Source organism: Lichenostomus cassidix, chromosome 4 (assembly GCF_008360975.1).
Source record: "Lichenostomus cassidix isolate B80296 chromosome 4, HeHo_3.0, whole genome shotgun sequence".
Classification (NCBI taxonomy): domain Eukaryota; kingdom Metazoa; phylum Chordata; class Aves; order Passeriformes; family Meliphagidae; genus Lichenostomus; species Lichenostomus cassidix.
In genome coordinates, this window is record NC_139484.1 from 4,826,085 (window position 1) to 4,898,173 (window position 72,089).

A 72,089-nucleotide genomic window follows, 5' to 3' on the forward strand; every position below is an offset into this window, starting at 1 on the left:
CAAATATTGCCATGGCACGTGAAGAGTACGGCAATAGCTTTCCTACATGTCTGGAAATGGGCCCTGAATTCTGTGTTTCCCCCCTTTGCAATATTGTGACTAGATCACCTGATTTCCCTGAGCGATTCCGAAATTAGAGGCTGCAAATTAAGTCTTTGATGTTTTCTAAGACTTAGGAAAAGATGCAAACTTCTGTGTATCTCAGGAATGATGGAGTAAATCTAGAGTAACTCCGTCGAGACTTATGAGGACTTTTTTTAGTTATATCTGTGTCAGTTGCAATAATGTGACTGTTGACTGGCAGCTATGTTTAGAACTTGGGAAATATTTCACAGAGTCCCCAAGACTTTCAAGGTGATCTTCAAAAAGTTATAAGGAATAATTTTGAAAGTTTTAATGTTAAACTCAGAGGAAGATTCTTTATCAGTTAATCAGGTAAAAGGACTTTTTCAGATGAATTGTAAGTATGAGCTCTGCTATGATATATTATGTTCATCATGCTATCTTGCTTCTTCCATGTATCAATACATGTTGTTAGCCACTATGTATTTTGGGTCACTTATAGTCTAACAGAACATCAGTTCTAGCATGAGTTACAATTTTATAAATCAATAAGAGCAGAGGATCTACTTCTTTATCTACATATTATTTAATATTATACAGTCTTGGGTAAATATATTTCTTTTCTCCATCGGTGCTTAAGTATTTTTACAAAAATATTAAACTAATGTGTTTCAACTTCTTTTTTTGTGCTAAATTATTCTGTTATCTGAGTGGAATGAAATAAAAAATCCCAGGTTTTCAAAACGGGTGCTGAAACTACTGTCATCTGGACCTTCAAAGTCAGACAAGGTATCTATTTCTGTGAATTGATCATGTTTCGGTATGAGAGAACTACGTGATGTATTAGATTAATCTGAGAAGTGCAATGCATGTTTTTGAATGTATGATTGCATTTTCAGCATTACCCAAAATTACTTCTTTGGGTAACTGAACCAACAAAATAAAAACATGTTTGTAATTATTTTCTAATACTGAGAACCTATTTAACCCCAGCTTCTGGAGTTACAAATAGAGAGAGAATTATCAGTCATTTCGGGTACCTACCATATCACAGAATGCACACACGATATGTGCTCTGCAATCTGCTGTAATAGCCTAAAAAAAAAAAAAAAATGTCAGGGTCTGTTAGATCTCATGAGCTGAAATTCCCATTGGTATTCACAAAATTGCAGAAGTCAAATCTGGCAGCAGATCTTGCCGATAGTCACTTTTCCATTAATTCTTACAGTAAATGTTCATGACTGAAATCTCTAACTCCACAGTTCACAAGCTCACTCCCAGAATCTTTAGTCTTGTAAATTGATAAGTATACACTCAGGAATTGTGAAACTGCATCTTTTTGTTGGCTTTTTAATGAGAGATAGGTTCAATATATCTTAGTTGGCAGCAACTGGGCAATGAAAAGCAATATTGGTAGTGAGGGTTTTATTTCTGTTTGCTCTGTGTCTTGTTAAGCTTTACTGATATAAAACCATCTGTTAAAAAAGCTGTAAAAAACAGACTGCCAACACATAAAAGCTAAACACAACAAAATAGTCTTAATATCTACTGGCTGATGACTCAGTGCAGTGTTAAAATTGCTGAAGATGGAGGCATGCATGGAGAGGAAGACAATCAGTTTTGGGTAGGGACAAACCTTAGTCCAGATAAAGGACTTCACTATTTATGTTCGAGAGCATTCACTTATTTTTTTTCTGTGATTATTTATTTGCATTCAGATATTATACTCTTATATGAAATCGTCTTGAAATAGTTTAAATATTACATAAAAATATAGGTTTTTTTTCTTTGTTGGACTATACATGACCAAATGTAATGAAAGCCAGAAACAATTTAAACTGATAAAACAAACACTGTAAGGATGTACATGAAAATGCAATAATGTTAACCATACTGGAACAATGAAAATCTCAGGGTTATACAGGGTGAACCATCAGTTATCTGATTGTTACCACTACCTCAGAAACAAGGTGAAAAAATTTTCTGTCAGGAATTTTTCAATAAAAAGATTTTTCAATGTTTCTGTGCCCATTAAATTTTGAATAAATATCGGCAAAATTAATGAGGTATGCTGAAGGTATATGCATTACTTTTTGCAAGTCTTTTATTTAAAAATCATTGTAAATTGAGAAATTATTGGTACTGGCTGTTAAGTTTTTTCACATGACATAGGTCTGTTTCAAAAAAACATAAATAGACAAGGAAGTGCTGTATTGTAACTGTAAGATCTTAAATGCATTTTACTTATGCAACAGTTACATAAAGCTAACATACAAAAATTAAAATTTATCCTATGCATATACTAAATATAATAAAGAAATTCTTTCCATGTGAAAAGATGGTTTACCAATCTATTCAATTGTTCACCGTGACTGCTAAGTCATAAAATAATCTATAAGCAATAAAGATTCCAGAATGGACAAAGTACAAATTTAGATTTAGCTCTCTTCATTTTGAGCTCATTAACATGTAATAAATAACTTTTTTGAGATTCAGGCGAAATACACATTTGGATTATTCCTAAATAGTATGTTTTGTTGGGTTTTCTTCATAAAATATTATCTGTTTGGACATATGGTGTCTATAATTAAAATACTAAGAATACTTGTGTACCAAAATGTGTGAGAAAATATAGACACCTTTTTTCAATAAAACCAATAATTGATCAATAATTATGGACTGTTAAACAGGTCTTTATGTAATCTCCCCAAACAATTCCATTGCTTTCAGTTAAAAGAGGACAACATACCAATTAAGAGCGGAAACAAGAAAAACAGTAAAATAAAAGAAGGGAAATCATGGTACAAATCACTTTCAGAAAATGCAGAAAAATCATTTTCAAACTAGAGCTTCTGACTTGGGAAATTTTAATTTTCATATATGCTCATGATTAAAAGAGTTTAAAATTAAGCAAAGATATCCAATAAAGGATGTATTTTCAATGCACGAAGAATTTAACAGCAAAAATAATGTATAAATTAGGTGGTAGGAAAGAAAAAATATACCTAAGCACAGCTTTGAGATGCAATTATTAGAGTATTGTAACTACCGGTGACAATACATCATGAACAACAGAGATTTTCACATAAGAAGAGCTACATTAATGATTCAGTCTCTAAAATATATTTTGTACTAAAAAGATCAATCTATTTCATTTTTTTTCTGAGAGAAAATGAAGTGACTTGACAGCCTATAACTACCTTCCTCAGACTTCTGAGTGGAACTTTCTTATTATTCAGATGGGAAAGACAGAATGAGACCTGGAGTCAGACTAAAATATACTGACAAAAGTTGAGGTAATTAAGCATTAAACATTTGGAGGTTTATTTATAGGTAACAAGATTTAGAGGTTTGTATGATTCTTTATGGGTACAGGCCTTAATCTTGTGTTTAATTTTAACTTAGAACAGTATTGATTTGAAATACATACGTTTAAAATATTTTACGTAAGACTTAATACCATTAAAATAAGGCTTAGTGATAGTTTTATTTTTTCCATTTACTTAATATCTCTTTTTTAAAATAAGTACACTTAAAACCAATGAATATACACGCACTTGCTTTCCAGCCAGGCTTTAATATTTACTTGTTTCCATTTTTAAGGGCTAAGTAGCAGATGGTAAGACTTAAAGCACCATTCCCCTGGGGATTCACAATAGGCAAAGAGAGAAGAAATCAAAGGGAAAGGAGCAAAACAGATGTTGTGAAGCTGCTGCTGCTGGTGAGACATGGGAGGGAAAGCAGATTTCCAACTTCACCAATCAGCTCTGCAAAGGTGTTGACCAGTTGTGAGAGATCAGAGGATGGCGTTTGTTTCTCTGAACGTGGATGAAATATTTCTCTGGGCTTTGAATGGAAATTGAAAGGAAACAGGCTCACTGGCCCTTTTCATTCCATCTTGAAGCTACATTAAAGAGACTCCCACCTATAGTTCCAAATATATTTTGCATCTATAAACAAACTTTATTGAAGGCTTCTTTGGAATTTTTTTTTTTCTCAAAACTGCCAGCAGCACTTTGGACTTTTAAGAGCATTTTTAACATGATTGATAAATAGCACATAGCAACAGGTTTGGCAGTTTTAGCTTACTACATGAGGATATTTGATTGACAGACAACACATCTGAATATGTTTACTCCTATGAATTCATACCTAGACTAAAAATATATGGTTAATCCTTACAAATAATGTTTACAGCACTGACATGTAATGTTTAGTGGTATTTAAGCCAAATCTTGAATTTATTTGAACAATTTAATATACTAAGTTAACCCAAAACATCGATGGGCTTCCCATCGTGGGCAGAGCCTCATGGTTTTGCAGCTCCAGGAAGGTGAATGAACTCTTCCACCTAATAGGAGGGTGACACCATGCTCTCATATAAGACAGTGCTCAATTTTTCATATTTTGACAGATGAAAAAGCACCAATCATTTAGGCTTTGCAGTACTCACAGGTAAATTCCAGAAGTTGCTCCTGTGATTCCAGTCTTTTCTAATTGTTGCTTCTCAAACTAATGCTCCACATATATATGTAGATAGTTAAAAATTTTAGAAAGTCTTCCTTGAGAAATAGTGTACTTGCAAGGATAGTGATTAGTTTTGCAGTAGTCATCGTAATTTCAGTGAGAGTATTTTCCTTACTATCTTAAACTGTGTTTTTTACCCCGAAGAATTTAATTTTCATCTTTTCATTGCTTGCAATAAAATAAGCTTGCTGTGTGGTCTGTTGCAGTTCATGTGATTTGAAGGTGAATGCATTTTAAAATAACAAAACCACAGTAAATGCTTTTCAGGCAAATGCTTTATACAGTGTATTGGTAGGAAGTTAGAAATATCACCAGGCTAAGGTGAATGTATTCACCATTGCTTATAACCTGTTGGTTTTTCTATCCATTTTGTATTCTGAATAAATTCTGATAAACCTACACTTTTTTTGCAACACCCATTCATAAGTGCTGAACAACTTCACCCATTCATTTTCCTAAGTGCTGATGAACTGCAATCTGCTCTATGCAGCTCATAGATTAGTGAACTCTCCTTAATAATATCTTTTTGCTAGGAGAGCTTTAGGTCAGAGCTGAACGTGGCCCATTGAGCTATATCCTTTCTAGACCCCTTTAATGTCAAATTTAGGACACATTCTAAGGCTTTGTCATTCAGTCATACACTGCATATAGAACAAAATTATATTAAATTTTTTATAACTTCTCTGAACTGCCATTGAACGTAAATTCTATCTTCTGGCCTTTCCTGCTCCATGTATCTGCAGTTAAAGCAACTGCTGCAATAGTATTTGCATTTTTCAAATCCATCAGCTCCAAGGATCTGATATCACTCTTTGTACTCAAAAAAGAGACCATAAAGCTAAAGAATAAGATACTTTGAGGAGCATTATCGCCCTGCTATAGTTAGTAATTTACAATTACCTCTACCAATGTTACAAAACAAAAGACACATCAGAAACACTCCCAGGCACCTCCAGTTTTTCCAAGGAGGATAAACACTCTTTGCAATTTACCTGCTGGAGGATTGTTAAGACTTCCTTTGCCCTACATGACTTCAGTCTAGAAATGTTTCTGTGGTGGTTATCAAGACAATATGAAATTCATAGATTCAGCTTTCCTTTAAAGTTATTGAACTTTGAGATAACATCAAAAATATTGCCCACTACAATATGTCTTAATATAAAGAAAAAACAACAGCAAAAAACAAAAAAGCCTCAAAACACAGCCAAGCACAGAAAACCAACCAACCAAAAAACAATGCAAAGATATATAAATGTTCGCCATATCCTGTGAGAAGAGATTGCCATAGTTCTATTGAATAGGGGCTAGAAGCTAATGTCAAAAATAGAGGTTTTTTCCAAAATTAGTGTGTTGGTAGATACATTGTCATGGGAGTGGTGACACAAAATAAGAAAAATGCTCTCCAAAGCACAGTGAATGGAAACAATCAAATGGTTTGGAGGTTCTTTTTTGTAGGTATGTATATGTTTCTATGAAGATGGGGCATTGAATATTAACATAGATTCAGAAAAATCTAAAATGGAATTGTAGTAGTTGTCCTTTAATAGTGCAATAAAAATAGCAACACAGTGGTTGCCATTAGTCTATCAATAGACCTTCTGCTTGATTTTTCTCTTCTTATTTCATTTTTCATCTTCTAAATTGAGGATTTTATGTACCATGGGTTTGCTTAAGTCTGACATCTACTACACTGGGGGAGTCTCTTTTATTTTATTGATGGTTGGACTCTTGCAGTAGCAAACAATTTTCTATCAGTTTTAAGTTTCTTTGAGCCCATAAACCATTATATAAATATTTCCTTTTCTGTAAAGGAGTTTTCAATTCTTATGCACTTGATTACAGTGATAGTGAGCACAATACCTCTGCTTTTGACACAGGAGTTGTCTTGATGCCACATACAATTTTTCCCTCCACAGGAAATTTTTCAAATCTGTCATGCCTCTTCATGCAACACTATTTGTCTTTTTTATGCTTTTCTTTGTTGTTAACATCAAATCTCCACTTGTTAATGATGCAATGGTTGCAGTCCAAGCACAGGAAGTTCTGTATCACATTACAAGAACTCTGTTGTGTTCTGTTGGGTCAGGGGATAAGGAGCACAGAAAGGGATTACCCAGAAGAGCTGTGGGATCTCCATCCTTGGAGATTTCCATGACTTGGATGGTCAAAGCCAAGGCTGACCTGAGCTGCTGTTGAGCAGAGCACAAGATCTCATTTCCAACCCTCATTTCTGTATTCAACAAAGCATAGAAGTCTAGCATTGCCATTTCTGTCAGGAATCTTAATAAGTTTATGTCTTTTAGAAATAAAAACAGTTATTGATTTTTAAAACATGAAAGCTTTTCCATTTCCATAGTCACGAGTCCAAAAATAAATACCATTTTCTTGTGTAATTTTACTACTATAGAATGCCAAAAAAACCCCAACAAATAAACAAACAGAAAAACAACAAAAATCAAACCAAACCAACCAACCCCCAACAAACAAACAAAACAAGAACAACCAAAACAAAACAAAATCCTACACAAAAAAACCCCTGAAAACCTAAAGCCTTTTATTTCTGAAAAAAAACCTGGTCTTCTGAAATTCTGACAGATAAACTTTTTTTGCCATTTCTACAGAGTAAAATCTTGTGCCAAAAACATTATGGTCTCTGTACAAAGACAAGCATATACTTAGTTTTGTATTTATTATACAATAAGAAAAGCTGAATGGAAAATAGGTCCAGGGTGGTTCTTTTATTATTTTCAGTTTTTAAACTTGTGTAACTGCTGCTTATGTAGACTGGTATTTTTTTTTAACTTTTTGTATTATGTTTAAGAAAAATAGTATTGAAAGTGATAAGGCGTGATTACATCTTCCCTTACCCAAACCCCTCCAAGAAAAACTTCTGAATTTTTATGTTTTTCCCCCTTTTTTTTTTTTTCCCCTGGTATCAGTATGAAAACTAATGTGACATAATTTGATTTTTTGTGTACAAAATGCTGATCCTTTTCTGACTGCATGGACACGGAAAGGTGGGTGACTCAACATCTAGTAATGACACACAATTACCCTCAGTGCAATTTGACAAGTGTATTTTTTTTAAAGTTTTTCAGATTGTTTTCCACTTTTCTGATCAATTTTTCTCCCCAAATGACTAAGTATAATTTATTTTTATTATTATTGAGCAGTATATGCATCCTTTAAAATTCTTTTTTTTATTGTTTGCAGAAGCTGAGACTATAAATCTGACATTTGCTCATAGTTGCTGTGTCAACTCTGTTAAACTAATTTCATAAATAGATTTAATTAGTTAAAGGTAGTGCAAAAAGGGAAAATTCCTGTTGATTTATAGTAAGCAGGGGAAGAACATAACTCACACAGAAAATAAGAAAATAAGAAAAACAACCCAGATTAAAGAGACCCACGAGGGATAGCAATTTGGTGATATCTTGTGGTATAACTTTGTATATGAACATAGAGAAAATGAGAGAGCAATAATTATTTTCCTTCATGCTGTTGTTGAAGGCTTCAGCACTATTTGTCTCTGGCTCTATGATGAAGGTAAATATTTATTTCTAGAACAAAAGGAAAGGTGGGGAAAGCCATGTAAAATGAATCCTAGAACAGATTCTCTTGTCATGCATGCTTTCCTAGGCAGTTTTGTAGACAGTTTATAAGTTCAAGCAACATGAATTTAGGACTCTGAGAATAGAACTAGGAGGCAAAACTGAGGCTTTAATGGGGGCCATAATCAAACTTCATTTTGTCTGAACAGGTTTTATTTGGACAGGATTGTTCAATCTGGCAGCATGTTTTTCCCAAGAACTTTGGTCCTCACCCTCAGCTGAGGACAAGGGTAGAAGTATACTTGGCTTCTCCCTCTTCTTAACTTCTCAGATTAGGCGTGAACTTTTGTTGACTTTAGTCTACTTTTCTCTCCTTTTGTGGTCAAAAATAGAGATGCTTTCACTGGGAGGTCAAGAGCATTTCTCTAGAGGTCCCCAACATCACGCTCCTTTCTTATTTCCTGCTCCATCCCTTCGCAGGGGACAGGTGCCCTTCAAAAATAACTTCTTTTTCCTACAAATTGTTCTTTTGAAATTGCTCGGTTTCAACACAGTATTAATAATAATTGTATTTTCATAGTTTTTATGGTGGTGAGTACTGACTACTTCTCATGAATTGCATGTAGCACTTCTTATTAAAAATTGTATTGCAGAAACTTCCCTACTATAAGTGTCATACCTTACACTGAGCTACAAAACTATTTCTCATCTATTAAACTTACAAAGTTTTGCATCTACCTAATATATTACCATATGACTATCCTGTGGTTATTGTGTTCCCCATTTTACATTGATACTCTCCTGCATTCAGCAATTCTTTTAGACTTTATTTGTATTTCCATCAGCTGAAGTGTGACACTGGGGCATGATTTTGATGCAGTGGTTCTGATCTGGACCTGTGGTAGCCTCTGTTTGCATCGTTTCCATTTCTTCTATGATCATTCAAATCTACTATATCAAGTTTTAGTGACCCACTGACCTCTGAATTTGCTCACACCTAAAACAAAAGCAAAGAGAAAGCTCTTGTCAGGAGTCAGAACAACCCAATGACAGACAGTGAAACACTGGCCATTGAAATCAAGAAATCACCAACTGCTTTAGTTCTCTCATTCCTTTTCTATCACTTTCAACTCAGCTACAAAAGTTGGAATGGTATCTTTGAGATTTACTTTAGGGAATAAGTCCATAACTGTAAAGAAAATTCTATGTTTGTTTACTCTTTACAAGCTTTATTGTTATGCATTTTTTTATTGTTCCTTGGGCTCTGTGAAAGTACTAAACTTCTATACCTTCTATTTTTATTTGGTATTCAATTCCATATTGTTAAATCAGTAGTACTGTGTAAACATAATACAGAGTCTTCCATCAATTTTTAAAATCTACTGATGTCCTAAAGATTTATTTTTAATCCCACCTAGTTAGAAAACATAATAATAAATATAAACTGAATTTATTGGCAAATAGATTATTTCCATATAATGTGGAGAAACAGAGGTGTGATTATTTGCATAATTATAGAACTGATTTTCATGCGATAATTTGCTTCTGGTTTATTAAATAAATCAGTTTAAGATTATTCACTTCATCAGTCATCATTTAGTCCCACTTTTTATAAAAACTCAGTGCACTATTTTTCCAGTTCTACCTTGAATCGTCATATTATGGTAAATTGCAAAGGAAAATTTCATATATGCTGCCAAGTATGGAGAATTTGCTCTCTTTTTTAAAAAAAATAAAAAGTTGTAAGTTTTACAGGCAAGAATTCAGTTTATCAGATTTATAGTTTCTACAGAAAAAAAAGACATTTTCTGGTTTATATTATTCATGGTGGTTGCTTATACAAAGGTTAAATAAATATCTCTACCCTTTTATGTAGTCTGGAAAAGTCCAAGCTAAAACTCAATGTATCTATGAAGAGATAACTGCAATGCCAGTCACAAATTCTGGGTAAAAAATATTACACTGGACTGTTAGCTTCTCTTTTTTGCCCTTCCCGAGACCACCTCATTCCACAGTAACATTAGGGAAAATAAGAAATTCCCTTTTCTGGGGTATTTCAGTGTTTACTTTCTTTCTGCTCTGCAGTATAAGTGGAAAACCTCAGGGTTCCTAACACAGAGATGGAAAATTAAATTGTATTTTATGAATGTTAAATTCATTAAAAAATAGGGAAATATCACCTCACTTCTCATTTCTATTCAAAAGCGCATGTAATTCTGCAAAAACATGTCTGAATAAAATACGAGCTATTTATGCCAGTACACAGGCAAGAATTTAAAGGATGTCAGATCCATCATCCTTTCAGACTTTTAAATAGACTTATAATGTCGACTAATTGGAGGAAGTTTGACGGGGAACAAAACCGATCAGAGCTCCAGGTAACATGACCTACAGAAATGAATTCGTTCAGAATCATTTGACATAAAGAAAATTATGGAAAGAAGGGCAGGAGAGGAGTATGGAGTACTCTTAGAAGTAGCTGATATCAGCTAGAAAAGGACAGTTATGTTCAGAGTATTTGTTCAGAGCAGGGGAGTAGTACAATCCTGGTGTCAACCGTGAATCAGGGAAGAACTTTCAAGTGGAAAGTTAGTAAAAAAAACAAAGCAAAACAACCCCCACAGCATAATTTAAAAAATAAAAACAGAAAAAAACCCAAAAAACAATTCTCCAATGACATTGAAACTTAGAGAGTTTTGTGGAGCTTTGTCTTAAGGGCAGCTGTTGCTATGAGTGACACAGACATAGGAGATTCTCCCTTTGGACAGAAGATGCAAGGTATACTAGAGTCCTCTGCAGTTCTGACATAGGAAAAAAGTCGAAAAAAGCATGGGCTACTCATACATACCAATAAAAAAGTTGTGTGTCTATGAGTCTTTTCCAACCTAGTTGATTCTCTATGTGTTGTGGTTGGATATTGGCCAAACTCCAGGCACCCAGGAAAGCCACTCACTCACCCTCCCCTGCTACAGTTGGACAGAGGAGAGAAAAATTTAACAAAGAGTTCATGAGCTAAAGAGCAGGAGAAAATACTACAAGGGCAAAATAAGCTCAACAAGCTCAACTTGGAGGTACAAAGTGAATTTATTACTAACAAAGTCAGAGGAGGATGATGAGAAGTAAAATAAGCCCTTAAAACCACCTTTTCTTCCCCCAACACCTCCCTCCTTTCCACTGACAGTGCAGGGAGATGGGGTGGAGGTTTTGGTCAGTTCTTCACCAGAGGTTTTCTTCCTCTGCATAGGGAGAGGAGTTATTCCCCTGTGAGACCTCGGGGTCCTTCCCACAGGAGATAGCTCTCCGTGAGCTTCTCCAACGCGTTTCCAATATCATGAGCAGCAGTGTCCCAAAACTGCTGCAATGTGAGCTCCTCCCACGGGCACACAGTCCTCCCAAAACTGCTGCTGCATGAGTCACTCACCCACGGGGTGCAGACCTCCAAGGCCAGGCTGTTCCATCTTGGGAGCAAGGCCTCTCTTCTCCATGGGGACTCCCACTGGATCACAGCTTCCTCCAGGCATCCACCTGCTGTGGCATTGGCACTTCCTCTCCATGGGCTGTGGGTGATCTCTGCATTCCCACAGGCTGTGGGTGATCTCTGCATCCCCATGGGCTGTGGGTGATCTCTGCATCCCCATGGGCTGTGGGTGATCTCTGCATCCCCATGGGCTGTGGGTGATCTCTGCATCCCCATGGGCTGTGGGTGATCTCTGCATTCCCATGGAGCCCAGGGGCTGTGGGTGATCTATTCACCCCCATGGACCCCAGGGGCTGCAGGGGCACAGCTACCCCACCATGGTCTCACCACAGCCTGCAGAGGAATCTCAGCTCCAGAGCCTGGAGCACCTCCTGCCCCTCCTTCTCCACTGACCTTGGTGTCTCCATGCTGTTTCCCTCACGAGTTCTCACCTCCTCGTCTTCTGTCACTGGAATTAAAACTGTGCCACTACTTTTCTTTTGATTTCTTCTTAAATCTGTTATCACAGAGGTGTAACCACCATCTCTAATTGGCCCAGCCTTGGCCAGCAGCATGTCCATCATCTTCAGAGCCCTCAGGGATTGGCTCTGCTGGACATGGTGGAAGCTTCCAGCAGCTTCTCACAGATGCCACCTCTGTGGCCTCCATGCTACCAAAACCAGGCCGTGCAAATCCAACACAGTAGGATTCTGTGAGAAAAAAAAATATTGAATTACTCCAATGTAATAATATTAAAAAATAATCGTTTTCCGGAAATCCTTTGTTTTATCTGACCTTTCTAGACACAGCCTCATAATGCCATTAACCCCCTTATCTTCCAAAGGGAAAAAGGCTGAGAAGGTAAAAGGTGAAGCTGTGGTTTTAAGGAAGAAGATGTTCAGCTACTTATCTTTTTAATTAAGTTTCTTTCTGACTTCATCCTTTACAATGACAATAAAACAATTTTTTATTCAGTTATACCAAGCTGAGTTTTCCAAGTTTAATGATCCTATTAACTCTCAGATGAAATCCACAATGTATTCCTCATTATTAGTTTGCCAAAGTAAATGGAAATAGTACTTTAAAATTTAATGCAGGGTATATTTAACGATCTACACCATTCTTAGTACTGGTTAATCTTAAAATAGTAACATGTATAACATATAAAATATTCACAAGGTAAGCCACCACCGTTAACAACAAAAACAACACCAAAAATTTAATAAATCAGAATCCTTGATTTAATAACCAGGAGCTTTGTTTAATTACAGTTGGGTTGAGTTCACTGGGCTGAGAATGCAATTGTGTGCCTCAGTGTAAAACTAGTAGGCTAGAGTAAAAGGCCTCTTCTTTTTTTACCATTTCCTTAAAAAATAAAAATTCTTAATTACTTAAATAATGAGAAAATATTTTTAATTACTTAAATAATGAGAAAATATTTGACCATTGTCTTTTGTAGTTGACTTGTCCTGGAAAAGAGCCTTCATGTACATGTCAACTTTGTGACTGGAGGAGGAATCCAAAGGCCATGGACACATATTTTTTGCACAGATTCCTGAACATGGTCTGGATTGTTTAATGGATTTAGTACTATTTGTCATGTTTTACATGCTACAGAGTATTTTATCAGTTATTTTTTGTGCAGTAGTTCCACTGAATCATAGAAGAACATAACTGAACAATAATTGTCTCTACACATTTGGCAGATGAAGCTCCAGGCAGAGTCCAAGATTCACGTGTTCAGTGGTTGGAATAGTTAACCAGATCAGGCTTTGCTGGAGAATGAGTATGTCAGTAATGGCTTTTACTGAGCACTAATAGACCTCAGATGCTCACACCAGATGTTCCAGATAGGAAAATATGTCATCCACTTGAACATCAGTCATTTTTTCTCATGACTGGGCAGGGAGAAGAAATTCACATTTTTGTGCCCCAAATAAGCAGTACAGAATCTCTCTATTAGCACTGGACAACACAGTGATAAAGCTCCTTTTACTTATTGTTTGAGGGCTTCATTGAGTCTTTCTTTTCAGGGGGGAAACATGTGCATGTATTGCATGCATTATTGATTACTTGCTGAATTTAGAGGTCTCAAAATGCAGTTTTAAAGGTTTTTCATAACATTGATATTTTATGTGTGTGGAGATTTGCTGGTTACTTGGTACTGCCAAGGATTACTTAGGTTGATTATTAGTGAAATTCACATACCAGTGTTTTTATTGGACTGTCAATGTAAGATGATAAGAGCATACTTAAAATACATGCAAATTAGGCTTGCTTTAATTAAACTTTATATACTTGAAATAAAATCAGATTAAAGTGACTGTGAAAGCAGAAACTTTGTATGTCTTAGCTCTGCGTGAAACATCTACAAGTACAGTTGCCTTAAAATGGTTGTGGATTCTTTGCTAGAGAGGGAGGATTTGATTTAATGCTCAATATTTTAATGAAACTTTAGTATTAGTAAACTAGAAAGGCATGGCTGGAGAAGGGAAAAGATAAATTGCCTTCTTTGAGTTTGCATGTTAAAAGCCAATTTGAAGGCAATGTCAAGAAATTGATGTATTGTCTTCTGTGCTGAAAATTTTGCAATCGTTTAAGTGAAAGCAATTTTTTTTTGGTGTCTTTGCTTTTGGGATGGGGTAGTTCTTTTGATTTCTAGCCAAATGTGTTGAATTATAATTATGTTCTGTCTCTGTATAGAAAACGTGCTTTGAATATTCCGTAGTTACTGTGACATCCATGTAAGAAAAGGAACCATGTCATATTTCCCTTTGAAGAAACTTCATGGCAAATACGACAGCTGTCCTACAAATGAAAAAATAGCCTCTGCTAGCTGCAAGTGTGCATGGCAAATTGATGGAGAAGTGACTGATAAATGTTGGAAATGCATATTTTCAGACATAACCCTCTTTCTATGTCATGGCAATGTGACCTAAAATAGATGGTGTTTTGGCTGTTTCCTGATGGCAGCAATATCTAGTGCCTAAAAGTCTATAAATCCTAAAGAGCAACGTTAAAATTGGGAGTGGATAAGGGGAAACAAGTCAGAGAGAACCATATGAATCAAAAGAATTATCTGGAGATATATATATATATAGATATATATATATATATAATGTGGATGGTAGACTATGAGAGATTTTTAAATGTTTAAAGTTTTTAATCTATAAATTCAATTATTTGGGTGAGGATTGTAGCTTTATTACCTTTTAAATTACCTTCAACATTCAGATACATATCTTCATAACTTTGATATGGCTGGAAATAGGCTTAATTAAATAAATAATAATACTGCTTATAAATACTACCTATAAATACCAATCTAAAGTTGGTAGTTTCTGATTCTAGATATTGACAAAGTAGACAAGCAACTCCTAGCAGTGAATTGCTAAAGTATTTCCCTTGAATCATCTCCACATTTCCATTTAGGAAAAAATATGGTCATTGGTCCACTGAAGTGTTTCAACACCAAAAAAAATTCTTGTTTTACAGTATGATCTTCTCATAAATTCGGTTTAAGCTTATTGACCATGAAAAGAAGGAATCCAGCATTCCAATGTAAGTAGACATTTTGCCTTTCTAAATCTAGTTTAATTTTACGCATATTCCAAATTACTTACAAAATCACTGCATCTTGGCAGAAAGCTCTGGTCTATCAGTATGCAGCAGGACAGAAAGGAAAGATGAATACAGCTCAGAAATATTTGATTAAATTATCTTCAGGAGAAAATACTGTCTTGTTAAGTTCCCACAGGAAAACTTCTTTTTTTCAATTAGTTTTGATTAAACTCTGTGATGAGAGTTTTTGAAGTTAGGATGGAATCGTTTGTGGAAACCAAAAAAAGAAATTTAATTCAGAAGAAATCAAAGCCTTTTGGGTTAAATACCTGTCTAAGCCTCCAGAAATCCAATTTCATGTATCTGAAGTAAACTAGCAAAAAAAAAAAAAAATCTAACAGGATGAACAGGTGCATTAATATCTGAGCTGTTGTTTATCCTGGTGTCTCAAGGCTTTAGCACAGAAAAGAAATGTAGTCAACCTTTTTTCAGCTCTGAAGAGGCAAAACACAGAATATTATATTGATGCAGAAAAGATTTAGAAATACTTTATATATGAGAAATTGTAGCTGTTATCACAAGCACTTGTTCACCACAAAAGGCTTTGTTTGTGTCTGGTAAATTGTATTTTATATGTGGTAAAAAGAAAAATCTATTTGCATACTAAAGAGAAGGCAGGATCACTATTTTTTAACCTGGTTTTTTATATTACTTCAGAACTGTAATTTATATTACTTTGTCTCCATATTGTTTTAAGATGCATTTTTCACAAATATAATATGATGATGATAATAAAATGATACAGTGACCTAGTTGTGCTGAACTCATTACAGCAAATCTAATAAACACATTTTATAAACAATGCTGTGCATATTTTGCATATTTATGCATAATTTGCCAACAGAGTCTGATCAGAATCATAAAGATGCAGTGAAATCAAGATGCATGGTAATGCATGAGAAAAAAAACCCTCAAAAAGTTAAATAATTGCTTTGGCACAAGGTTATTGTTTTAGGACGTCAACCATGCCAATTTAGTTTACCTCTTGTATTTGGTAAAACACTTTTTTTGTTGGGTTTTGTGTCTGAAGAAAGGTTCTTAGATTCAGGGATAGAGGATTTTTTCCATTTGTTTTGTTTAGTTTATAGAGCAGATTGTTTGGATCTGTGGGCCTTTGATGTGAAGGGTATTCAGTTTATTTTTTAAAATGAAAAGGAAAGTAAATTCCTAAGGTAGGACTTTGCATAATGAATATCAGTGTTGTGTGTGTTATCTATATTTCAGCTGTGCACATATTATTCCAGGCATTGGCCATAATGTCTTGGTGTGAAACAACTCATAGTTCTTTGCCTTTCTCCTAAAAATATGCACCTTAGTGATGTCTTCATACACATTGGTAGTCCTTTTGAAGTCATAGGAATGAGCCACCTCCATAAAGATCTGTTTAGTTGCACAGGTAAAGCCTTAGCCTGTAAACATTTACATCATCCAATCTGTATTCATGCAAAAAATGCTATCTTCACAAAAAGTAGTAGGGTAAGGAAAAATTCAGCTGGAGAAGAAATTTTATAATAAGCCCAGTAAAAGATGAAAATAAGTTGTTGGAAGGTCACCTGAAGCAGGTGTAAGGCAGTGAGAAGCAGACTTGCTGCCTTGGAGATCATTACCTGCACTGCAAAAAGTTTTAGAGGATTCATGAGGACTTCATGCTTTGTATTTTCATTGACATATCAGCAATGTCTAAAAAAAATCCTCTACTCCCTTAGCAGCATTAAACTAGTGAGAGAAAAATGAAATGATTGGCTAGTTTGTCTGTGCATTGATTTTTTTCTCCTATGTCAATGTGTATTACTGTGAAAACATTTTAAGGCTTTTCCCATGGTTAACCTTGTAGAAAAGTATGAGAAACCCTTAACATCCATTTCTAGTGAAAAAAGATCATTTGACCTCAGAATCTGTGCACATGTCCACAGATTTGGTTTTGTGTGTTCAGCTGAGGATGCAGTAAAGGCTGGGCAAATTAAAGGTTAATCCTTCAGCTGAAGTGCAGAAGTGTTTCCTGCTGCCTGCAGGTGGGAGATGAATATGCTAATAGAGCAAGCCTGACTCTGCAGTGATTTGCAGGTGAAAATGTAACTTGTGATAATTAAAGGCTAATTACTTTTAGCTAGCAAGTGGGAACCAGGTGCTCTGAAGCAAACGAGGAAGATTTTATTTTGTGCTGGTAAGGCTTTTGGAAGGGGAAAAGAAGGGATTATGATTGAGTTTCTTTTCTCTTGCCTTGAATTTTTTTGGTTTTAGTAAAGTAGAGGGCAGAAATGAAATGGTTAGGTTTAACATGCAGTTTTCATAGGTTTTGGGGGGTTACTTTTATTTAGTTTTATCATTGTGTTCCTTAAGAGATGGCCAAACAGAATTAGGCAGGAATTCTGGAAATGTTTTTTGCAGTTTACATGTTAGTAATATTGCCATTACAGGCAATGTGTCTTGTTTCAAATGCTGTTTCAAAAAACAGCTCCTCCTGAGATGCTCACTAGAAAGATCTCTTTTGAAAGCTTCTCTCAACTATAGCTTTCAAAGGCACCCCCAAGGGTGAGCACTCAGACAGATTAGAGAATTAGAGCTTCCCACATATTTCCATCTTGCCTTTATGGCAGGATGTGTTAACTTTCTAAAGTCTTCCCTTTGAAGGCTCGTGGATCCAAGGAAGTTCAGGCATTTACACCCACATTCCTCTTTTCCAAGGCAGTCTGGTCACTATCACAAGTAGCCTCATGAAGATATTTCTATGTTAAATGAGGTGCCATGTTGCTTATCTGGGAAGTAAACAATTCGACATTGTGAAGGTGTAAATCTAATTCTTTTGGTTACTGCTTGGCTATTTACCCTTTGTACACTTATGCACTGTATATTTTACACTGGCTTTACAGTTGAAAAAATAATCAATTTTCTGTTTAGACAGATATATGTAATTATTTACTGGTTGAGTCTACACATCATGACAATTAATCACTTAGAATAGTGGGTGATGAATCTATACACTCATTAATGAACTTTTTTCTTGTAATCCCTTTACTGGGGCTGTAGTCATTCAGACCACCACAGGTGGTATCTGCAATAAGAATGTAGGCTTTGCTATCACTCAGTGGATCTGTGCTCAGGCTCTAGATTATTTATATTACCTGCATGGCTGTTGATCCTTTCCTTGGGCAGGTTTAAAGGCACTGAAACGTTAAAGTTCTAACCAGGTAAGTATCTGATTTATTTTTAAGATATCCACTTTTAAAATGTGGCTTTCTTTGGCTATTTTAGCCTTCTTACCTGGCTTGTAGATGTGTTCTTCTTACATCAAATCTACACAGTGGAAAGACCAGTGGTGCTAGTAGCTAATTTTTAATCAAGAATTAAGACATGAATATATTCTTGCAGGCCAGGAAGTGTGAGAATTTCCCCAGGTTAGAAAAATCAGCTTTGAACTGAAATGAGTAGAGAAACATCATGATCTCCTTCTCTATGTTTGTATCTTAAAATTTATTGGCAGCTAACTTGTACTTTAAAAACAATTATCCCCAAATGAGGCATTTCTTTTAACTCTTCAGGTTAACATTTGTTTTGAAAGACTTTAGTGTAAGTTATTGAGTGGAACTGCAGACTGCCCAGGTACCAGCTGGAGGTCTGGGGTGGCCTCCTTCAGAGGTCAACTCAATTTCCAGCAAGTTTGTTGTCTTTTAATAGTGGGGAGACCTTTAGGGGTGATTTGTCAGGACAAATTGGGCAGCAAAAGCCTGTGTGGGCAGCCAGGTAGGCCAGCTAGTCCTCTTGATTTTGCTTTTAAAATGTCAAGAGAACTGATGTGTCCTTTTGAACTTTTCTATTCTACTGCATCAGCATCTTTTGCACAAAAAATGTTCCACTAGGGCTTTTTTTTTCCTTTTTTTAAAATATTTGATCTAGTTGTAATTCTGATTTCCTTTAGGAAGTGATTGTATGTTCTTATAGCTGTACTTCGAGATGAAGGGTATTATAATGGGTCTTTCATTTTTACAGATGAGTATGTAAATTGAGTGGTAGAATCCAATACTGTATAATTACATTGATCAGTAATTCTGATGTGGTTTTGTTCCTGTAAGTCTCTCCTGAAGTATGTTGCAGAAAGGAGGATAAAAAAATTATTGGTTAAAAGCAGCAGCACACAGAGTAGCAAGAGTAGTTTATATGCATTTACTTATTAAAGCATTGAAACAGTCAGGTCAAATGGGCTCACAGGCTGCAAGGAAGACATCAATTACCTTCTCCATATTGTAAATACCTTACTCTATAAAGTGCAATTGCTGTAATTAGTAGACCAAATTATGAAAAAAGGCATTCTCTGAAGAATTAAGGTGCCATCCTTCAGCAGCTTAGGAACTCCCATTTAAGTCTTATCTTATCCTAAAGATATGTGTTATTAGTTTATTCCATCACCCTCTTTTTGGACACCTTATCTCTGGAAACACCTATGAGAATAAAAAGAATAGGTGTTTATTTCTCACTAGCATTCTCTTTAGTAAATAATGAGTCAGATATTCATGCACATTTTCCCAAAGCTGCTTTATATACCAAGACATGAATTCCCCAAAGCAAGAGCTCTCCCACAATCCCTGAATTTGTGCTTGGTGCCTTTGCATCCACTGGGCTGATAGACAAGGATGTCTACAAATTATTTTAGATTTTCTTATTTTCTTTAGAGCCTTTAAAAACATGTGGATTTTCATCCTGTTGTTTTGCTCTATCATGGTCTAACTGGGATTTCTGTTTCAGGATGATACCTTCTTGGCTTAGATAATCTTTTGCATTTAATTATATTTTAGCTCTTTTTATTTTATACTATCTCCCTCCTTCCCACCCCTCATTTCCTTAGGGAATACTCATCTTTGATATGTGCATGAAGAACAGGTAATGAGGAAAACTGATAAAGCTGGAAATAATTTTAAGAAATATTTTTTCCTGTTGCAGTACAGCTAACAAAATTAAAATATATATGTGTAGCACAGTATAGTGTTACAGAAATATAATTAATAGCAGTATAGAACATAATAAATAACTGCTTTCATTTTATCAGCTAATATGCAGAAAATCTCATGGACAGAAAGTTTTCCACATCCTCTGATATGTATGGATGTCCTTGAATTTCACTGATACTGAAAAACTAGTTTATCACACTTCAGTGAGTTCCTTATGTCCTTGTTTTCCAACAGTGATAACTTAATTTTCTCGGTGAAGTGGTGGAAAATGCAACATTTCACAAAACAAATTATAGCAGAGAAATAGAAAGCAACAGAGAGGATCCTTTCTTTTTCTTCTTTATAAAAATGTTTTTATTATTATTGCTGTTTGAAAAAAAAAAAAAAAACTGAAATCTGAAGAGGGTTCTTTTGGGTTTGTTCAGTATTTTTTATCCTTGGGTGAGGATGGTAAGGGAAAAATAAACTTTGGCAGTTTAGTAGGTGTCTCAGAGAGCTCAGCTGGACTGAGCAAGGTGGGGCTAGAGGAAGGGAATGACAGATCTCTAATAATGATTTTGTTATTCCTTGATCAAAGATTGGTAAAATCTTTGAAATTACCCCATTAGGCAACTGGATCAGCAGCATTCTGGCAGCCTGTGCCATGTGTGGGAAGCACATCTGTAAAGCAGCCAGAAGTGAGGGGTTTAGCACCCTGAGAGGAAGATGCACCTAGATAGTGTGGCAAGACAGAGATGTAACTTTGATAGCTGCTGTGGGCTGGGCATTTACCATTTCTTGCCCATAAATTTTATGAGCAAATTATGTAGGTGTATGCAGAAGAGAGACCTTGCTTATTATTAGGAAAGAAGGAAGGGAAGAAAAGGAGGGAAAAACCCCAGACCATCAGCTTTTGGGAGTGGTGGATCTGTTTTGGAGCTGGCTGTTGCTGGCCCTGCTGAACATGGGGGTGCTCCTGGTTCCTTCTTCCAGAGGTCACCCCTACAGTCATCCCCCCTGCACCAAAACCTTGCCAGGTAAATCAGATACCATGGTTAATAAGCATGAGGAAAAAACCAAAAAGCAAAAAACCAGCTCATTTGAAAGATTCATTTTTTTTCTGTTTATGAGGTGGATTAAGTGAATATCAACTTGACAGGGACAAGCTTTGCACCATGCAGTGGTTTTGTATGGCTGGCTTGCCTGGTGTGCTGCAATGGGACACTCATTTACATGGCTGGTCTGGTGCTTTGAGGAAAAACTGTCCAGTCCATGCAGCATAAGGCAGATCAGGATGAATTTATTAATAAGGACACAAAATAAAGACAAATAAAAAATATTAAACTTGTGTGTCCCTGCAGTAAATGAGAAAGTTAGTGTATGTAAAAGGCTGTTTGGGTAGAGGGGGACTGTTTCAGGTTGGCTCACACTCCTTAAATGTTCATTCATTAAGAAAATTTTCTCAGAATGATAAAATTGGCATTACGAAAGTTATATGATTTAGAACACAGAAATAAAAATATTGGTCAGAATTTGCGTTTCTTTTCATCTGGAAAACTTCAGCCACAACCAGAGGAACATTTCTATATGTCCATGAGCAAGGAGCAGGGCTGAGTGGTTTTTGACACATTCTTTAGTAATGCTGCTATCTTTTTGTTTTTCAGGAATGTAATGCAATGATTTCTGAGTTGTCTTCTATTTGTCCATGACCACCTTTGCACCTTTGAAAAGAGAACTTTTCTCTTCCCCTCATGACAAGGCAGTAGGATAAATTAGAGACTCAAACCTGAGCAGAGCTGCACTATAAACCCACAAAGGCATGGACAGGCTGATGAGTGAGAGGAAGAACACAACGTTCCTTGAACAAGGGAAGATTTAAGAAAGTCAAGTTTCTAAGGTCTCAGGAGCTCCTTATGTAAGCAGGGTGCTTAAATAGCTCCCTGACTCTCTCTGCAGCCTCTTTGCCCTCTGGGCAGCACCTGAAGGAGTTCTGAGCACACTTGGGTTGCTGCTGTGGCCCCAAGGAGCCTGCTGCCCTTGGGCACGTTTTGTTCAACGTGCCATTACAAGGTTTTAGAAAAAAAGCAGCAAACCTGTTGTGTGTGTTCACAACACTCAGGGCTGCCCAGTGGATGCTGACATTGATCTCTTTTGTGTTTGCCTTATCTGCTGCTTTAGACACTGACACTCACAGGCTCCCCACCGGCTCCCTGGGCTTTGTTACAGGGAGGTTGGAGCTCTCCAGTGGTGGCAGATGATGTCTTTTCCAAATTCCCACCGGTTATCCCTGTCCTTCTCCATTAATGGCTCTCCGTCGCTTATGTATGTTGCCAAAGAAGTTTGTATAGCTCTGCTATCAATGGCCAGTTTCACCTCTAAAGGGAAAAAGTGGTACTTTAAAAAAAAAAAACCAACCAAAAAACAACCCACCCCTGAAAAGCAAGCCTAATTGGATAAAATAGACAAAGCCAACAAAACCTACCACAAACAAGCAACCCTTCCAGTATGTTTGCAGAATTTAGGCAATAGAAAAGGGAGAGTGAAAAGTGTTTTTATTGGCATAGCCATAAACTTCTAAAGTTTTTCACATTTGAAGCTGCAGTGTGTAGCAAAAGAATGAAAACATTTTTGATTTATTTGAGATACAGCAGCTAACTCTCACAAAGCTGTGAGCATCAGAAAGTGATAACTTTTTTCAAGCAAAAAAATCATTGCTAATTGATTCAAATGAAATAACTTTTAAGATATGAGAAACCACTGTGTCATTTGTTTTAATAACTTCTTGATAGAAGGGGAGAAGTTTTAATATTTGACTTAAGAATAATGTTCTAATTATGAGTCTCCTTAATTCTAGCACAGTTAAAGCCAATCCATGTTTACAACTGCACATACAGCTAAGCATATCCTTTTAATCTGATAGCTCTTTTTGTGAATGTAAATCTTACTTACATCTTTAAAGTATTTAGAGCACTTCACTACTTTGCTGTTGTTCTACTATATGCTTCAGGTCCTGAAGTAATTAACAGAAAGGGTATTATTTTAGTTTGAATTTTGGTTGGGTTTTTTTTTGGTTTATTTTAAATAACAGTATAATTCATAGGTTCATTTAAAGTCATTGATAACTTTAATTCATGGCAGCAACACTACCATGAAAGCCTAACTAGGTTACTTTTGATTGCAGCTCCAATCTTTTGTGACTTCAGGATATTAAACTCCAGAAAAAAGTGTATTGGGGCCAAAGCTAGTGGATGGTGCAAGTGGAAATCACAAGTATAATATCTGTCTTTCTGGGCTGGCTGTGCCTCAGTGACTTAATTCAGTGCTAGTAGACAGCAGAGCTTTCAAAGACACTTAGAAACATACTTTTATTTAGTGCTGATTATGTTTAACACACCAAAATTCGCAGCCTGTAAGTTGTTAGTTATTAGAATGATTTTAGGAAAGTCCATTGCTTTAGGAAAACAGTGTAAAATATGAAGCAGAGATAAGATGCAGTTTAGCATGGAATAGCAGACTGTACAATTAATTTCTTTGCACAGCTTTACCATGAACACACATTCACTGAATCGAATCATTGTAAGCCACCACTTAATTTTAGCTAATTGCATTGTCTTGTCCATCACCCTCATTTCCTAAATGGTTGCCATTCTTGAAAGACCATTCCTAGCCCATTTCACTTAAACCCTTTCTTTCAGTAGGTGCTTTCTTCAGGATGGCTGATATTCTACAAGCTGTCTGGCTACTCCTGGGTGCAGGTCTGCAGGAGTTATTGCTTTGTAATCCTCTGATTACAATTCTTCTTATAGTATTTATTATTATTATTACGATTATTATTATTCCTGAACATGGTTCTTCATTTATTTATGAAGTCGTAGTAATTATGCATTTTTATTGGGAAGAGAATGTGGAGTTAGAATTAAGATAAAGCTTTCTTTAGTTAAAAAAAAAATAAACAAAAAACTCCTCATTGAAATCCAAAATGTATCAGTGATTTCCTTTATCTGATAATCATTATCAGATATGTGGGAATTCATGATGTTCAATAAATACATTCAAGTTTTGAAGGTAACTTTTTTTCTGGATATTTTACCAGAATAATTTCTTCTTTGTTGGTAGAAAAACAAGCACTTGATTTTACATAACATTTAAAAAATTATTCTAGTACCTTTAATGTATAAATTCTCTGACAGTGCTTAAAAGGAGAGACCAATATGTTCCTCTCTTGTCTGTTGATTAGCAGAGCTTATCTTTCTGCATGAAAACTGGAAAAGTCTAGTAATTGTCAAGTAAGTGCATGATATAAGTCTTTGGTTTTAGTCTGGATTGAACATGGACTTGTATTAGTACCCTTGAAGAGGAGACAGTTGTGTTAACAGAAGCCTCATGCTGACATTCTCACAAATTATTTTTTGTCAAGGTTTGAGATTTTCACATGTCTTTTTTTTTTGTTTTTGAAGATTGGTTAGCTTCAGATGCAAAAAATATCTGGTGTGGCTTTTTGAAGACCCAGGGAGCTCACAAAGAAGACAAATTATCTAAGGAGACTCATTATTTTTATTCACATGGCTTTCTCAGCTGATAGCAATTTTACCAAGCTGCTTTTTATCAAGATTGAATATTATGACTAACAAAGTGGGATGCAGAAGCTCAGGCTCTGCAGGGCTGCTGGTCTGACCACTGCCTGGTTTTCCTCCTGTCATGCCATAAAAAGCATCAGCAGCACTCAGCCACCTGCAAAAGGTTCAGAAAGGAGCAACATCAGAGCTTCCCCAAGATGGGAATAACTGCATTTGGTGATTAGCAATTATCAGGTGTCAGGCAGTCTTGGAATGACAAGTGCCAAGTCTGTCAACATCATCTGTGAGCAATTTTATCAGTGCTGGTTTTGGCACTGTTGTGCAGACTGAAGTCTGAATGTCATGAACACCAGCTAAGGCCTTTTTGTGACTGTGTGGTGGTGGTGTCATCTGTCTGAAGGGTTTATTTATACTAGATGGAAGTTTTATGGATGACTTTAAAGACAGTAGTAGCCCATTAGATCCAGGAGAAATTCAGGGGGAAAAAGAGGGTGCCTTGGGGAAAGAAGAGGGTGTATCACTTTTGCAAAAAGGGGCAGGCATCTCAGGAAGTGTTTAAGGATGGTAGGTCATGCAGAAAGAAAATTAAAGAGGTGAAAACTCAATTAGAACTTAATCTGGCCACTTCTGCAAAAGGTAATAAAAAATGTTTTAATAAATTCACTAAATAGCAAAAGGAAGGTCAAGGAAAACTCTGTTCTTTATGGGATGCAGGGGGGAATACAGTCACCAAAGATGAGGAAAAGGCTGAGGAACTCAATACCTCCTTTGCCTCAGTTTTCAGCAATCAGACATGTTGTTCTCTGGAGAAGTGGCCTCCTGAGCTGGTAGATGGTGTCAGGGAACAGAATAGTCCCCCTGTTATCCAGGAGGAAGCAGTTGGTGACCTGCTGAGCCACTTAGATGTTCACAAATTTATGGGACCAGAGAGGATCCATCCTAGGGTGATGACGGAGCTGGAGGAAGAGCTTACCAAGCTGCTCTCCACCATTTCCCATCAGTCCTGGCTCACTGGGAAGGTCCCAGAGGACTGGAAGCTGCCCAGTGTGATGCCCATCCACAGGTAGGGCTGGAAGGAGGAGCTGTGAAACTACAGGGTTGTCTGCCTGACCTTGGTGCCCAGCAAGATTATGGAACAAATCATCCTGAGTGTGATCACAAGGCACCTGCAAAGGGCCAAGGGATCAGACCCACCAACAGCATCCTGGCCTGGGTCAGGAACAGTGTGGCCAGCAGGACCAGGGCAGTGATTGTCCCCCTGTACTCTGGGGAGGCCTCACCTCGAGTGTTGTGTTCAGTTCTGGGCCCCCAGTTTAGGAAGGATGTTGAGGTGCTGGAGAGTGTCCAGAGAAGGACAACAAGGCTGGGGAAGGGTCTGGAAAACAAGCCCAGAAAGGAACAGCTGAGGGAGCTCAGGGTGTTTAGCCTGCAGAGGAGGCTCAGGAGAGACCTCATCACTCCACAAATCCCTGACAGGAGGTTGTGGCCAGTGGGGATTTGTCTCTTCTCCCTGGCAACAGTGATAGGATGAGAGGACAAAGCCTTAAATTGCACCAGAGGGGGTTTAGGCTGGACATCAGGGTGAAGTTCTTCACTGAAAGGGTGATTAGGCATTGGAATGAGCTGCCCAGGGAGGTGCTGGGTTAAGAAAAGACTGGATGTGGCACTTAGTGCTGTGGTCTAGTTGAGCAGGTGGCATTAGGTCACAGTTGAGCCTGATGATATCAAAGGTCTTTTCCAACCTAGTTGATTCTATGATTCTGTAATTGGGCTAATTGTGCTTGTAAAGTCAATATTGTGTTCAAAGAAGCAATGGGTTTTTTCCCCCCTTAATTCTAATAAAGCTGTGAAGAAGCAGATTTCTATACCCATATCTCTGTGAGGATGCTTTAATTACATATAAACATAGCTAATTACTCCAGGTGATATTGAAGAAATTATTATTAATACTGTGTGGATGTTTAAGGAAACCAGAGCTTTGAATTGGTTACACAACCTGGACTTCTTAGATGTATCTGTAGGTACATGGGAATTTTTTCTCAGAGTAAATTTAAAAGTAATTAGGTTTTTGTTTGGATATGCTGTGTTTGTTTGGGAGGAATCAGGGTGGTGGTTAGGGTTTGTTTGCTTTCAAGTAAAACCAAACAACTCATTGAAGACAAGTTTTAATGTCTGAGGTTTACTCTATTGCTTTTTATTATCACTGTGTTATTCTCTAGTTCCAGTGTAACCATTAAGCACCCAAACCCATCACCAGCAGTTCTGTCACAGCAGAGTGAAGGGAAGGGAATCTAATTCCATGAGACTTGCCTAGATAAGGATCTTGGGGATAAAATTTTGAGACACAAAGTAGTTGGTCATTTGCAGAGGGGAGGCAGCTATTACATCAGGTAATCAGAGTTATGGTTGCTTTCAGTTTCTCAGCTTGAATTGGCAGAGAAAACTCGTAATTTTTGTTCTGGTGGGTCTGAGGAGTATTGGTCTGTCACAGTTGCATATGAACCCTTTATAATCTCAATAAACAACAATACCAATCACAGTGTTGTATTCTGTCTGCCATTTCTGCCATAGCAAATTTCTTCTGCATGTTGTAGTCCTCTACTTGCTCTAAAAATCAAGAAAAAATTGAAGTACAATAGCTCCCAAATTTCTGTCTAAATACATTACTTTTCATCAGGTTACTTATTTCCTTCTTCTTCTTTAGATTCTTTCTGTTCCTTTGGTTCTTTCTTCCTTGAGACAGCTTTCATGCTGCAGATTCATCTGTGTTATTTCTGACTGACCTCACAAAGTGCTTTTTCTTTAGCTCACTAATTTTTGTCAGTTCCAGTAAGAATATCTGAATAGTTTATATATGAATTAACTCTAGCTCGTGGTGTCTAGGGACATTCATTACAGTTTTCAGTACCCATGGACAGTTATAAAAGCATTTAACATTAATGCAAATTTAAATTTAGTTGACTAGGTAATAAATCACTCTGTTTCACTTTCTTCCCATTTTATCTTTTAGGTCTCTATTGCATTTGTTATACAGCAGATGTACATTTTATTTCCTGTTACCATTCCTGCCTGATGTGGCTGGAGCAAACCTCTTTACATTTGTTTTCATATTAATAACCTCTGTTCTAATGATCAAAATACTTGATCTGAGACAAGGCTTTATTATTATTGTCATTGATATATAGGAGATCCTTTTTAAGATTTTTTTCTGGTTGCATTTTTTTCATCTTTAAAAGAGATGGATTTGCTTCTCTTTACTCCTAATATTTTGCATTTGTGAACACTTACTGCCTTGGAAACAGACATGCCAGCTCCTGAGGGACACAAGGTAGAGGTAAGTCTTTTTCCCAAGAATCTAGCCTGGGACGGGACAAGGGGAACAGCCGTGCCAGGGGAGGTTCATGTTGGACATCAGGAAGAATTTCTTCACAGAAACAGTGCTAAACCATTGGAATGGGCTGCCTAGGGAGGCGGTGGAGTCACCCCATCCCTGGAAGTTTCAAGAAATGACTGGATGTGGCAGTTCATGCACAGTGTGGCACTTAGTTGACATGGTGATGTTTGGTCAAAGGCTGGACTTGATGACATTGGAGAACTTTTCCAACCTAAATTATTTTATTATCTGTCTGGGAACAATTTTGTTCACCCTGCAGAAACAGGATGAGGAAGGCAAATCTCAGTTGCTTCTTCCCCTCTCCCACGGCCACTGAAGGTGGGTAGTGTTTATTTTTGATCAAGAAAGAGCCCTTCCCTGAAGGCAATCTGTTAGGAGAGCTCAGGCCAGGGGCACGCTGATGATGACAGTGAGGTCCCTTGTGCACATCAGACACTGAATTTAGGAAAATATTTTGCACATTCCTGCGCTGATTGCTGCCTCCCTGCTCAGAGTGATGCCCTTCATGCAGCACTGTGGGTTTTCTTCCAGAGAAGCTTCCAGAAGGTTCTCTGCTGTAACTGGTTTCGAGGTTTCCCTTTTCACTTTTTGCACGTGATGCGTTGTTCACGGTAGGAACCCTTTCTAAACATTTCTACAGTGATGGCCACACTTTAATCTGATTTATTTTGGATAGGCACTATTGCAGTACACATGTTTATTAAGTGACTTTGAGCCTCTAATAAACCATGCCTGGATAGTTCTCATTTACAGAAGAAATACTGTTTACCCCATTCTCTTCTGGACCAGAAGTTGCTGTAGGAAATAGTGGAGATTCCTGACGAGCTCCTTAAAGCTTCTGCAGCTGGTCATTTCAGTCAAGTAAATAACATTTCCAGCAGCTTCCATGAAGAAGTGTTTCATTATGTTGTCAGGCATGAAAATTGTATTGTCACTACATACAAATGTTTTTGGAAGAATTGACAGCTTTTTGATTCATGTGTCTAGGATTCTAGCTGATGCTGGTGATGATATGTGACACCTGAGAGGAGAAGAGCTTTTGTGCTGTGAGAACTTAGGGAGGAAAATACTCTTTGTTGCACCTCACAGACCCAATTAAGCTTCATGTTGGGCAATATGAGACGTAACTTGGGACCTCATGGAAAGAAAGCTCTGTTAGAGAACCATCCAAATACACAGCCTATCTAGGAGAAATGTTCCAGCTGTACTTAAAGGTTAGTTTTAGCTTCTTTGAACATGTGCAAGCTTGTGTTGAAAAGACTGATAAGTAGAGAGTGGTTTTAGGATCCTAATTCTTTCTCAAAGTAGGAAAAAATTCCTATTTTGAGGAACGAGGGAAGGAAAACAAACCTTTTATTTATGCAAGGTATTGTAATGTGTTTTGTGACATTTCCAAGGCTGACTAGAAGGGCAAAGAGGAATTATAATAATACAAGCTAAAGAGAGAATTATTTATGTAAAAGTTTGAGGGGTTTTAAAGTATGAATTTTGATATACACTCACTATTTAAAGTTATTAATCTGTATTATCAATAGTATGATGTTCTGGATTCTTTTCTTGCTGTGCCATTTGTTTTGTAACGTAAACATTTCACATTCATCAATGTTCTCCTTAAAAAATGTGTTTTGTAGGATGATCAAAATATACCAGCGAGTTTTCAGTCTTTTATGTAGTTTTCTTTAGTTTCAAATTTGTGCAATCTATAAGGAAAAGGAAATTATAAATGCATTTTCCTATTTGCAGAGAAAGGCAGATCTCAAACCAAAATATAGCTTTAGGTTTTTCTCTGGCACAGTTATAGACCTTGAAAAACAAAATATAAAAATAAAAAAATCAAACCAAAACCTGAAACATCTTTCTGGAAATTCTTTATGGGAACTTTTTAATCACAGAACATATTATATATATTTTTTTCTGCCAGCAACTCTTTGTGAGATGACATCTGACTAACCTGGGCAGGTAAAAAAAAAAAAAAAAACCCACAAAAAAACCCCTACAATAACCCCCAAAAAAACTTAGTTAAATAAGTAGAGTTTTGGCTGTACTTGGCTTTAAAATTCACAATTTCTTTATACCAAAAAAGGCTGTGAAACAGAGGGCTTGAATGGCTTCTGAAGTGAAACCTTTTCCTTCCTTAATGCAAGATGTATGCAAGTAAACAGTAGATGTTAAAAATGCCAGACATTTAAGGCATCAGAATTTTTTTTCCAGTAACATATATGGGAAATTGAAATAATATCTCTTTTTAAAATCAGCAGGAAATGCCTGGGAAAAATTTTGCCAGGAAAGAAATTGGAAGTTGGCCCAGCACAATCCTGTCAATATACTACAATATGCCAACCATCAGAGGAGTGAGATTGATACCTGAGACTGTTTCAGCAGCTGTACCTGCTCAATACCTAAATGCAGAGAGTTCTGTTTGCTTTTTTAGCATAACTTTTGGGGGTTTTTAAATTAAATATTAGGTGTGAAAAATATATGTACATCTCCTGACTCGAGAATTTAGATTTTAACATCATGAGTAAATATCCCTTTCTCCTTGAGACAATATTAATGTCCAGTCCCCCAGTTTGTCTCATACCTTCCACTGGACTGGCAACTTAAAAAAAAAAAAAAAATCATTAAAGAGATCCAGTCTTGTTTGAAACAATTCAAGGGGCAGAGCATTTACCCCACTGCCTGGCATATTACTCTTTCTTGTCCACAAGGCTAATTACCTGTGCTGTTTAAAGTGCTCAGTGAATCAGAGTCCAGCTTATCAGAAGAACACAGATCTCAGCTGCTTGGATTTTCTGTGCTGTCTCCTATATGTATTTTTTTTTTCACAAGCTGTATTTAAAGAGTGGACCAGAAGGGCAGGAACAAACATACATTTATTTCTTCTTAGAGCCTACCATTTGATCTTTTATTTTCTTTTGGTGCTGTATAGAGCCTGTTAAGAGCCTTGCCGTTCAGAAATGTGTCCCATTGATCTTTTGGAAGAGCGCTGGTTTGGCCCTTCAGATCCCAGCCAGGCTTTGGCATCATGCTGATCGCTTCTGTGCTGTGAAATGGATTTGTCACAGCGGTATTTATAAAGAATCCTTTCTTGAAAATAAAGAGATGTCTTCACCCCACGTCCCCTCCCCAAAAAGGGGAGTTAAAGGGAAAAAAAGGAACCAAAAACTAGACTGAAAGAGACACTGCCAAACTCTGTGGGAAGGAGAGAAGTAGGGAATAAAGTGGGAAGAAAATTTGTTAAATCTAGCGCTTACGTAACAGCAACAACTTCCCTATGTGACAATATAAGGCAAGATAAAAAGCGTCTGGAAATTCATACAGTTTTTCAAAATTAAAAACAATGTAAACCAAAAGCTGATATTTCCTTGAAAATGCTTTTTTACAGTGACTGGCTTATGGGGATTTATGTATGGTAATAAATTAATGCTGCATTTTTAAGGAGTCACATCGCAATCACAGAGGAATTTCTGTTTAAATGCCTAGTTTCTAGCTTTCATGTGAGAATATTTATAACCCATTTCCTTTACACTGCCACTCTTCTTATAAGCACAAGGATAATTATAATTGTAAATTAGCATTATATAATTAAAATATAAATCAGCATTAAATTTTTTAAATTAGTTTTCATTTGAATGCTTTCATTTCTGCTCTATTATAAATGATGGATTAATTTCCATTCACCACTTTTGAATACCTTTGAGCAAATGCAATGATTTCAGTGCTTAAAATCCTAACTTCCTGCAGAAATGTGTTTTTTCTTATTATTTAATTATGGGTACAGTATGAATTATCATATCTTATAGTAAAACTTTATTTTCAGAGTATAAAGTCCTTATAAATTCTTTAGCTTGTACTTTTTTTTTTGCCTGATGTATTCAAAAAGATCAATAGTAAATAGAGATTAAAGCACGCTCTAAGATTCTAGAGTTCTTACCTCCCACTAATGAAAAATTCCAAGTCTCTCTGGCTAACTGTATTGTAGCAAAACCTGCATTTAATCTTGAAAGACACCATGCTCACAGGACAGGTGTGTGTCACAGGACATTTTGTGTCAAATTTTGCTCTTCACAAATCCATTGTAGCACAAATTGGCCCTGCAGAGTGCCACAGGTGAGTGAATTCATCTCAGAAATAAAAAAACATATGGGATGTTGCGCCCAGAAGAGCAAAGGGAATACTGAGAAGGTCTTGGAGTAGCTAAATAATCTGAGTTGCAGTCAAACAAGAGTTAAAAGGAGCGAGCCAGAGTGTTTCTAAAATGCACATACACGTTCCTCTAGGCCTGTGCATGTCTTGTGTGTGATACTAACAGTTCTATTATCATGATTTGAGTAAAATCTCCCATCAAGGACTTCAGCCTTGCTTATCAGGGTGACTACTCGAATGTTGGTATATCCATGTGCAGCATGCAATCAGTTTGCTGAAGTTCCTCAGCTCTGAAGTGTTTTTAATGTAGTGTCCTACAAAATGATTTTGTTTTGTTTCCTTTAGGGGTCTGTTTTGGTCCTCTGGAGAGAGATGTTACCAGGCATGACCTTCCCTTCAGAAGGGACTGATCTTTCCAGTTACTGCCTCTGCACAGATTTTCAGTACGGGGAGAAATTCAATATAATAAATATTGACTTAATATCAAGATGCCTTTGAGATTTCTTGTTCAGATTGTTCAGTCTGTCTTACTCGGGATGAGCTTTCAAAGGCACTGCACTCAAAGGCCCACAGCACATTTCAACTTTTCAATCACGCCAGTAGTTGCTAAATTATTTTCTGCACTATGGAAGACATTTTACTTTCTAAATACACCAGACAATTTCTAAACAATCCAAAGTGATGAATCCCATATGCACTGCAGCCTTGAGAAGAGAAGACTTCTGGGAGATCTTATAGCTCCTGCCAGTAGCTAGAGGAGCTACAAGAGATCTGCACTTTGTATTGAGGATATGTGGCAACAGGACAAAGGGGAATGGTTTTAAACTGATAGAGGGCAGGTTAAATTACATGTTACGAAGAAATTCTTCCCGGTGGCAGTGGTGGCACAGCCAGAGAATCAAGAAAGTAAAAGTGAGAAAACTCTTGGGTTGAGGTAAAGACAGTAAAGCGGAAGCTGCACATGCAAGCAAACCAAACAAGGAGTTGATTCACCACTTCCCATGGGCAGGAAGGTGTTCAGCCATTCCCAGGAAGTCAGGTCTCCAATGTGGGTAACAGTGACCTGGGAAAACAAATGCCATTGCTCCAAATGTCCCCCTGATGCCTTTTTCCACTAGCTTTGCCTGCTGAGTTTGGAATAACACTTGGGGCAGCTGGAGTCCACTGTCCTGGCTCTGTCCTTGCTCAGCCTCTCATTGGTAAGTGGTTTGAGGAGAAGAAAAGGTTTTAGCTGTGCAAGCACTGCTCAGCACCAACTAAAATATCCATGTATTCACAGTGCTGTTTCCAGCACAAATCAAAATCAAAACCTATCTGCTATGAAGAAAATTAATTCTACATCAACCAAAACGACACAGGCAGAAACAGGAACATCCACCAGGAAAGAAACCAACATCAACAGCATCCTGTATTCTCCCTGTGCCAAGCAGAATGCAATAATTTAAAGAAAGGGAGTGAATGGAGGCAAATGCACGTTCAGGGTGCCAGGTGAACCCACTCCCTGCCCACCTTGCCTTCTCAGCTCCTTCTTTACAGCAAGTGTGAGGCTCTGGATGGAGAAGATAATCAGTTGGTGGTCAATCTCCACCAGATGTGTTCCCAAGGTCAGAAAGGCCTCTGCCCCATATCACAACTCCTCCACAAGTACAGAAGGTTAGATATGCCAGACAGACCCTTAGATTAATAGACAGCCCTGCCAGAGAGGATGGGATACTGGGCTTGTTGGTCACCAGTGTAACTAAACTAATTGTGGACATCCAACTTCCAGGCAGCTTGGGCTGCAGCGATCATGAGCTGGGGGAGTTCACAGTCCTGAGGAATATGTGACAGAAAAGAATCAGGATCCTGGATTTTATGAAAACCAAATTCCATCTATTCAAGGAGGTAGGTCAGTAGGATAACACCAGACAGACTGATGTGGCTGACATGTCAGAGGGATGGCATACCAGTCAGTGGGAAGCTTGAGAAGGGTGTCCGTGAGAATCTCATGAGATTTAACAAGACAAATGCTGATGCTGCACCTAGATCAGAGCAACCCCTGGAGTCACTGCAGGCTGGGGATGAGCAGATGGAGAGCAGCTCTGCCCAGAGGGACTGGGGGTGCTGCTGGAGGAGAGGCTGGACATGACCCAGCAATGTTAACTCACAGCCCAGAGAGCCAAACGTGTCCTGAGCTCATCCAGAGCCACAAGGGCAGCAAGGGAGGGAGGGAGGGAGGGAGGGAGGAGATTCTGCCCCTGTGCTCTGCTCTGCTGAGACTCCACCTGCAGTGCTCATCAGCTCTGAGCTCCCAGCACAGGAGGGACATGGAGCTGTTGGAGTGAGTCCAAAGTAGAGCCACAAAAATGATTAGAGGCATGAAACCTCTTTCCTATGAAAAAAGACAGAGAGCTGGGGTTGTTCAGCCTCAAGAAGAGACGTCTCTGGGAAGACCTCCATGTGGCCTCTAAATTCTTGAAGTGGGCTTATAAGAAAGACAGGGACATGGGGACAGACTTTTGGTAGAGCCTGTGGAAAGAGGACAAGAAGTAATGCTTTTAAACGAACAGAGCATAGACTTAGACTGGGTCTAAAGACTTATTTTTTTTCCAATGAGAGTGGTAAAACTGGCCCAGGTTGCCCAGAAAGGTGTTGCTTACCCCATCCCTGGAAGAGTTCAAGGCTGGGGCTATGGGGCCTGAGTTGAGCATGTCCAAGGGATTTTCAAGGTTGACCAGATAAAGCCCAGACTGGTGGCCAAGCTGATACTGCTGTGAGCAGCTAGTTGGAGCAGACACCTCCAGAGGTCCCTTCCCACCTGAATTTTCCCATCATCCTTTGAAGAGTCTGTTCATCTCTGCCATGAACAGTTTTTGAAGTTTGTTAATAAAATAGGAAATCAATGAAAAATTACAAAACCTATTCCAAGGACTGAAATACTCTTTTGTTTTTTTTAAAGGGATAAAATCTATGATCTTATTTGGTTTATTTGTAAGTAGGAAATTGAAATAGTAGTTTGATCAGAGTATGTCTGTACTCATTACATGGGAGAGGAAACTTTGATAGTATGTTATTCAATCCAGCAGACAGAAATATGAGTGGAGGCTGGAAGCATTTCATAGGTGCATTGAAATCAGCTATTAGACGCTCCTAAAAGGAAAATAAAATTAAAATTAGGTCATTTTAAAATGAGGAAAGCCAGCTAAGTGGTTTGGTTGATTGGTCATCACTGGTAATTTTAAAATCAGTTTTAGATGCTATTTCTAAATGAGGTAGTCTGATTCAAATGGAGCCAAATCAGAAAAATCATATGACCTGTGTTATGCAAAAAGAATTAGATGAGTACACAGAGTACCTCCAGTCCTCTAATTTATGGAAATAAAAAATAATTTAGCCCAAACTGATAGTGATGTCAACCAACACAGCAGTTTATTTGCCTTGGAAGAATTTAGAAAAATCAGATAGTTTCCCTCCTCCAAGAAACAAAGTTATTTAAGCAAGTAGGGTGTCCAGCTATGACTTTAATGCTAAAATGCATAGCATTGCATTACATCCATGGCAGTGGCACCAGCACACACAGAACCAGAATCTAGCTGCAAATATGTAGAGAAAAGGTGGGGAGAGAAACCAGATTTCTTTTGTTTAATAGAGACTGAGCTAGACAAAACCAAGTAACTGTGAAGAGCATTCGATTCCTTTCTTTCCTCAATCTAGGCTATATTTTTTTCTCTGCTTGGAGCTCAAATAATGAGTAACCTTATGGTTTCAGAACTTTAATGTCTTCTCAAAGAAAAAAAAATACTACCCAATTGATCTGGAAATACCAGAGCATACTGAATTTTTCGGTAAGTTGCAGACTGTTTTGTCAGAGCATTCTGCTTGGGAGCACAGTAGCACAGTTTTTATGCCAATGTTGGGAAGCATTTTGACCTGTAATCTGAACCACTGGAAGTAAATTTGACTAAAGAGATCCCAGATGACTCAATTTAACAATCCAGAAGCACTACAAGAAGCTGCTTCAGAATTTGTGTGATGCCTTCATATGTGTAGCTCCATCATCTGACAGTCTCAGGTTATGCCTTAGTTGTGCAAAACTCTGATGCACAGACATTCAAGTCCTGGTCAACAGGTGATAATAACCTGCAAATAGGGTATATGGATTTTACAACCTGAAGAAAAGAATTAGTTCTGAGAATTTAAAAGGCACTCAAATGCTTTCTTCCATATATAGATGAGTCAACCAATACTAAAGAAACAAATGAGACACATAGGGTTTCTGCTTTCATTTGAATATTTGTGTCTTTTTGTCCCATTTTACAGGTGCCACATTCACGAAAGTGCCACCTTACAACTCATAAAAAGATTTAGTCTTACAAACTTGAAAAAATGAAAAAAAGTAGGTGTGGGTGAGAGGGAAACAAGCACAGGGTGCTGCCTGTGTTGCCTTGCTGCATTCACACCCACGTCACACATCTTTTTGTGGGTGTTCAGTGTAACCCTTCTTCTTGCCATCACTTTCATGGCTCTGCAGCCATCAGAGCTTTAGGTAATTGCACAAATGTTGCACAAGCAGGAAAGGGGTCACTGGGTTAATTATTTATCCTATACTCCTCTGTAAAAGCAAACCAACATAAACAACTTTTATTCCCCTAAATGAGGCTGCTACTTGTACATAAGCAGATACAACCTCTGCCACTGATAGGGCTGAGTGGGCTATAGTATCACACAGAAATAAAAAGCTGTAAGAGTGGAAAGAAATTGTATGAATCCCATTATCATTAATATAGCAGTACAGCAGCACTTAACTTCACAATCATGATTTCTGATGGGAAGGTGAACATTTCATCTCATCTTATTTTAACTCAGCTTTTTTTTTCCAATCTAGTTAGAAAAAGTGAGTTTACACATCCTGTCTCCCAAAAGGTAAAAAATTAGAAAATATTCTGTTCAAAGTGGGCATGCTGCTATGGCTGCCTTTCAGCTCATGTACTGTGCTTTTCTATCTTCCCATGAAGTCAGCGTAAAAGTATTCTAGGCATACCTGTTATGATTTACATTGTAATACCTATAATAATATATTTAAATGTTTTTAGTTCCATATTTTAGAAAGTCATTCTCTACTTCAATTGCACTGAAAGCTGGAACTTCCATGGGAAAAGTAGGTAGATTTTTATTTCAGTATTTTGATTAAATGAGCTGGAAGCTCCTGATAAGATAACAAAACCCCCTGCTCCAGATTTATTTTTTCACTTATTTATATTCCCATGGATTACAGAAAGTAGGCACACTTAACCACACCTCGGGAGCAGGGCAGGGCACTGAAGCCAGTGTGACTGGGAACCAACAGGAGACTGGAAACAGCAGCTGATTTAGCCTGGCAAAAAACCTGAGCCTGCCCCAGATGGTCTCACACACAGAGCCTTACCAAATTCCCACCTGACACCTACTACCTTCAGGGAGAATCAACACTGACAGCAGCTTTCTGAAAAAGGGATAAGTAATCTCAGCAGGTGTGAGAGTCTCCTAAAAACATGTGGGCAGGCAGGGTAGCCAGGGAGCTTTGTAGGCTGCTGGTTTTCACGTGGTGCAGGTGACTCCGAGGGATGTGCAACAGCTGCCAAACCTCATCCTCCTGCATCTCCCACCAGCCAGTGTCAGACTGCATCCAAAAACTGACAGCAGCTCTGGAAGGGAAAAGGGATAACAAGAGTTTCTCCAAGGCTGAGGTTTGTGGTATGGGGAAACATAACCAAAGCACAGGGTAAAACCCAGATGACACTGAGTTTTAGCAAGGAAAGAGATTGGTGTGTTTACCTGTTGAGATATTTGGAAGGTCTAAAGGAGGATTAGGAAGGAAGGAGCAGGGGAAAAGTAGATTGGATTGCTGGAAAGGAGCAGGGCTGAGCATTGAGGGGGAGAGGAATGAGAAGAAGCTGCTGAATAATCCAAGCAGTGGAAGAAGTTAGAGGTAGGTTTCATACACACCAGTGTCCCATCTTTTCCAAGTTTTTTTCTCTGGAATATGTGTAGTCAGCTCCTGTGGCCTGTCTCTGCCTCCCTTGCTGTTATTTGGTATGAGCTGTGGATATGGGAGGGTATTGGTAATTTTCAAGAGGAGAATTTTTTCCCAGGCCCCAGTGTGGAGCTACTGGTGAGGCTTGTCAGTGGGACAAGAAGGACTGGGAGGCACGAAGATAAGCAGAATGCTTTGAGTCATGTAGGGAAATATGAAATTTTTAGACTTTTTTTTTTTTTGGCTCTAATCATTACTTGGCTGTAGCATCTGACAACTCTTTCTACAACTTGTATTCAACCCTAACTTGCTAGTTTTAGTTTACAACTTGTGGATCTCTCGAATCAAAACTGTCACCTACAGAAAATCTGCATCAGAGCAGATTTCACTTCCTCAAAGATGGATGTGTCTGTTCCTCTCTTTCAAAATAAACTTTTGTGTTCGGGAGCCTGAAATGTAGCAGAAGGCTTATTCAGTGTTTCTGTGTGTCGTGTAGTGCTAGGGAAGAAAAAAGGCTTAAAACTACTCCTTATATGACTGATTGTTAATGACCCCAGCTGAAATAAAATAATCAATAAATATACATACTCATTTGGAAGTTTAATGCCTTCTTGTGCTCAATTTTCAACGTGCAGTACATTAAAAGAGAAAAGCCTAAAGCCGTACTTAACATGACCTATTGGTGGTGACAACAATGAAATGAAAATCTTCAGTAGGTGTATTATATACTTTGGAGCTTAATAATTACTCTGTGCTCATTCTGAAAAGTAGGTGAGAAAGATTTTTCTCCCTTTTTTATTTGTTTTCTCCCCTTGACTGCTAGTACATAGGGTCCTTTCTCTACACCCATTTATAGGGTCCTTTCTCTACATCCACTCTGAACACGTCCAGGAACATAATACCTGGTATTTTCACTATTGTAATTTATATGTAGGCATATAAAATGGAGCACCATAGCATGGGTAATTTATACCCACAAGTAAATATGGGTCCCAAAGTTGCATTCGTGAGTTTATAATCTGTTTTCCTTTTAAAATAAGATTGACTTTTATGAAATGCTCTTTTAATTGTGCCTCCAAGCATTCATAGCTTGTTGTTCTGTTCTGGAAACTCCAAGAAAAAAAAAACAAACTAATCCTTTCTATTGACAAAGTGTGTGAAGTTATGTTAGAATGAAGCCCTACTGAGACCTAATCTATCCAGGCTCCTTTGGAACCACAGTTTATTTGCAGTTAAGTACATCATACTGTGATTTTCTAAGATTCTGAAAATAGACGAGTCCTTACCTTTGAAATTTATATAAGTGGAATGTACAGAAGCAGGGGTTTGTTCTGGCTCAGAATATGGCAGACGATATTAAAAATTGCAGTTGGTCCTTTTCATTGTTGCAGTTACATTGTTTATGAAACAGGAATGCCTAAGTAATGCCCTTAATTTCTTTGAGATCTTATCCTCTAATGAAATGTACTTATCCAAAACCATTTTCTAATGAATAATATTCTTTTTCTTATCTAATTCTTTTGTAGACGCTGCAATCATTTTTGGTTCATGCTGTGTCAGTAATGCTGCGCAGAAGAAGACAAAAGTGAATAAACGCTTGACAAGTTGAGAGTCACATTTGTATTAGAAAGCAAGGAAATAGGCATCAGTAGATGAATCTCCCCTTTTTCCTGTCCTATTGATCAGTAGTAGGAAAAATTACTCTTTAGAAAAAATCAGCTTGAGAAAAATATCACAAGCATTTTCTGAAGTGCTTTCCTTTTTTTTTTTTCTATTTTTTTTTTTTTAGTCGCAGTTTCATGAAGTCAAATAGTACGAAGCTGACCTTTTCAGAGTTCTTGTCACACTGTGAAACTATTTGGTACCCATCAGTTTTATTGCTAATTCTCTCATAGGACTCAACTAATTTTCTCAAAGTAATTTTCATATGTGAGGAAAGCAAGGGATAAGCTCTTTGCCTCTGTGTTACATATCACTTGTTTTCTCATCTGCAACCAAGATTTCTCAGTTGACAGCTTTTTTTGGCATGCTCACTAGCACTTCCCATGCATCACAGATAAGAAGTCATAGCACCACCTATTAAAAAATTCTCTCCCATTTTTGTCTTTCTGGTTTTATATTTGTTATATTTCTTTATATTTGTCCCGAAATATTTTATGTATGAGATTATCTAAATATGCTATGACATTTCAGAAACTATGTTCATCAGTAATTCAAATTTAATGATAAGGAGAAAAATAAGAAAGCACTGAGTATCTTTCAGTAAAAAATATTTCTTGTTCTGTGATGTTATCAATCCTCTACACTGATTGAAACAGGATTCATAATAAATTTGGAACTGCACTTAGTTGATTGATGCAAACCTGATTTGTAAAAGAAAGCATACAGTGAGACAATAAAATTAAACTTAAATTAGCCTTTTCTAACTGTCAAGGGCTTCAAGCCTTAATGTTCTGTAGTATAGATTATCTATTTCTCTTACCTGTAAAAAGTCCAGAATTCTACCTCCTTTTTGTCATTTGTTATTCCTGTTCATAGAATCATGGGACAGTTTGGGTTCAAAAAGATCTCTGTGATCATTGAGTCCAACCATTAACTTAACTCTGCTGTGTTGACCACTCAGCCATGTCCCCAAGTGCCACATCCACACATTATTTGAACACTCCCAGGGATGGCGATTTCACCACTTCCCTAGGCAACCTGCTCCAATGCCTGATCACCCTTTCAGTGAAGAAATGTTCTCTAATATCCAATCCAAACCTCCCTGGAACAGCTTGACTCTGTTTCCTCTTGTGCTGTCACTGATTGCCTGGTAGAAGAGGCTGATCCCCACCGCAATACAACCTCTTTTCATCTCCATGCAACTCTCTGATCTAATTTAACTTGACTTTCCAATCAAAGTTGCCCTGGTTTAAGTGAGGGTAGGTGGCACCTGCTGTCCTGTAATGCTTTCCTGGCTGGTTTTGATAGAATGGAGCTCTAATTGCTGCATTTCCTTGGACTAGGTAACCAAGAGTGATCTTTTGAGTCTGATTTCAATAATAATACATTTATCCTGGGATAGCTGGCTGAACCTCTCTGCCTACCCATTTGTAAAATGGTGATGGGTCTTTAATGAATTCTCTCACAGAGGCCCAAATAGTTATGGCTTATATGGTTTAAACTAGTGGAGTGCTTTGAAAACTGAGAGCAGGTTCCATCAGTGGAAAACTCTACTTCTGACTGTAAGAGCAGTGTCTGACTGCACAGGGAATAAACCAACCTGCTTTGCCCTCTGTTCAGTATTAAATTAGAAAGGAGTTTCCTGGTGTATTTTGGCCCATATGGACAGGTATTATGTCTCTGCATACACATATTTATATATATAAATGTATACATGTGGGCCTCTATATACATATATACATTTTAAAAAATTGCTTTCTAGGATAGCATGTAGTATTTTCTGTCCATTAATATTCCAAATTTAGAAATAAAAAATCTATCAAAAATATGCACTTATTTATCTGCTTCTGTTGCTCTTCTGGCCTATGGAGAACTGATATAAGTTGGGAAACCTGTTCCATAGAATCTCACTGAATTTCTGCATGAAAGTCCTGCAAATTTCCATGTGAAATGAGTCTATGTGAACTAAAAGAAAAATCAAAAAGCAAGTATGTGTTTATGAAGGAGAATGTTCAGAGAAACTACTTTTGAAAACGAACAACACCAAAGTAGAAATTCCCCAGTAGTGAATACATACAATAATGTACATAATGGCTCACACAATAATGGCTCATACAACAATAGGAAAGGATCAGAACAATAATTAAAGTAAAAATTGCTTCCTGAGGAAGAGGTGACACTCTGGTCATGAACTGGTCTTGTATATTCTGCTAAAAATCACCTTTCTACCTTCTAAACTTTGACATTGGAGATTAAAATCCCAGTGGAAATTGGGTCTTTAAAGAAAAAGTTAAACAGGATATTGTAGTAAAGAAAAATAGAAGAAAAAGGAAAGGAAAGGAAAGGAAAGGAAAGGAAAGGAAAGGAAAGGAAAGGAAAGGAAAGGAAAGGAAAGGAAAGGAAAGGAAAGGAAAGGAAAGGAAAGGAAAGGAAAGGAAAGGAAAGGAAAGGAAAGGAAGGAAGGAAGGAAAGGAAAGGAAAGGAAAGGAAAGGAAAGGAAAGGAAAGGAAAGGAAAGGAAAGGAAAGGAAAGGAAAGGAAAGGAAAGGAAAGGAAAGGAAAGGAAAGGAAAGGAAAGGAAAATTGTATTGCCATGCCTTAAACTGGCACGGAATTAAATATCTTTCAGTGTTAGTTAACTATTGCTTTCGTTTGAGTGAAGGATCACAGCAACAAAGGTCACCTTGATTGTAAGGTTAGACCCCTTAGATGGTTTACATTATTATGTAAAGATGATGTTTTCAAGAAGGACAAATTTGTTTGTATTTGTTCACTCAATGTGGTGGCTAGTTAAGTGCATGTGGCTATTTGTGTAACAATGACTGGGAACTGCTAGTGGGAAAGAGCACATCTGGAGAACAAGGAGCTTAGAGCACCTGTGTAAATGTCAGAAACAGGAAATTCAAACCTCAACCACCACACCCAAAGCAGACAGAAGCAAAAAACTGCTTTAAAATCTTATTGAAGCAAAAAACTGCCTTAAAATCTTATTGGGCTGAATATAAAGGTTTCTCTTCTACCTGACCAAAGCAGGGAACTTGCCATGCAGTGAAGCTGTTGTTGCAATGATAGCATACCTATAAAAGAGTACATTGACAAACTTCACAAGTGGTATTGGATTCATTTCTCTTTATTGTCTGTGCTGGCGATGTAATAGGAGTGAAGTTTCCTTTTTTAAATAAGCACTGTTTGGTAAAAAAACTGCAACAGTATTTCCTGAAACATTTATTTCAATCAGTTGCTATCCTAGAAAGGGAATGAAACTATTTAAATGCAATATCATGAGAACAAAATACAGCCTGAATAAGAAATTGTAAGTTGAGTTTCATCCCAGTATGATTTCAAATAGCTGAATTATAAACCACTCCAAAAAGCCCAGCCTGACGATGGCAATGGGCACAGAATTTGAAGCATGCTGGTGCTGCCAGATTGATACTGAATTGCTACAATTGTGATCGAGAACATACTCAAGCTTTCATTCAACAGAATATCACTTCCCCACAATCTGCAAGATGTTTTGTGATACCCATGACAGTGTCAGCCACAAGAACAGTGTTATAATCCCAGCTGTTGACCTTGGCAAGGAGGGGCAGAGTTTGGCTACTGTGAACTCAGGCTCACTCACACCACCTCCCTTCAGAAGCACTCACAGCTCTTGGAGGAGCTTCCTTAAGCAGAGGCATCATCAAAGTCCTCCCAAAATATGGCTGCTTTTCAAAGGTCAAATTTTAGCTCTTGTTTTGCATCAGCAGAGTTGCAAGTGTGATTTTAGCCTAAAAATAACCGTGGGCGGTTTCTACCATTGATTCAAGTGGTCCTCAGATAAGGCTCTGTGTGCATCAACACATTCCATGCAGCATGTAAAATTCATTTTAGCTTAAAGTTTATGCATAATTTACACTGAGAAACACCCTGGTAACTGGCTTGTTATTTATTTTTATCTTCTGTTCCACTCACCCTCATCTGTGGTCTGTGTCTCTGTTTTTCAAATTTCTTTTCCAGGGATTTTGTTTCTTCTCTCATGTATAATAGTCTTGTTTCTTTGTTGTTGTTTTTTTTTTTTTCTGGTTTTAACAGCCATCTTAATCCACTTATCCACCACCCTCCACTGTTCTCTTAAATGACTGTTCTCTTTATTACCAAACTATTTTTTCTGTATTTTCAAATAAACCATTCCTCCCTACTTCCCTCTCATGCCTAAGGCAGCATGACACCTCTCCCTTATCTTTCCATCTCATATATCATGTTGCACCAGTTTTCCATGGATCTGCAGCTCTAGATGCCTATCATATTCTTACAGAAATCTTGTTATTATCCTCTCCTCAGTATCTAAATTTAAGTTTCCCCCACTTTTCCATGTTTATCTCAATTTTTACTTCAATAGTTTTGGACGTAATAAAAGATTCTTATACTTGCAAAAAGCACAAAGTTTGTAATTCTCTCACTTCAAAAATATTAATGTATTCCATTCTAAGTTCCACTCCACCAATTCTTCCCCCTCCTTTTGAATACACTTGCCTCTATTTTGCTTTACTACAACATAATGTTTAACTCTTTCTTTAATGACCCAATTTCCACTGGGATTTTAATCCCCCATGTCAAAGCTTAGAAGGTAGAAAGGTGATTTTTAGCCTAATATACATAATCTAATATTTAATTCCCTACTTGAATTCATGCAAACATTATATAGAACACAGCATGAATCAGGAGTCTGCTCTAAAGAATCTTCAATAATTCAATACCTCAAGGTCTTTCATTGAAACACAATGGGTTTATATAGAATGAAAGCTCTGAAGAACCATTTAGAAGAAAATATGTAGTTATTTAATTTTTTCTTTTTTTATAAATCTTGTTTTGACACTAAGTGTAATCTCTCTGGAAAGATTCACCTTGTTGAACATGATGAGCTCAAGGTTGTGAGAGTCCTGCAGCCTTGAAGGATGAAGTGTTATGATATACAGTTCTGATGTCAGAGAAGAACAATCTACAAACAATAAAATCAATGGAATAACTAGCTCAACTCATCATAGCAGGAAGGAAGTATTAGGCCAGTCTGAGACAAATAATACAGATGTCTATATATAGCTTCATCTAGAAGGATATTAAAAAAATATGCAGAGCTATTTATTGTTTGTATCCCAGATAAACATCCACAGCAATATAATACTTACAAGATGAAAGTCAGTAGTAATCATGGAAAATGCTTTGCCAATTACCAAAATGTGTTTTTTCCTTGAACAAGATTAGATATATGTTATTACATCAAATACCCAGAAACACCCAGTGATAATGCAGAGCTCCAGAATGTCAGCACTTTCAAAACAATTCAGTTAGCATATTTAAGCAGACTTGATTAGGGACTGAGGCCCACTTTCTCAAAGGTGATTAAGTACATAACTCCCACTGAAATCAATTTACTTATAGATGAATTTAAAATGGCTACAGAGATGTATTTTGATATAAAATTAATTTTAAGTGTTTGCTCACCACTGTGGCAAGTATAGCAAGGTTAAACTCTGTTAGTATAAAATATTTAAAGGTTTTCTTAAATATGTTATATCAGCATTAAAAAAAACCCCAAACCTACTTAAGGATGCCTGTCACTTTTATGATATCAAATTTATACCACATTTCTGATATTTTATTAAATGATCTTGCAAATTTAACTTCTATGGGATCCAGATATTAACATAGCAATAATTATAGTCACTTGGTGCTTTCCAACCTTGTCATTATTTTCTCAAGCAGCAGTCCTAGTTGGAACTGTGGTATAATTTAGCTGAGAAATTATAAAATCAGTACAAAAACTTTAGTACACAATTATTTTTATAATTATTCCTGACTTCCTAAATCATTCTGTTAACCTTCAGTTTTCTAAGTGGAGTTGTTAAGAAGGACTTCTGATATTTACTGATGAATTTCAACAGAAACAGTATCCTTGGGTTGCAGGTTTCCTTTACTCTGTGCTGTGATGATTAATACCTTGTACATTGAACAGCTGAAATAAAAAAGCAGATGAAAAGTGAAGAGACTGTATGAGAACTGGACATGGACATAAGGAATTTTGCTGGTTTTCCCTTTTATTATTTCAACCATAGATCCAGCATCGAAAGCAATTGTTCAGTGCTTCATCCTGTTTAAACTCTCTGTACAAAGGTGACTGATTTTTAACTTGCTCTTTCAATGGAGCACCTAAACCATATAATTACCTTGTACATGTGAAAACAGTTTTACCATTTTTGTCTCTTTTTTTTTCTTTTTTTTTTTTTTTATTGCCCGAAAATTCTCAGCTTTTCACTCTGCCATGTTTCGGTTATGAGTACTTAAAGCTGGTGATTTTTGTATGGAAAACAGCAATGATCATCTGAAATGATTTAAAAAAAAAACCCAGACAACAAACACAACCAAATGAATAAGTAGATTCAGAAAAGATTCCTGAAAGCAAACCCGTAATTATTCTTTTGTAACAGTTAACATTTTTAATAAAGCTGAAAGAAAATCACAGGAAAAAGGTATTTGAATCAAGACCACAAACTTAATGTCCTGGATGACCTGTGTCTTGCAACTTCTTGATAGCTGTTAGAACATATTCAAAACATTGGCTACGTATAAAAGAGTTGAAAGGCTGCATAGTCTTGTTTTTGAAGTTTAATAGTCTGTAGTGAAAGATCTTCCATTTGCTGCTTGCTTGGGAATGGATATCAATGCAGAAACCAAACCCTGCCTGTTTGCAGGAGGAACAAAGGCCTGCTGCTGGTGAGAACTTCCCCTCCAAACCATAGCTGTGGGCATTTCACATGCATTTTACAGCAAGGAATTGTCTTACAGGGGTGCAGATCCCACAAACATCATCTAGAGCACAAACTTCCTTAGCTTTTCCCCTCTCCACTACATCCCCAAACTTTGGATGGGAAGGCAGAGGGGAGTGGAGGTGAGAAATAAATATTAAAATCATGTAGCTTAGTATTAAGCAAGGCTTAATGAGGACTTGGACTTACTCTGCTGGAAACAGTTTCAAAGAGAGTGATTCAGCTCCCCAAATCCAGGCATTCAAAAGCTTAATCGTCCAGCTTAAGCTAATCACCTTATGTTTCTGTTACCTGGATCATTGATTAATTTGGGGGAATATCTCCTGCCTTTCAGAATGAATTCAAGAGCTGAGAAACTATGTTGGAAGGGAGCTGTTGATAAGTGTGACAGATAAGACTGTTCTAAGCTTAATTTCTCTTTGAAGCTGTTTCCCAGTTGTCCATAAGGCAGAGTGCCCCACTTTGTTATTATCCTGAGCATCTTTGTTCTTCATATCATATATGCAAACTGCATTATCTCCACAGCTGTGCTAATCTATAGCCAGTCTCTCACATTTGATTCTTCCCTCTTTTTGGTGATGTCAGAAGAAAAGCTGATTTAATACAGAGGAAAATTGAAAGTAAATGAAATTTTTAAAAAATAAATGCCACTTCTCCTCTTCTCAAGTACAGCACAGATATAAAAGTATGTGAAATGACATTGCACTGCCATCTGTACCTAAGCTCTAGTCCACCTTGTCAAGCAAAGGTAAAAGGTTTTTCAAATTATGACAGAAAAAGTTGGGGTTTTTTTGCTATTTGGTAACATATGTCTGTGTTCATTTTGACATCCAATACATGGATGTTCAGTCATAGTATTCAGAATTTAAGATGAAGAATACTAAACAAAATACTAATTATGAGAGTTAGTAATTTACTCAGTATGAGGATGACTGTTAGTAGTAGAATAACCTATTTGCTTTGATAATAAGCTGTGGCTGAAATGTCTACATTAGTAATTAGTTTAAATGTATTATTTCATTGCAGAGAGAACTGGGCATGGCAATCAACTCAAAAGAATGTGTTTCAAGAACGGGAGAAAAGGTGAACACAGCATGTTTCCTAATCTAGAAAAATGTATAGTGGGAAGAATAACAATAAAATAAAAAAGTTGAAATATATACTCAAGAGAAAAAGAAAATTCTTCACCCTTACTCCATTTTTGATGTCTTCTAAATAACCATTCATCCCAAACTCAAAAGCAAATGTATTTTCAGTACATTCTTATGAATATTTCAGAATGGAAAAGTTGAAATTAAAGCAAATTTCTATCATCATTATTGCACTGAAATTTTTTGAGCTTTTTTTGAGGAATAAGTGTTTAGGTATTTGCTTGAAAAACACACGTGAAATATAATTCCTATGACTGGAAATCGTTTTCCTTTAACAAACCATTTTTTAGTCTCTAGGGAAAGCTTTGTTTCCCTTTAGGTATGCACTTGCAATGAAAGGATTATGATGCTTGCTTGCTGTTTTTGCTGAAATCTAGATTGCTAATTAAAACATAACGTAGAATAATTGCCTTTCATTCTCCTAAATCTGGTATCTTTTGCTGCTTGAATTTCAAAGAGTCCAACAGAGATAAGTAGTTAATTTAATTTTTCCAACTGATTGTTATGATTGTTACTTGAATTAGCTGGAAAATAGCATCAGTTTTGGGGTTATTGGGGAACAAGCTCAAAGGTTATGAAATACTGAAGAGTTACATGAATTTATGCAGGAGGATCTCCTTCACAAATACTTTTAAATCTGTTTTGAAACAAGATATGTGGATATAATACATGGGGAAATCCTCTGAGTAAATCTAAAAAGTTGCTCTGTAGTCTTGCCATTTTCTACTGTTTTTTTCTTTTAATTTCCTACTCCTCTCATTGCCTTTGCCATTGCTTAGACATTGTTAGTGTTATACCTGAATCTAAGGGGACTATAACAGAATCTTAATTTTAGGGTAAAAGGGTGATGAACTGTTAAAAATTTTACAGAACTAAAAAGAGGACATTTCTAACTTCCATTTTTCAACTAAATATTAAAAACATGTATCTTGATCAAAAATTTAGACAGTACTATTCACTGCAGGGAGGTTTAGTCATGGAACATGACTGAAAACAAGTGTATGAAACAAAATGAAAAGCCCTGATTCTAAGAGGCTACAAAAACTGGGAAAATCTTTCCTAAAATCTTCTTTCCACTAGTTCCTCCTTTCTTTCATTTTCTCAGTTGAGATGCATGGTGATGCATGCTTAATTCTGCCTGTTTTCCAAACACAATCATGTTCCTAAAGGAGCATAAGTAGCTTAATTCAACAGTTTTCCATGATGCTTCAGACTTTTTTAACTTAAAGCACATATTTATGAGCTTCCCTAAATTTAGATTTTCTTTTCCTATAAGATTATGCTCTCTATATTTGATAAGGAAGATAGAGAGAATAGGTCATATCACTGACATGTAATTACAGAAGTGCGCAGTAAAATAGGCAAATCCTTTGATCAATAAGGCTCTTTATCATTATATAGCCTCTTATGACCACATGCTCATTAAGAAAGTCATGAATTCAAGTCTTTTATGAGAGCTTCATTGGTATAAAGTATGTATTTCAAGAACTAGTATCTCCAATTATCATTCTGATGCAGTCCAGCAGTGCTGGAAATTAATGCCAGCCCCAAGATTTCCTTTGAACTTCCAGAAAAGCAGAGCAGGAGCAGAGTATACTGCTGCCTTCTGAACTTCAGAATGGTTTAGGGACCCTCTCTGCATACTATACAGTGCAAGTCTTTGACTCTAGCATGGATAATGGCAGGAAGCTTGAAAATCAATTACCTTTAAATACAGAACAAGAAAATCCTTTTGATTTCTTATCTAAAGCACCTGGGACTGCCTGTGTTTAACTGTAATTTAAAAGACATGCAAATCTTGTTAAAGGTGACAAAATTAAAATATTTTGCCTCTTCTCACTTTTTTAGAGTGACTGTGAGCTGCCTGCCTTGCTCAGATTGCTGTCTATATCCAGCACACTCCAGGATTCATATTTCCTGTTGTAGCTGGCTCTTGGGCCGCATGCGACTTGAATAGTTTGGTTTATGCACTGTGCTTACACTCATGGTGTCAGAGTAAGAGGTAAAAATATCAAAAAATCTCTTTTAAACACATGCCTGGACTTCAGCAGCAGAAACCAGGGAAAAGCAGAAGCTAGTTGCCTGTGGATGCAGCAGCCCCTTCGTCTGCCACTGCCTTCCAGGGAAGGATGTATTTAAAGCACTGACCCCATAGCATTGAGTTTGAGGCTATATCCTTTTGTCAGCCTGTTTCAGGGTTTTTTGGTGAGGAGATGGGGCAGAACATACAGTGAACACCAGATGTTTATGGCTTTAGGCTCTGGAAGAAGTGCCTTTTACACCACAGAGAGAAATACAGTAAGCAGTGAATCAAAGATTTCTGCAAAAAGATGTTCATAGGTGAAAACAGACTTCTTTATTTTGTCCCAAGGAAAAAAGTCCATATTGGATCCACATGCTCTTCCAAGGCTTGCTCAGTCAAGGCAGAGGTCACTCACTTTTTTTGTCTGCCTCTCAAGGAGTATCCATAAGGCAAAGGAAAAGATCCTGGCACTGCAGGCACTCCAAAGCAACAAGGAAAACAAGAGACATTGGAGCCAAAAGTTGGAGATTTCCCCTGCCCAGCTGCCAATGCTGTTCTCTAATGTCTATGGCTGGCCCTCATCTTCAAAGTGAAAACTACATGACATGTCCTGTCATGTTGGGAAAACCTTGCTGGCTGTGCATCTTAAAAAGATGCTTCAAGAAAAGTTGTGCAAAACAAGGAATTTATTTATAGGATGATCTTCCAATTGCCAAGGATAACCCCAGGGGAATTAGTCTTTATTAAAATACCTATCCTGGCACATGCTGTGGAATGGGTTGTAGGATTTCCTTTTAAAATCTTGGTTTGTGCTTTGTTAAGTTTTTCAGTTATGTAAAGAGACTTCAAATTGTTTGTTTTTTCTAGCTGGATTATCTAATCTCCATGCATCTGAAAATCAAAGTTTAACCATTTTTATATTCTACAAATATTCACATCCTATTGCTTGGAGTATGTCTGGGCTACTAGAGAAAATTTTAGTGCTGATAGTAAAGACTGAAACAGAAAGATGCACATTTTTATGTGCTTAATTCAAACATGTCACTTGTTCAATAATTTAGAAGAAGGGTTTATGTAGGGAAAAGTAAATATTATTTATTCTTCTGTGAGAGTCTTTTACAACCATCACCCTTATAGAGAGTGGCTGAGCTCCAGAAATCAATATTTATTTCCAGCATATTTAAGCTTCTTATATAACTAGAACATTAAGTTTATAGAGCTATGTAAAATATCTGATTTTAAGACTGTGACAAGTGTTTAATGTGATATAAATATATTTGTGCAGTAAATGCTATCCACTGGTGAATATATTGCATGAAAACTGTTGTGAGGGATGAACGCAACACTTCTTAGAAAAAGACACACTTTTCTATAGAAAATATCAGAGAATAAAGTCCGTCACAAAACTGCAGCCATTTCTGCAGAAGTTCATTGAAATCTCAGATTTAATACTTAACATTTGAACACAATATTATTTTTTTCACTCTTTGATGTTATACAGCTGGAAGAAGATAGAAATAATGAAGGATAATCTGACTACTTATAGATTTGATTACTTGGACCAACCATTTTCAAATTGCATGTGGTCTTCTTGAATTATGTGCATACTTATCTCTAAGAGATGAGTAAATTCAATGAAATTTGTGTGTTTTACATTGTCTGAAAACTGAGACTCCAAATTACCAGGGTTTTTTTAGCTCTGGGACACAGTGTTCTTTAAGAGATGAAGCTGTTTATGGAGTTTTATGTGTTGAACTTGCATTGTCTGAATTACACTTAATTTTCCAATAAGTGTACTTCCTCTGAAAGTAGTGCCCAATAAGCTCTCATTACTTTTCCCCTGATATTGATATTATTTTACATTGTTTTGTTCAGAATTGACCTTTCTCATTTAGTTTTCACTAGGTTAGAATGAAGTGTATGTTTTACAGTCAGGCTTGGACATGTAAGACAAGGATGGCATTAGAATTTGATTGTATCTTGTTCAGTCCCATCCTTTTGTTCTTTTGTTTCCTGACTATATCATGCTACATCACATTTCATTAATGTGTTGAAGTGTTGCTCTGGCTCTTGAATCTCTTTTTTTTTTCCCTAAAGCAGACAATTTCTTTCAATCATTACTGCCTAGTCTCTGACTTTTGCCTTTCTTTTGCCTCTATTAAAAAAAAAAAAGAAAAGAAAAAAGAAGAAATTAAATCTATCTGGCATGTTTTCTATTAAAAATATTTATGTATTTACTGATAAATTGAATTCAATCCAAATTCTACCCAAGCAAGCTTCTTAGATTATTTTTCCCTAGCTTTGCAATACTTTTAGGTGTGTCCTGTTACTGCACTCTTCTATATGACCTGATTGTATAAATTTGAAATATAAATCTAACCTTCATAAAAAGTTATTTTGTAATGGACTGGTTTGGTGAATAACCCTTATTAGTTTTATACTTTTTTGTCCTGTGTGCTTGATGAACTGCAAAGTTAGAGTATGCATTTGAACTGCTTTGAAATTTGAGGTTCTTCTATTCATAGTTTGGCATGTATTATTAAATGTCTGTATCTCTATGCAGTTTACAATCTATAAACAGCAGTACAGAAGGGTCATCCAAAAGATAGAGTAATTCCAGTGCAGTTGGAGTGTTGGCCGTTTTCAATCCACCTACTGCCCCTCCAAATTTTAGATGAGGTGAGTAAAATGTCTCCACTTAAAACCACAATTTCTCGCTGGCTTTTATCAGGTGTTCCCTGAAAGACTAATGGAAAAGGGTGGGAGGGAGAGGAGAAAAAAAACATGAAAGTGATTTGTATGTAAGAGGACTTATGGACTGTTTTGTTATCTTTCCGTATAGTTTGAAAAGGTCCGTTGCCACGTTAATTGCATAATACACTGATTTTATTTATAGACATAGATTTCTTTAAATTAAGATAGTATTTTTTTTAGCAGACAGTTTTTTCTTTACTTCTTTTAATTTAGGTCTTATTTCAGTTTCAGTCTGAAGGCCTTCCAACAGCAGTTTAAGAAAAAATTGGAAAGATAACAAAAGGTGGGACCCTCTTTCATCAAAGCTCTACTTTAGATGTGCATAAATACATAAATGAGTGAAAAAGCAGGCCAGAACTCTCACCATGAAACATTATTTCACAGAGTTTTAGAGTAGGGAGATTTAGTTAAATGTTAAAAAGTCCTCCTGCTCTTTCTAAATAGGATTTTCACAGGGTGCTCATTAGTCTAAGATATATTGTAAAAGATGTTGTTTTCTTATTTCTTAATCTCTCAAAAGCAAAATGTTTTAGTAGATGGCATACTTTCTCATTTTAAAATCAAATTCTATTGAATGAAAATCTTTGCTGAGCTGCTCCAGACATTGACATGGAGGTGACTTTTCAATTACAAAGTGGGTGCATAGGCACATCACCTTTGAAAGTAAGTCCTCAATTTTTCTTCAGGCAGCTTGAGGTTTCTCTGTCCCTCTAAAATCCCTGGGCTTTGAAGAGACATGTTCTCTGTGGGCGAAACATTTCTCTGTGGATTTCCTGTCAATTCCTGTGAATTTTTTAGGTTTATAATGATTTTTACCAATCTCCTCCTCCAGTGGCAAACTTCCTTTAGTTTTTTAAATAGGTTTTTCTTTCAAGAAATTGTACAAAATTAGGGAAGGAATGATCTTCACAATGATAAATTCTGACTAAGAATAATAATAATAGCAATATTAACAACAACAATAGTAAAAATAATAACAACATCAAAACAACTATTACTATTATTTTTATTATTATTAATATATTTTCATTTTCATTGTGGACAAGAGATAGATCAAGATTATGTAATCAAGAGATGTCTTTCAGGTTTTATACTCTCATTTGTATTGATATTAATTTAATTGATACCACAATTAAGAATAACATTGCTATCATGGGAGTAAAGGATGTTATGGCAAAAGGATAACTAAAAATTTAATCACAGAAGCAAGACAAAACTAAGGAAATGAGAAGAAAACTTGATATATGATTACAAAGTGATAAAACTGTTTTGATCATGCCCTACTAAAAAAACAGTAACCACAAAGATCAACCTAGACAGCTTAACTACCTAGAAATAATTATTTAATAATTATAATTTCATGGAGCATACCAGGACTAGGTGGTACTTAGGCAACCATACACAATGGAGCCTGCTACTTTTCAAAGTACTTTTAGCTTGGTACAAGCACTGAAAAATGAAAAGCTTGAGATATTGCAGGCTTTTGGAACTAAATACATTTTATATAATTTTTTAAATTCCTATTAAGAAGGAAGGGACATTTAGGGCAGCTGGTGAGGATCTAGAGAGTAAGTCCTATGAGGAAAAGTTGAGTGATCTGGGGGTGTTAATCCTCGAGAAAATCAGACTCAGGGGAGACCTCACCACTCTTTACAACTCTTCTCCCAGGTAACAAGTGAGGCACAAGGGGATATGAGCTCAAGTTGCACCAGGGGAGGTTCAGGTTGGACATCAGGAAGAATTTCTTCACTGAAGCAGTGTTTAAGCATGGGAATGGGCTGCCCAGGGAAGTGGTGAAGTTGTCCTCCCTGCAAGTCTTCAAGAAACAACTGGACATGGCACTCCTTGATATGGTTTTATTGACATGGTAGTGTTCAGTCAAAGGTTGGACTCAACGGCCTTGGACATCTCTTCCAACCTTAACAATTCTATGATTCTATGATTCTATGGTTCTATGGTTCTATGATTCTATGGTTCTGTGATTCTATCTCTCTATGATTCTATGGTTCCATGATTCTATGATTCTCTGATTCCTTGACTCTATGATTGTATGACTCTGTGACTCTATGATTCTATGGTTCTATGGTTCTATGGTTCTATGCCTCTGTGATTCTATGATTCTATGATTCCATGACTCTATGGCTCTATGATTCTATGGTTCTATGATTCTATCTCTCTGTGATTCTATGGTTCCGTGATTCTATGGTTCCATGATTCTATGATTCTCTGATTCCATGACTCTATGATTGTATGACTCTGTGACTCTATGATTCTATGATTCTGTGATTCTATGATTCTATGCCTCTGTGATTCTATGATTCTATGATTCCATGACTCTATGACTCTATGACTCTCTGATACTATGGCTTTATTACTCTATGATTCTATGGTTCTATGACTATATGATTCTATGATTCTATGATCTATGAATAGAAAGAAGCATTGGGCTGCTTCCCTACAACTATTTGGACCAAATTTGTCTGAAAAGCTGTGTGAAAGGTGCTGTGAGACGTCTGCAAAGAGCCAATACAGCAAAGATGATGAGGCTGTGATAATGTCACTGCACAGGAGTAGTTATCAGACAGCTGGGGCTCCCCAGAAGACCTCCCTTCAGCATGCAGCCCCCTGAAGGAGCACTACTGAGTGAAAAATTAGAGTTTTAATGTCAGCTTCTGGTTGTGAAGAAGAGGCCATAATAGCAGAAATGGCCACAATTCAGCTGGTGGTCAACAGGTCTAAGTGCCTTTTACAAAAGCGGTGTAATATTTTCATTAGTATCTAGCCTGAGGTGGTGTTCAGCAGAAATTAATTCAAATAGTTATTTATATATTTTTGCTCTATGTATTTTAATATAATTCAAGCATTTTCTCTTGCCTCTTCCATTCTTCTCTGTAGAAAAAGGGACAGGAAGGTTGAAGAACCAACTATGTTGCATAACTCCCTGACTATCTCTTGCTGGTTCTCCTGTCAATAAAAACCAGTGCCCCAGAGTGCTTCTTTGGTTTGACTTACGTGTTTGAAGGTCTCTTTTGGAGGAATAGTGAAGAGATAACCTAATTAAATCTGCTGCCTCTAACAACACGTAGATGCAAATAATGATAATTTGTTTTTTGCAGTCAGATTTTGTTTTTTAAACTCACACTACTGATGTCTGATGTGAGTGGGATTTTTCAGAAACCCAGTTGGTATAACTCTATTTTCACTGCATTTCCTGCATTTCACTTGCATTGCACTGAAAAGATTACTCTTATATATGCTCACTTATCATAACAAGTTTCTGAAGGAACACGGTGTTGCTAATTCATTTACACAATCAATTCTCACACTATCTCTTTGATGTCACAGGCAGGTATGTGAGCTCATTAGAGCCATAAATAATTTGGCAAACTAAAGAGATAAAAGTCTTTTTAACACATTTGAATGATGAATAGGAAGGAAAACCTGTGACCATCTTTGAAAACAGCAACTTTCAGATTTAGATAGATCAGTTAGTTTAGAAAGGCTTTAAAAAGTGAATATTACTAAGTTAAAATCAGTTTTCTTATTCAGGTATGTGGCATAATGACAAAAAAAAATGTAGAGTGACTATATTGAAGGAATGGTGATCTGTATCTGCCAGTTACTTATTTTATATATATTCAAACCCAATTTATGAAGTGCAGCTAAGAATTAATAGCTCGTCTTCTAAAATAAAAATTGTGTACTCTCAATTGCTTGTATTTCACTTTACATACAAATCTTCAGTTGCATAGAAATATTACATGCCATTGGTTTTGCTTTTTTTACTTGTGACTATTTTATCTGTTCAAGCAGAAAAATTCAGTCAGCAATGTCCTTATTTGAGGGCAGAAATAAAAATGACAATGAAAGAAAGCTCACTACAAGCAGAAACTTTAATAAAAACACTGAATTTTAATTAATTGATAATTACTATTCAAAACACTAGATAATGTCACTCAGCCTATCAGAATGCATTCCTTTGTGTAGAGAAACTAGGCAGTCTCTTTCTATTTTTGTTGTACAAGTTTTGAATTTCCTTTCATGTCACTCTTAATTCCACATGAAAAAGAATTTAGAAATTCTCTTTCCTCCTTTCTTGCTTGTAGACGTAGTATGTTTTAACATAATCATCGAATTAATTTCTTCCAGTAAAAGTCTGTAACTCTTTTGCAATTCGCCTTCCTCCTTTAATCCATACTCCTCAACTTAAAAGCAATGCATTTTTATTTTAAATTTTAAAATATTTGTTCTCAAAGACGCTTGTATACATGATTAAATAGATATCTGGATCTGCAAGGGACTGTGCATACTTGAATGAATAAAAACATGACATTTTTAATAGACTGGAAGTGACCAGAAAGCCTTAGAAAATTTTGATATGGCTTTTCATTATTTCTTTAATTGACACAAAGATAATTCATTTTTTTCTCAATGTTTCTTGTACCTTTCTTCCTATTCCCAAGCAACTATATTTTTTATAACTTCTCATTTTATTTGGCTTCTTTGTTTATTAATTTTTTGGGGAAAAGATCATTGCAATTAGAAAAGATCTCTTAGGACAGAAAGTAAAGCCCTGCCAATACAGAACAGCAACATAGAATATTGTCCCTTGTGTTTTACCCATTTCTTTTTAATTGTTTTGTGGAAAATCTAGCACATTGTAGAATACTCTCAAGAGAAAAAAGTGGAAATACCCTTTCTCACTCACAGTCAGTCATTCTTCAAATTCAGATTACATTGTCCTTTTCTCAGTTTGATCTCATTATTTCTAGGTATATCCCATTTGTATTTTTAAATAATTACTCTTGCCCCTTGGTGTTTACCTTCTCATTGCTTTTGACAGATATATCTTCTCCCTCTCCCCCCACTTAATTGTTGGTTATTCAAGCTGTACATATTTAATCTTTCTAAGCTTTTCTTATGCATCCTCCCTTCCAACCCATTAAGCAGCTTCCCCCCTCTTTGCTCCGAATTCCTTTCAGTGTGTCAAAGCACAAAAGCTGGAGCTGATTGCCCTTGTCAAGTGCTCTCCAGTTCAGATTTGAAAGGATAGTCTGATCTTTGTTGATTTGCAAAGAAATGACAGATCTCTCCCTTGTTTATGACAAGGTCCAGTTTCTACACACTGTGACTTTGCAAACATATCTTCACAGGGGTGCTGCTACTATAAAATTGCCTAAGATCAGCAAGGCTCTGGCTGATGTTTTATCAACTTAATTGAAAAACAATCCAAATTTAAAAATACCAATTTTCATGAGACTTTTTTGTTGTGGTGTAGATACCTGTGCATACGGAGGAGTTAATATCATGAAAGGAGCAGCAGGAATGGACATAATTTCATGTTGCTGCTTGAGAACTTGCCACATTTGAAAGGAGATGGTGAGATGAAATGCACAGAAGGTTATAAGGATAAAGTGTAATGACTTGGCCTGGAAATCAGTGTTAATCTCCAGTCATGAGCTGCAAAAGAGATTCTGACACACAGATTACAGCAGAAAACACAGACTATGCTAGCATAGCCAGTGATGGAAAATATTTCTGAAAATAGCAGAATTATTAGACTGGCAGTGTTTGCCAACACAACCTCTGTGAATTTTGTCTGATTCTTTGATTTAATTTGTTTGATTTAATTTTGTTTTTGCACTCAAATGGTCTTCACTTAAAAAGTCAAAATTTAGTTGGTAGGGTATATCTGAATTCCTATCTGTGGGTAGGGTTTATCTGAAAGCACAGCTTTATTGGCAGGTGATATTTCAGCTCAGAAACAGATGAGCAGCTCTTGCTGCTTCTCTGACGCCACTGGCTTCTTATGCAATCTAAATAAATTACTGAGAATGACTCTCTAAATCAGGGATTTGTATTGACCAGCCTTGAAAAAAGTAACATGTGAAAGAGCCAAGCTGGGAAGAAGATGAGAGATGAATTTTTCTCACTAAATCAAACAAATCAAGCAAACAAAAAGCCACCACCACCTAAATGCATTTGTAACTAACCATAGAGGTTATGTATTATATCCATTTTCTTGTGCTTATTTTTCAATTTCTAAAGAGATCTCTCATGTTTACTGGGGTGGCTTGATTTCAAAGAGGGAAAAAAATCCCAAATCTTAAAACTACACTTATAGGTAGAAATGTAATGCCCTGAAGCCTGTATATATATCAATATAATTTTAAATTAATATAAACATAAATATTTATATCAACACATTTTCTTCTGTTGCTACATGAACATCTTGATGAAAGCTTTAGTTTGTAGACTCTGGTACCCTACCATCATAGTGCTTAATGTTTTATAAAAGTCATTAAAACTACTGTATTCACATTTAAACCAGGTCTAAACATTCAATTTTAGTCCAAAACATTTAAGTAGCCTCTAAATGCATAAATACAAAATAAGAAGGAAAAATCAGGAATATTCTATCAAATTATTAATAAAATCTTTTTTTTAAATAAGGTTCTCCTTTGAAAATAAGAATATAAATAATATGTCCTGGATGTACCTTATCAAATATACTTGCTTGCCCGTGGATCTTAGCTTTTGAGATGGCTTAATTCTGAATCTTCTCTTAATTTCTCTTTAAAATATTCTTAGAACTCTGGCTTAATTTCCACTTGACTCTCTTTGCTCACTAACTCCTTAAGCTTTCTACTTCTGACAGATTACAAGGGTATCATTAAGTAATGCAAGTTCATGTCTTATTAGTAGACAATCCTGTTGACCTTCATTTCCCCATGTCCCATCTTGCATCCCATTTTAATGCTGGCAGTCTCGTTTTTGCTTTATCTGGGCTTTTAGCTCTGCACTTCTAAAACAGGCACAGAAAACCATGAGTGCTTCAGTGCCCTGATCTCACCTTGGAACTGTGGCTTTTCAAGGCAGGCTGAAGGGTGATGATCATCAATGTTTTTATTCCTTTGGTGTTTGTATTTATGTGTTGTTGTTTTAGCAAAAATTACTCCTTCCTTTCTGAGAAGGCTGCAAAGTGTAAAGGCAGAAGGAGTTTGTGCTCTCATTAACTCTGCTGAGCCAAAACATAGGAATTATTTTTAAGTCACCATTTTTAGCCTTATCGCCTGGTCCATTCGCTGGCTTTGATATTAAAGTTCCCGTGTGGAGCTAGTTTGGTCACACATACATTAACCTGTGACGATAATGCTCAATGGCAGTGGTGAGCTGAAGGTTCTCTGTGATGTTTCTCCTGTGCACAGCTCACTTTGACCTGGCTTTAATATGCATGATTTGATTGACCCCTGGCCGGTAATGAGTAAAGCCCTGAAAGAAATAAGGGGTGTTAATGATACTAATCACCCTCTGAATCTCTGTAAAACAAGCTGGTATGAAAAGGACACAGCAGATTTAATGCCAGGAACTTTGTTTTCTAGGCAGAAGGGCATTAAGCAGGCTTTTGCAAAGTACACGTTGTGCTGCCCTTTCATTTCAAGCCAATGAAGGAAGCAAAGGCATCATCTGTCATGGGGGTGAAAAGCTGCCAGGTATCTCCAAACCTCATCTTTCATCTGCAGGGAGGAAAACTGAAATTAACACTGCTGATATGAAGGAAGGTATGCAATCATATGAGTTCAAGATGTGGATCTAGATAGAGACATTCACCTTAGAATATGAAAAAGGAGGAAAGTGGAACTCTTCAGCTGGGTAAATCTTAGTAGTTCTATATTTATGGAAAGCAGTATCATAACTGTAAAACATGAGGGAAAAAATAATTCCACATTCCATCCTGAAATTTCCCTTTTCAATGTCAAATTTGCTTGCATTAGAATAGTTTTAATGGGGATACTTATTTTACCTCTTTTGAAACCTTTTTTCAGCCAGCCAGTATAAAGAAGATGAAGCTTTTGCATTTCTGAGTTAAAGAAAACTGCCTGTAATATGTCTTAGAAGTTGTAAATAGTCATGAGCCATTACCAATTGTTTTGTCAATACCCACATACAGATTTTCCCTTTTTATTATGTACAGCACATCTATTCAAAGATGCTTACACAAAGCACAGTATTTCACAATAATTTCATATTTTTTTAAAATACTGTCTCTAAAATACCTTTTGATTAAATGTAAGCTTTACATACCTGGACACTTGTGAAAATTAGCTGTCTACATAACCTAATTGTATTCCTCTGAAGTTTTCCATCAAGTGTTTCCCATCCATTCTCTTGTCTGGAAGTAGACATTCTGAAATACGGAGGAGCTGAGTGGGTGCAGGGTTATTCCATGCCGTGTGTGTCATTCCTGAGTTGCTGACAGCCACTTGAGGACTGAGATCCAGAGAGAGCAAAAGGCTGGTCCCACCCAAGTGCGATTGTTTCCTCGCTGGCAGAACAGATACAGTTCTTTCTTGTGATATATTTCAATAGTCACTTCTCTGTGACATGGAAGTGGGTTTTTCTCATATTACTAAAACTGATCAACTGTGTAACAAGAATTGTGTTATGATCTTGAACAGGTTTTACAAAAGGTGAAGAAAAGAGTGTTACACTGAGGGCTGATTTGAGGTGTTTCTAATATATCCACCCTGTCCTTCAAATGGGACCTTTTTTGTGTTACATCTAGTAATTACTGAATTAATGAATTCCATTATAAGGCAGACAAATTCATCGTAAGTAAATTTCTCTACGGTCTGACCTTTTTGTAAAAAATTGGCTATTGATGGTATTGGGACACCTGATGGGACAGAACAGCTTTGGAATGATGTGACATAGGCTTTGATTTCCTTGCTTGCTAGACATAGCAATGAATAATTATGGGGTTTATTCAATTTCTAAAAATATATTCCTAAAAAAAACCCAAAAACCCAACAGGTAATCTAGGTAATATCAAGTAATCCAACTAAAGTTCTCCTAGATCTTTGCTCTAGAGAAATATGTAGTTTTATACCATTCAAAGACTTCTCACAAGCTTGAAATCATCTAAATATTTTATCCTTACTATGCTTTATCAAACATAATATTAAAGTAACTGTTGATGTTTTTCCTGAATTGAGGAATATGATGGGGAACCTACAATAATTAAACAATAAATAACATTTTTTCTTCCCTGAAAAGATTTAATTTTACCAGCACTTCAAAAAAGTATTTTCTCTAACATAAAATTATTTTCTCTCTAAGATATTCCCTTAGCAATTGTGTTTTACTGTGCACGAGAGAAGAGGATGATATCACATATAAAAACCTGATTTGCATTGTGGCAATGACTATCTGCAGGTTTAGGTATTGAAGATTTGGCTCCAGCATCTCTAGGTGGGGGTTTCTGGATAGAGACTCTGAAAAAAAAAGGCTGCAGAAAGTCAGGATCTCCCAGCTTTTTCTGGTCATGTGCATCTGCAGCAGACAGGCTCCAAAAACATGTCTCTGCACATACAGGTAGAAAGACAGGTTTAATTAGCAACAGAAATGATCAAGTCCTTTGAAAGTTTTTGGTGATTAGCTTGTATGGATAAAGTTGTCGTTCTTCTCTTGCCTATGGGACACTGGTCTGCAGCTGGACCCCTGTGCAGCTTTGAAGAAAATAAAAAGGCAGCAAAGAGAGAACACTTCTTTTTGCCAACCCACAGCTAATAGAAATAGAAACCCTTGTCAAAGTCATTAAAAATAAAAAATATGTAAATAGAAGAAAAAAAAAAAAGCAAGGAATATATGGTTCTTTGTTATTGCTAGGGATGAGAACATGTCAACTTATGTCCCAAACAAGACAGAAGCATCAGAGTGGTGAGATTAGTTTGTATTTGTTTGATGGTCAAGGACTGACCAAAGAGGAGACATGGAGCAAGCAGTATTATCAACATCAGATCTCAGTGCTTGTTTGCAAGGTGAAACTACAGAATCAACATGGGATGTTGACTGTAGTTCCACTTTAATTATTTATGAGAGCAGGGAACACTAAGAAGAGGGATATCAGGATCCTGTGACAGAGGGGGCAGGTAGGTTGTTGTTACTATATTGTGTTTGGTGTGTAGGATAGGTGGAATTCAGAGCACTGCCTCTGTTTTGCCCCATAGTTAGTCAGAAGGATTGAACAAGTCTGCCTAGAAATCCCCTCAGAGGCCACAAATATAATTCTGAACTGCTGGATAAGATGAAGTCAGAATCAACAGCCCTTCTGTTCTGCTTCATTTCAAGAAGCTCGATTGTTGAATGTTGCTCTTTGAATGATTTTTTTTTTTCCTCTCATTGTGGCAAGGAAAAAATCAAACAAAATAATTAAAATTTGATCCAGCCCTTATCTATTTTTCCCTAACTGAACATAGCTGCCTTTTAACAAGTAAATAATCCTTCCTACCCTTGTAGCTGCTCTGAGTTGTTTTAAATTAATCATTTTACTTGATTGACAAACATGCTTACATCTTCTTTTTTTAGGACATAACTGTGTCCTTCACTTACAAAACATAATTATGTGATCGTGTTGGAAACTCCAGGAAAAATGTTAGCCCAAGAGTTAAGCCTGACTGTTAAACAAAACCCAGACTTTCAATATTATAACCTCTGAGCAAAAATTAGCATGCCAGCTCCCTAGGCAATCCAAGCACACACAAAGCACAAAGGATCAGGATTTCATCCTGACAGATGTGTTATTGAGAAAATGGCCACTCTTGGCTTGGTGATTATTTGCTCAGATGTTTAATCTTCACATGATAACAGAACTTGAAGAAACTAGCTGCAAAGCTGTTTACACGTGCCTGGAGCCAAGAGCACTAAGTGTGCCTCTATACTTTTTCTCTTAATAGCTGTCAAGTTCCTTTTTTTTTTTTTTTTTTTATAAACCATTTAGAGTCATCAGCTCAGGTCAGTTCAAGGCTGGGAATTCATTTTCATCTTCCTTTGATATAGCCATGCCCTTACAGACAGGTCCTTCCTTCTCATTTGCCCTCCACTCTGATATGGTTTCAGGTCAGGAGTGTTGGAACAGTTCCTTTATTTAAATTTTTTTTCAGTTTATTCACACATTTTGACACTTGTGACATAAATACCAGGATGGACTTGTCAGCAGAAGGAGGCTGGATGGAGCCCCATCTCTCAATATAGACACAGTGGGCAGTAGTTTTAACAAAAGAAATCAGAGACAAAGCTAACACCAAAACACGGTCTTGCCATTTGCACAACAGTGGTAATCTGCAACTTTTTAATTATATGAGTTGGCCTCCAGTAACTGAACACTTAAAAAATACTGTGGAATAAAATATGCATCTCAGACAGCTATGCATTACTTGCACACATTCTAAAAGAGTGCCTTTAGATGAGGAGACAAGCAGCACAAATCACAGCCATGAGATATGCTTGCAAACATGTAAAGCAATGTAGGTAATACATCCAGCATTTATATATAATTTACTGTTAGGTGATTAAGTATCAGCGCAAATGTTTCTCGAAGTAACTCCTAAATATTTTAATCTTTATTTATGTTCGATACACCCCAGTGTAGTTACCTCTGTGTGAAATGTTTGGCTTTATACTTTATCACACATTGGTCTCCTCATATTTATTTTGTTAATTTTATTTCTGATTTACTCCAAAATTACTGAGAGAGGTCCTTCTTATTTGGGAACAGTAGTACATCTCAAAGACAATTCAGGAAAACCTGGATGAATGGCTTCCAGAAACAGATATAATAACCTGAAGGACATAGTGACTATCTGTACTACCATTGTTTGGTACTTTTTCAGCTGTTTCATAAAATTGATAGAAAATTCCTTAGTGAGAGAATTTCACATGTTGTCTGTATTAAATTCGGACTCAGAACTATTGCAGTTAAGTAACTTGGGCTTCAATTCATTCACATTTCCAAGTCCCAGCAAAGCTATTCCTGCAGGTTTTCCAGACACGTCATAGGCAAGAGTTACCTTTCTTGGCGATTATGGCTCATGAATGGAAGTGATAGCAAGGACAAGGATGTATGGGCAGAAAAGATCAATGTGTAATTCTGACTGGGACACACGGTGAACGTGAAGAAAAAACAGCTGTGTGGAGAAATGTCTGGCAAAACATCTTAAATTTATACGGAAAAATTTGTTCGGATCTTAGTTCGTTACAAATCCAACTGCTGATCGCAGTTGCTGATTGTATAGCTGCTGAAACAACAACAAAATTTGCTGAAACAATAATAAAGTTGCTGAAACAACAATAAAGTTGCTGAAACTCACCTGTTTGATGCAGACTAGGTGTCCCTGTGCATGAGGGCAAATGTCAACAAACTGGGAGTCCAGCCAAGATGACAGAACAGAAAAATGAGATACCAGCTTTGCAGCACCCAAAAAGCATCATGGCAGAATACCAGAGTAGCAAAAAATTCTGAGTTTGGTCTGCATAAGTTATTTCATTGGATGTGATTTTTTTTCCCAGTTAGTGGAAATTATGTGTTTAAAATAACATTCTATTCACTGACAGATAATTCCTTTTTATGAAAATTGAAGCTGGAATACTTTGAGCAAGTCCCAGGAGTATTTTTTATCCAACAGTATTCCTATAAAATTATTTTTAATCCAATCATGTGCTAATGTAATTTAAAATTCATTTAAAAAAAAAAGTAATAGAATCCTTCATGTTTTAAGAAGAAAGGAATTTTTTTTTTTGCCGTCCAAAAATGGAACTTAGAAAATTTGTCTATAAAATCATCAAAGTGAAAATTCCTCTTCTCTGTCTTTTCTTCTCAACTCCACCAACAGAGGGAACAGATTTTGGGTTTGCTTTAGCTCAATGAGAACTCTAATTAATGGTGACAAATATAGCAATTACTATGCGAACTAATATCGTACAAGTATGTTTAATTGTTATCTTGTTTTGGTAATCATTTATCTTTCCCCAAATTTCAAGTTTTGCACAGTTAATGAATGGCTTTATTCTAAATTCTGTATATAGAATAGAATTTCTTATTCTATATATTGTTCACTAATTTCAGTGAACACTGGATGAGAGAATATTACTATCTGCATTTCAAAAAAAACACCAAAAGTCCTACTCTGAGAAAAATTGCTCTGCATGGAAACTAAATATTGTGATCTTTGTGGTTCTTATTTGGGTTAAATACTCAACAGTAATAAATAATGTGAATCTGGAAAAAAGCCTTGAGAACATCCATTATTTTCAAAATTAACAAATGAATGCACTTCTTTGGTCACACACTGGAATGAGGAAAAGTTCATTTTAAATTTTTAGGAGCAATGTAATAACAGAATGTTCCTAAATTATTCGCTGGGTGTTTCATTCTAGTAAAAAGACATTGAGAATTACTTTGCTTTTTGAGTTTTTTCTTGTATATTTATATATAGTTTTTTCCCTATAGAGAGAGACACACACACATTTTCATGCATATATATTTAAATACACAGGAAAATGAGAAAAATATGTATATGCTTGCAAATAGATGTAAATAACACAAAACCACAGGTGTGCTTGCAGGGTTTTTGTATATATTTTTAGGTTGAGACTTACTGATTCTGCTCAGTTGTCTCTCTACAAAACACCTTCTTCTCTCCACCACAAGAGAGTGCAATGACTTGTCTGCCAGTCTTGGGTGGCCTTTGCCTCTGACCTGTCTCGTTCCTCTGCAGAAAGAAAAGGCAAGAAAACTCAATTTTCTGCACTTGGCTACTCTTATAAGCAATTAAAATAATATATTCTTTACACATTAATGCACAGAAACAAGTATGTTCTTTACATACTAATGCACAGAAACAAGTATGTAGCAGAAATTATATTGCTTACTCATAACCGAAGGTTAAAGGCAGTGTGAACCAATCCCAAAAAACCTGTGAACAGCTGCTGTGTTTTCACTACATTCATTAAAAAAAGGGGAAAAAATTTAATCCTCTTTTTATTTTTTTTCTATCTAGTTGCTCTGCTGATTTATTTTAAGGCAAATGTTAGATAGATTTAAAGATATATCCTTTAGTATTTAATCAGTTTTTTAGTGATGCTCCACTCCAGATGTGTATTGGTTCATAGTGCCTCCCCCATGCAAAACACCTGGAAGTCTGGAGAAGAGCAAGAAAAACTCTCCATTTCAGTCTAAACAGTAATTAAGTTGTAAGCCAGAGATCTCTTGCTCGTAAAACCTAGAAGTGTTTTTCCTGCCTATTTTCACCTTCTCCGTGTCAATGCATTTAAATAAATCTTTATTGCAGTAGCAGTGTCCTGGTCATGACCTGCTGCTGTTTATGTTGCATAACAGCTTTCCTTGGTTGCTCTTTAGTCTTGGAAACCTTCACCATTCAGGCTGAAAATTCTCTTTGTTCTCTGCCTGGGGTGGGATGAAAAAGCATTTGTGCCATTTGTCAGTGAAGGTGAATAAACCAACAACTCTTTTAATTGCAAAATTATTGCATCTGACCAGTTAGGTATTTTCATTGTTGTTTTTTGTCTTTTGTTTTATCTGAAACACAACATTTCAGGAGTCATTTTCTTTTGCCAGTTGCTGCTGTATAGACACTGAATCACATTCCTGAGGATTACTGCAGTTTTCTGCACTTCATACTCCTTTTATAGTGCAAATTCATATCCATTTGGTTGTGAGGTAAAGAACTGGGAGGGGAAGGTCTTGTCAGAAAAGCAATAAAGAAAACTGAGGGTACTTGGGTTTAGTTTCTAACACAGCTATGCATGTTTTGAATGGCCAGGATGCTCAGGGACAGATCTTTCAAAGGCACCTGAAGACTTTCTGAGTGCAACTCGCTTTTTGGAAAACAAAAGTCACAGTTTTCTTGTCTCAGAATACTTTCAAGGTATATTTGGCAACTCCTGGGGAAAAGGAGCATGTAATAGATTTTCATATATTCCACTGAAATTAATTTGTAAAAATGAAGGTGACAATGCCTCCCTTCTTTCCTCTACCTTGTTACTTTGTGAAATGAGTTGTGTTTTATTGTGTTTGCTCAGTACAATGAAGCTGAGAGCTGAAAAGCAATCTGCTGAATAGTAATGGTGATACCATGGACAAAATTATACTTCTTTTTTGTCCATTTTGTCCATTTCACAGTCTGAAGGAAGAGGGTCTCAAATGGTGAGTTGCTCAAGGGCACCAAATGCCACAGGAGGAATCGATGGCTGGGTGTTTCCACAGACCACTGAAACTCAGCCAATTTAATAGAGGGACTGCATTAACTATGGACTTGATTTAAATCATGAGCTTAAAACTCCAATTAGGAAAACATTCGAAAACATGCTTAAGTCCCATCACTGGTCGGGATTCAACTTTCCACTGAACTTCATCTGGCATTTAAAATTAAATATGAATGAAAGGATATTTTTCTATAAAGTTCTTTATCTCCCAAAGTCAATCATTCAGTAACTTGTGGGTATCTGAAAGCAGCTTTGTATCTGTAAAATGCTGTACAATTGTTACTTCAGTAGTCATTGCCAGATCCCTTTCTGCATGCATACCCATGTGAAAAATATTTTAATATTCATGTTGCTGAGAAAATACAGCGTTATAAATTGAAACTAAAACCCAAATGAGATTGTCCTAAGTTATTTACGTACTGCATACTGCAGAGTATGAGGTTAAAAAATTACATTTCTAGTAATAAAAGATAGTATAGATTATTAACCATACATTTAATTTCTTTTCTTTATACCAGGAATTTAAAATTAATTATGATTAGTCCTGATTTTGCCTAGTAATTAAGGGAAATTATGCCATAGGTCCACAGGTTTTGGATCTTGCTGTTCTATATGCTTGTCTTCTGAAATAGGTTTGTACTGTTGAATATACATTATTAAAATCTTTATTCAGGGTTTCCAAAGACATTTTCAAGCAAATGGTGGGGGGGGGGGGGGTGTCTTGGTTTGAAAGACAGGTGTCTGCCAAGAGAGGCTGAACCCTCCCCTAGAGCAGAGGATGTGATTTTCCTTCCCCTCCTCCCTCCAAATTATTTAATTTAATAAATCAAGGGCTTTCAGGCAAAGGTATGGGAAAAAAGGAGTATCAGTTCTTTACTAGTATCTATAAACAAACAATAACAATAATAGCAAGCCACAACTAGAACCAGAAAACCAAACAGCAGATAATGTGAGCTGCTGAACTGTCTCCCGTGTGGTGTAATCACGGTTGCAAGCAGCAGGGGCGCTGTTGAGCTCCCGGCCGGCCAGGGCAGGTGCGATGACTCCCGAGCGGCTGTAGGTGGCGCTGTGGCGCAGGGTCAGGTCACTGTCCGGCAACTGCAATGGCGACGGGCTGAGGAACACGCAGCGCAGCAGGAATAGCTCAGGGCAGCGAGGGAACAGGGCAGCAGGAGCAGGCGCTCTCTCTCTCTCTCCGGCCAGCGAGAATTTCTACAGTCACAGCAAACGCTGTGGTCTGATGCGGCAGAGGGCGGGGGCAGGCAGCAGAGGCAGCCGGACTCTCCCGGCAGTAGCCACGAGGGAAACGCAGCCCGGGGGGGGGGGGGGGGGGAAACGTGCCCTTCCCCGTGAGGAGAAAAGTTGAATCAAAGCTCACCCAGCCAGGAGGGAAGAGAAACAGGGCACAGTTGGATCTCCTCTGGTAGCAGCTGGAAAGCCAGGAGGCAGCAGCCTCTCCCCTCAGCATCCGAACCACGAGAGAGCGTGTTCCCCAGCAGGCTCTCCCTTACCTAGCCCTGCCCAAAACCTAGCCATTGTCTTTTACAAAAGGCTTGATCACTCTGAACATCGGACCATTTGTAACCTGGCAACAAGAATGGGAAGGAATTCTCAACCCCCAACATAATCCACCCGGAATTTTTTCCCATTCCAACACGTTACATTGAGCTTAAACATTTAGATTATATACACACATGCATTACTCTAATTATATACATATATACATACAGATATGGATACACGCACAGTGTTATGGACAATTCAACCCCAACTAAGGTCTCCCTGAGGTATGCATCGTACTTCTCCATCCTTTTGCATCACCCACCAGGTACACCCTGGACCCTGAGCGAAAACAACCCCACGGGTGGGTCTGTCTTTGCCTGAGGTAGAATCAATCCAAACAGTTTTCCCTAGCATGCCTCTCATGTGTACCACTGGAACTTTATCCCCGTCTGCTGTTTGCAGGGGTTCAGATTGAGCAGGGCCAGCTCGGTTGGTGGAACCTTGGGTGTTAACTAGCCAGGTGGCCTTGGCTAAATGTTGTTCCCAACCTTTAAAAGTCCCCCCGCCTAAAGCTTTCAAGGTGGTTTTTAGCAGACCATTGCATCGCTCCACTTTGCCAGCAGCAGGTGCATGATAAGGAATGTGGTACACCCACTCAATGCCATGTTCCCTAGCCCAGGTGTTTATGAGGCTATTTTTAAAATGAGTCCCGTTGTCTGATTCAATTCTCTCAGGGGTACCATGCCTCCACAGGACTTGATTTTCAAGGCCCAGGATGGTGTTACGGGCAGTGGCGTGAGGCACAGGGTAGGTTTCCAGCCACCCCGTGGTGGCTTCTACCATTGTGAGCACGTAGCGCTTGCCATGACGGGTTTGAGGCAGTGTGATGTAATCGATCTGCCAGGCCTCTCCATACTTATATTTAGACCACCTTCCACCATACCACAGGGGTTTCACCCGCTTGGCTTGCTTGATGGCAGCACACGTCTCACAGTTATGGATTACCTGGGAGATACAGTCCATGGTTAGATCCACCCCTCGGTCTCGTGCCCACTTATAGGTGGCATCTCTGCCCTGATGACCTGAGGCATCATGGGCCCAACGAGCTAGGAACAGCTCCCCCTTGTGTTGCCAATCCAAATCTATTTGTGACACTTTTATCTTTGCAGCTTTATCCACCTGTTCGTTGTTTCGGTGTTCCTCATTAGCTTGGCTCTTGGGGACATGGGCATCTACATGACGGACTTTCACAGGTAGTTTCTCCACCCTAGCGGCAATGTCCCGCCATTCATCAGCAGCCCAGATTGGTCTTCCTCTACGCTGCCAGCTGGCTTTCTTCCACCTTTCCAGCCAACCCCATAGAGCATTGGCTACCATCCATGAATCAGTGTAGAGGTAAAGCTTTGGCCACTTCTCTCTTTCAGCAATGTCCAGGGCCAGCTGAACGGCTTTGAGTTCAGCAAGTTGACTCGATCCCCCCTCTCCTTCTGTAGCCTCTGCGACCCGTCGGGTGGGGCTCCATACAGCTGCTTTCCACTTCCTATTTGCCCCCACAATACGACAGGAACCATCAGTGAACAGAGCGTAGCGTGTTTCATCTGGTGGCAGTTGGTTGTAAGGTGGAGCTTCCTCTGTGCGAGTCACTTGTTCCTGCTCCTCTTCATCCGTGAGGCCAAAGTCTTCACCTTCGGGCCAATTTGTAATTATTTCTAAGATCCCAGGGCGATTCGGGTTTCCAATACGGGCGCGCTGTGTGATGAGAGCAATCCATTTGCTCCACGTAGCATCGGTGGCATGGTGGGTTGAGGGAACCTTTCCCTTGAACATCCACCCCAGCACTGGCAGTCGGGGTGCAAGGAGAAGTTGGGCTTCCGTACCAATTACCTCTGAGGCGGCTTGGACTCCTTCATAGGCTGCTAGGATTTCCTTCTCGGTGGGAGTATAGTTGGCTTCAGACCCTCTGTAACTTCGGCTCCAGAATCCCAGTGGTCGACCTCGAGTCTCGCCAGGCACCTTCTGCCACAGGCTCCAGGACAGACCATTTCCCCCGGCTGCAGAGTAGAGCACATTCTTCACTTCTGGTCCTGTCCTGACTGGGCCAAGGGCTACTGCATGAGCGATCTCCTGCTTGATCTGAGCAAAGGCTTGTTGCTGTTCAGGGCCCCAGTGGAAATCGTTCTTCTTGCGTGTCACCAGGTAGAGAGGACTCACAATTTGGCTGTACTCGGGGATATGCATCCTCCAGAAACCTATGGCGCCTAGGAAGGCTTGTGTCTCCTTCTTGTTGGTTGGTGGGGACATCGCTGTGATCTTGTTGATGACTTCGGTAGGAATTTGACGTCGGCCATCTTGCCACTTCACTCCTAGGAACTGGATCTCTTGGGCAGGTCCTTTGACTTTGCTCTTCTTGATGGCGAAGCCGGCTTCCAGGAGAATTTGGATGATTTTCTCTCCTTTCTCAAACACTTCTTCCGCTGTGCTCCCCCACACAATGATGTCGTCGATGTACTGCAGGTGTTCCGGAGCCTCACCCTTTTCCAGAGCGGCCTGGATCAGTCCATGGCAGATGGTGGGACTGTGCTTCCACCCCTGGGGCAGTCGGTTCCAGGTATACTGCACGCCCCTCCAGGTAAAAGCAAACTGAGGTCTGCACTCTGCTGCCAGAGGAATGGAGAAAAATGCATTTGCAATGTCAATAGTGGCATACCACTTTGCTGCCTTGGACTCTAGCTCATACTGGAGCTCCAGCATGTCTGGCACAGCAGCACTCAGAGGTGGAGTCACCTCCTTCAAGGCACGATAGTCCACAGTCAATCTCCATTCTCCGTCAGATTTGCGCACAGGCCAGATGGGGCTGTTAAAGGATGAATGGGCC

General features: G+C 37.4%; 2 long non-coding RNA genes across 2 annotated transcripts; both read left to right on the forward strand.

The window, feature by feature from the left end:
- Positions 1-17,347: 17,347 nt before the first annotated feature.
- Positions 17,348-33,034, forward strand: LOC146437722 (uncharacterized). Its single transcript, XR_014851957.1, has 5 exons — positions 17,348-17,383; positions 23,837-23,896; positions 24,332-24,427; positions 29,202-29,326; positions 32,604-33,034. It is a non-coding gene; the product is annotated as an uncharacterized LOC146437722 (long non-coding RNA).
- A 22,146-nt stretch (positions 33,035-55,180) lies between these two features.
- Positions 55,181-62,569, forward strand: LOC146437723 (uncharacterized). Its single transcript, XR_014851958.1, has 3 exons — positions 55,181-55,381; positions 60,031-60,210; positions 62,318-62,569. It is a non-coding gene; the product is annotated as an uncharacterized LOC146437723 (long non-coding RNA).
- Positions 62,570-72,089: the final 9,520 nt, after the last annotated feature.